At 43.6% G+C, this 72,089-nt stretch overlaps 1 long non-coding RNA gene across 1 annotated transcript; it reads right to left on the bottom strand.

Moving 5' to 3' along the window:
* Positions 1-38,626: 38,626 nt before the first annotated feature.
* Positions 38,627-41,408, bottom strand: LOC120438499. Its single transcript, XR_005611950.1, has 4 exons — positions 41,388-41,408; positions 41,174-41,231; positions 39,331-39,441; positions 38,627-38,751 (listed from the first exon to the last, which is right to left on the bottom strand). It is a non-coding gene; the product is annotated as an uncharacterized LOC120438499 (long non-coding RNA).
* Between the last annotated feature and the right edge of the window lie 30,681 nt (positions 41,409-72,089).

Here is a 72,089-nt window from a genome sequence, read left to right as displayed (position 1 = left end):
GGTATGTTGTGTGTGTTTTAACTCTACACCTTTTTAGCCTTATTTACACACTTACAGTCATACCTGGGAGATTTTCACTACAACAGTCCCATCTGCTGGTGACCTCATGACAGTTGTTTTTTCAAGAAAGGGCCTTTAAAAACATACAGGAAGTGAGGCAGAAGGGAGTTGAAATGATATTACTGAAAATGTGTTTAGTATGCTGCTGTCTGTACAGCTCATGTCTTACTTTTTTATCCTCTCAGTCCCTCAGGTGGAGGTGGATTCAGACATGGAGACTGTCTACCTTCTGTGCAAAACCACATTTCACCTGGCTGAACACGCTAAAGTGGAGTGGAAGGACAATTACAACAGGAAGGTCCATGTGTATGAAAATGGCTCTGACCAGCCTAAAAAACAGCACCAGGTTTACAGAGGCCGAACCAAGATGAATGAAGACCTGCTGAAAACTGGATACCTCAGTCTGACCCTGAAATACCCCACAGATGGAGACAACAGGACCTACACCTGCACCGTCTACAGCAGGGAGGGAAACATCCTGCTGAAGAAACAAGTGAAGCTGAAAGTCAGAGGTCAGTGCTGTAGATACAGGTCAAAGGTCAGAGGTCATGTAGGAGTTTATTCTCTAAAAGCTTTTAGTTTGAATCTATTTTCAGTTCATTCAAATAAAATAAATTCTTTGATGTTTTGATCTAAAAGCATAAAATGTCAGGCGGAGCAACTGTGTGTTTAAATGAACAGACTAAGAAGACCATTAAAAATGATCCTAACTTCAAAATAAAAGCCTCTGGCATGATTTGAGTTTGGATCAAATCAATAGTTTTGTTAGTTTATTCCAAATCAATGTAAATGTATAAATATCAATAGTTTTAAAGCTGCTGAGATCATTCAAACACTTTGATCCAGTCATTTGGATGTTGTCACATGTCAGGGTGGAGCAGCCATAAATATGAGGCTTTTATTGTGAAAATGATGAGCGTGATGATCCAGAGGAGCCCATGGGGTGTTTGTGGCTGGATGCAAAGGTTTGTAGCTCTCCTTGTAAAGAGAAACAGCTTGAAGCTACAAAGGAGCGTCTGCAGAAGAAGACAGGGGAAAGAGGAAGAAGCTGAGGCCGCTGGAGAAAAGACAGGAAATGTTACGGTTCTGGGTCCGTTGGACCCAGTATTTTGAGTTTATTATGCTTTGGTTTATTTTGCATCTGGGATTGTTTTATTGTTCTCTTGTTGTGGTGATGATTATGATGATGTCTGTTATTTGAGTTCCATGTTTCTGTTTATTGATATTTAGGATTTGTGTTCTCATGTTTTGGTGTGGGTCTAGTTCTATGTGTCAGTTTCCGTCTGTTTCTCTATGTCAGGTCTGCGTCTTGGTGTAGTGTTCTTGTTTCCTGTTTTATTGTGAAGGTCTGCGTCTCATGTCAGTGTGTTCAGTTTTACCTCTGTCTCGTCTTGTTAATTACTCCCAGCTGTGTCCACCACCTGTGTGTAATCTCCCTGTGTTTCCCTGTGTGTATTTAAGTCACGTCTTTAGTCATTGTTGTTGCTGGTCCGTCTGTGTATCCTCCATGTCCTACTCGTGTGTTCTCCCTGCTGTTATCATCATGTTCCATCGTCTCCCTTCCTTCATGTTCAGGTTCGTGTCCTTGTTTATGCTCAGTAGTTTAGTTGTCCCAGTATAGTTTAGTTCTCTGGTTACCGTTTGTCTAGTTTCATTTCGTGTTCAATAAATCACCTTCACACCTTCACGACTGCCTGCGTTTGGATCCTCCTTTTCCTTTTTTCACACGGCTCTTCTCACTCGCCGTGACAGTACGGACCAGCCAGATATGGATCCAGCGGCATTCACCCCAACCACGGAGCTTCGAGAGCTCATAACGGACTCAGCTTCCAAAATAATCAACCTGTGGCTTGAGCATGAGGGTGAAGCGTTTGTCTACGTTCTGGAAGTCAGGCTACGACAGCTTTTGTCCGATTATCCCTGGCTATGGGACTCACTCCACCCGCTCGTACAAAACTTCGTTCTTCACGAACTACACCTTCACTCCCCCGCCGCCACCTCTCGCCCACTCGCTTCAATGGAGGACGTGCCGTCCGACCCGCCGGACGAGGAGTTACCCGGTACGTCGGAGCCGTCTCCGAGCAGAAAGCGACGTTCGCGCCGCCGCCGCGGCACCCCACAGCCGGATGTAAGGACACGTAAGCAGTCGGCTGTGGTGAGTGAAGGGGACACTTTTTCTGCTGCGTCAGATTTAGTGACTGTGTTTTCTGGAGCTATTTTTTGTGTGCCTTCTGAAGTTAACAATGACTTTTCTGTTTCACCCATGGCCATTGCGCCACAGACTGCCTTTGCTGAGCCCACATTCAGGGTTAATGACTGTGTTCACACTGTTGTTTCTAAGTCTGGGGTTACTGAGTTTAACACTATGAGTTTAGAGAATGAAAATGTTTTGGACTCTTTTTCATCTGCACTGGTCTTTTCAGGGGAAGCTGTAAACCTCACTGGACCAGTGCTTCCTGACCATGTTTTCTCATCCACACTTTCACCACAGTTTAATGTCGGGTCTGCAATTCAGTTATCAGTTCAGTCAGCAGCCACGCTGCCATCAGTTCAGTCAGCAGCCACGCTGCCCTCAGTTCAGTCAGCAGCCACGCTGCCCTCAGTTCAGTCAGCAGCCACGCTGCCCTCAGTTCAGTCAGCAGCCACGCTGCCCTCAGTTCAGTCAGCAGCCACGCTGCCCTCAGTTCAGTCAGCAGCCACGCTGCCCTCAGTTCAGTCAGCAGCCACGCTGCCCTCAGTTCAGTCAGCAGCCACGCTGCCCTCAGTTCAGTCAGCAGCCACGCTGCCCTCAGTTCAGTCAGCAGCCACGCTGCCCTCAGTTCAGTCAGCAGCCACGCTGCCCTCAGTTCAGTCAGCAGCCACGCTGCCCTCAGTTCAGTCACCGTCCTCACCGTCTCATTACGAGCAGGGAACACACTTCATCATTACATCTGCTGGTTCTCTTAAGCTGGCCACCTTAGAGGTCAAGACGCCAGCTCCAGCAGTTTCACCGGGGAACTCACCAGAGCAGTCTCGGCTCTCAGCACCCCCTGAGAGCTCAAGTGAGTTCACCCGTCCGCCTCCGTCCTCTGCTGAGTGTATTGGGGAACACTTTCAGCCCTCTGAGGACTGCATCCCACTGTTGCTGCCTGAGTCTAGCCACTGTGCTGCTCAGTTCCAGCCAGTGTCCACACTGGCAGAGGTCTGCGTACCTGCTGCCTCAGTGTCTGTCTCCACTGGAGGGCCCGAGGAGCCCATCCAGTCTCAAGCCACGTTAGCTGGGGGTTCGGGAGAACCCAGCCAGCTTCAAGTGTCGTCAGCTGGGGGTTCGGGAGAACCCAGCCAGCTTCAAGTGTCGTCAGCTGGGGGTTCGGGAGAGCCCAGCCAGCATCAAGTGTCGTCAGCTGGGGGTTCGGAGGAGCCCAGCCAGCATCAAGTGTCGTCAGCTGGGGGTTCGGAGGAGCCCAGCCAGCATCAAGTGTCGTCAGCTGGGGGTTCGGAGGAGCCCAGCCAGCTTCAAGTGTCGTCAGCTGGGGGTTGGGGAGCCCAGCCAGCGAGTGTCGTCAGCTGGGGGTTCGGAGGAGCCCAGCCAGCTTCAGTGTCGTCAGCTGGGGGTTGGAGGAGCCCAGCCAGCTTCAGTGTCGTCAGCTGGGGGTTCGGAGGAGCCCAGCCAGCTTCGAGTGTCGTCAGCTGGGGGTTCGGAGGAGCCCAGCCAGCTTCGAGTGTCGTCAGCTGGGGGTTCGGAAGAACCCAGCCAGCTTCGAGTGTCGTCAGCTGGGGGTTCGGAAGAACCCAGCCAGCCCCAAGTGTCGTCTGCTGGGGGTTCAGGTGAACCCAGCCAGCCCCAAGTGTCGTCTGCTGGAGGGCCCGAGTCGCCCGTCCGGCCTCAAGTTTTGTCTGTTGGGGGTTCAGGTGAACCCAGCCAGTCTCAAGTCACGTCTGCTGGAGGGCCCGAGTCGCCCGTCCGGCCTCAAGTCACGTCTGCTGGGGGTTCAAGAGAACCCAGCCAGCCTCAGGTGTCGTCGGCTGGAGGGCCCGAGGAGCCCGTCCAGCCCCATGACTCGTCAGCTGGAGGTTCAGGAGAACCTAGCCAGTTTCCGGCCTCGTCAGCTGGAGGGCCCGAGGAGCCCGTCCAGCCAGCCGCAGCTTCATCCACGCCTGCAGCCGCAGCTTCATCCACGCCTGCAGCCGCAGCTTCATCCACGCCTGCAGCCGCAGCTTCATCCACGCCTGCAGCCGTCCCGCTGCCGTCAGGTTCCGCAGCCGTCCCGCTGCCGTCAGCTTCTGCTCCGCCTTCGCCCACGCCTGGTCCGGCTTCTGCTCCGCCTTCGCCCACGCCTGGTCCGGCTTCTGCTCCGCCTTCGCCCACGCCTGGTCCGGCTTCTGCTCCGCCTTCGCCCACGCCTGGTCCGGCTTGCTCCGCCGCCGCCCACGCCTGGTCCGGCTTTGCTCCGCCGCCACGCCTGGCCCGGCTTCTGCTCCGCCGCCGCCACGCCTGCCGGCTTCTGCTCCGCCTTCGCCCACGCCTGGCCCGGCTTCTGCTCCGCCTTCGCCCACGCCTGGCCCGGCTTCTGCTCCGCCTTCGCCCACGCCTGGCCCGGCTTCTGCTCCGCCTTCGCCCACGCCTGGCCCGGCTTCTGCTCCCCGCCGCCACGCCTGGCCCGGCTTCTGCTCCGCCGCCCACGCCTGGCCCGGCCTCTGTGTCTTCGCCACGCCTGGCCCGGCCTCTGTGTCTTCGCCCACGCCTGGCCCGGCCTCTGTGTCTTCGCCCACGCCTGGCCCGGCCTCTGTGTCTTCGCCCACGCCTGGCCCGGCCTCTGTGTCTTCGTCCACGCCTGGCCCTGCGGTTGCCAAGCCGTCATGGGACCCGACCCCTCCTGTTCCGCCTCGCCTCTGCCGGCCGCCTTCCAGGCCTCCAATTGAGCGTCATGGCCGTCGTGGCCGGCCTCCTGCAAGGGATCGTCGCCGCTGCTGGCATCGCAGCCGACCTCCGGATCTGCTCAGTGGCCACCACTGCCTTCCACGTGGCCGGCCTCCAGAACTGTTTGCCCGTCGCCGCCGCCGCTGCCGTGTGCGCGGTCGGCCTCCGGAACTGTTTGCCCGTCGCCGCCGCCGCTGCCGTGTGCGCGGTCGGCCCCCTGAACTGTTTTGGTCCTTGTGTTGTCGACCTCTGGGTCGACCCCCAGACGTTACTGTGGACTCATGAATAGTCTTGTTTTGTGTTGACCTGTGTTCTTGTGTTTTTTGGTTTGATCTGGACTCTTGTGCTCCTTGTTTTTTTTTGTTTCGGACCCTCCATCCTGGACCCCCTCCGCCCGCCCTGGTTTGGTGCTCTTGTTTCGTTCGGGTTTTTTTTGTTTAGGGCTGTCGGGAGCCAGCCCTTGGAGGGGGGGTACTGTTACGGTTCTGGGTCCGTTGGACCCAGTATTTTGAGTTTATTATGCTTTGGTTTATTTTGCATCTGGGATTGTTTTATTGTTCTCTTGTTGTGGTGATGATTATGATGATGTCTGTTATTTGAGTTCCATGTTTCTGTTTATTGATATTTAGGATTTGTGTTCTCATGTTTTGGTGTGGGTCTAGTTCTATGTGTCAGTTTCCGTCTGTTTCTCTATGTCAGGTCTGCGTCTTGGTGTAGTGTTCTTGTTTCCTGTTTTATTGTGAAGGTCTGCGTCTCATGTCAGTGTGTTCAGTTTTACCTCTGTCTCGTCTTGTTAATTACTCCCAGCTGTGTCCACCACCTGTGTGTAATCTCCCTGTGTTTCCCTGTGTGTATTTAAGTCACGTCTTTAGTCATTGTTGTTGCTGGTCCGTCTGTGTATCCTCCATGTCCTACTCGTGTGTTCTCCCTGCTGTTATCATCATGTTCCATCGTCTCCCTTCCTTCATGTTCAGGTTCGTGTCCTTGTTTATGCTCAGTAGTTTAGTTGTCCCAGTATAGTTTAGTTCTCTGGTTACCGTTTGTCTAGTTTCATTTCGTGTTCAATAAATCACCTTCACACCTTCACGACTGCCTGCGTTTGGATCCTCCTTTTCCTTTTTTCACACGGCTCTTCTCACTCGCCGTGACAGGAAAAGAAAATCAGCTTTATTTGTTGGAGGCCGTTTGTTCATCACACTGAAATATTCCCACTTTAGAGACATGAAACAAAGTGAAGTGTGGATTGATGTTTGTCTCAATGATTTGGGCCCTGGAATCATTTCTTCATCTCCCACTTTAAGACATATTAATGTCAGCCTCACATGTCCCACAGTGGACAGATTTCTATTTCTAGATGATATTTGGAGGATTTTCATGTGTTTCTCTGCTGTCACAGCTCTTTGTGATATTTGAGCGCAGCTGTAATGTTTGTGTGGTTAAAGCCACCAGACTCCACTGACAAAAACTCTCATTTTAGCCGGAGAACACGGGGCTGCTGTGGGACTTTGTGTTTGCAAAGATTTCTATTGGAGGCATTTTTGCCTTTATTATATAGGTGCAGAGAGTAGACAGGAAAGTGGGAGAGAGTGAGACACACAGGCACCTGTAGTAAGCCCCGCCTTCAGTCCACCTGCTCAGCCAGGTGAGCTATAGCGCTGCTTTAACATGTTAGTGTGATTGAGAGTGAATGAAAGTGAGTGATGGAGGCAGCAGGAAACTAACAGGCTGTTTGTTCTGAGAGGTCACATGACTGTTTTTCTCAGCAGAGTCTGATGGATTTGATGAGACCATGAGAGCGGCTTCAGTTCCTCATCAGAAAGAGTCTGACAGAAGCTCCTCCTCTATACCCCAGTAGACTTCTATTAGACTGCTCCAGATTCCTGAGAGTTCACACAGAAAACTTTACAAACAGCCAAAGAAAAACTATTGAAAAGGCTTCAAGATCACAAAGAGCTCTTTCACAGCACATATGAGCCATTAAGAAGTGCACATTTGTGTTTTCCATAGTCCATCATCCAATAATATCAAAGGACAAACTGTGAGGTAAAAAGCCTTCAGCTCTTTGTGAATGAAGCAAAAAGACTTTGGTCCTGAGAGATGGTTCAAAACACAATTCAGACCTACCAAAGTATTATTGGTGCCAAACACATGAAGCCTTCAACTTTGTATTTGTCCAGTCAGTGTGGCAATAGAAGTCACTGTGAGGATTTTCAATGTGCTATCAAAGAGCATCCAAACAATCAGGTGAGAATGAAGAGAATTAGAATTTAAGAACAGATCATAAAGTCCTCTGTGTGCCCGTCTGTCTGACCATCTTCATCAGCTGCTACATATTGCTTCCATCTCTCTCCTCCCTGGATGTGTCTTCTCTCTGTCTCTTTCATTCTTTCATGTGGGATCGTTGTCATCTCTCTCCCTGACTTCTTCTCTCACAAAATAACACGTAGCACATTTTGAATTCTGCTCCTTTAGAGGAAACGTCACAGTTGGAGATATTCAGGCTGAGTTTTCCACAAGTTCAGTGTTTCACAATTAAAGCCTGGTTAAACCCTTGATTCTACTCTGCTGTGGACATGGACAGCTTGAGACTCCACGGCTGAGAAATCTGCCCGGTAACAAAAAAGGGAAAAGCAGGCGTCCCCACAGCCCCTCGTGCTCACCATCTGATGACATTTACGTCACTGTGACCACGCAGATCCTCAGAAATGAAGTGTTTGTGTCCACTGACATGTTAGAGTGCTTTTAGTTTGAAATGCACACAGGAAATGATGTGTTTCCATAAAGAGTGTAGTGCAGTAAGTTTAAGAGAGCAGGGCCTAAACCAGGGGTGTCCAAACTTTTTTCACTGAGGGCCACATACATATAAATATAGGAGGGGCTGGGCCACTTACTAGAAATTAGGTATATAACCTTAACTGTCGCGTATTAAAGTTAGAAAAATCATTTAAAAGTGGTCAAATGTGTTATATTGTTGAATATAATTAAAGACAAAACTGCCTTCATCACAGCTTTCCATAAATGGATCTTTATTGATTTATTCAGAAAAAGCTTTGGTAGCTCATTCTCAGAACAGCAGCCTCAGATTTCTTCGTAGACAGAATATTTACAGCACAGAGAAAAAACAATAAAGGGAAAATGTGACGGGTACATTTCAAGCTTGTTATTTAAGTTATTAGGCTTAGCAACACACCTGTTAACGTTCGTTTGAAACGATTATCGGCATTAACAGACTGAACTGGACTTAATAACAGGAGTGCATATAATTTTAGTAAATTATTCTGGTGAGTATCAGCTGCGCTGGGTATGTAAATCGGGCCATCCAGCTGTGGTGCTGATCGCCACTCGTGGCAAAAATCCAGACAAATGTCACTTGATCAAGGAGCAGATCTGCATCAGATGAGATCAGCTGACTTTGCGTGTGCGCGCGCTGTGCACAGCGGTGTGTACTCTGTGTGTTAACAAGATAAACGCATATAAGAAAGTGGTGCGCAAAAGCAGGGTAGTGACAGAATTGATGCGCATTATTGATATTTGATGTGTACCTGCACATTAACACACGGGTACTGTGGAATATATTTTTTACTCAACTAAAGCGCTCGTGCTCTCATCCACTCCCCTCAAAAAAAATTAGCAGCTGTGCGGCGTCTGTGGCATCGGTGCTCGGATCGCATGCGATGGAGTAAAAATCAAAAGCACAGCTTTATCAGACAGTTGCAGTTTAATGTTGGCTGACGAGTCTTCAATGCGTCTCACAACTGGATTTCTGGACATGCTGACGTTGTTGAAGTCCTGCACTGTTTCCGGGCACATTATTTCGGTGACTTTAACGAGGCAGTGTTTTATGAGGACTCCATCAGAAAAAGGCTTGCCATGTCTTGCGATGAGTTGGGCGACCTCATAGCTGCTATTGGAGCCTTTTCCTGGACAATTTGAGCACGAAACAAATACTGTTGCTGACCCTGCAGGATAGCTACCATTTGCTTTAATTCCTGCTCTCGCTCAGCACCAGTGTAGGATGCATAGGCCTGATGTTTGGTTTCATAATGACGTCGTACATTATACTCTTTCATAACTGCCACAGTTTCAGTGCAGATCAAACAGACACACGTCCCCTTGAATTCTTTGAAGAAATATTCACTCTCCCACCGTGTCTGAAATTTTCTGCACTCACTTTCTACCTTTCGCTTCTTTGGTTCTGCCATGTTTAGTAACTTGGGGTAAATTTCTTCTGTGATTGTCCTTTTTGGTAGAGCAACTGCCTTGATCAACAGCAGCTCCCCCTGGTGTTAAAACTAAGAAGTACAATACACTCAAGCAAAAGTTGAAGTGCGGGCCATATTCTACTCTATTTATAAAATCACTTGAGGGCCAATTAAAAATGGAGGTTTTTAATTGGCGGCCCGCGGGCCGGACTTTGGACACCCCTGGCCTAAACAGACTGATGGATTATTGTGACATCACTGTTTTATTCTTCTATCAAACTGAAGAAGAAGAAGTAAAGTTCTCTTCAGCAGGTGAGGTCAAAGGTTAAAGTGGAAGTTCATATGAATGAAGTAAAGGCCTTCCTTACTGTGATGACCTTTGACCTGCTGCCTGTTATTTTCACTCATTAACGTGTAAAAGCAGCAGCTAGCAGCAGCTTTTAAGGTGGACTGTTTTCTTGCATGTTACTTACTGCAGGAGGTGACGTTGTGAAGCAATGAAACATTTTTCCAGTGTCAGCATCAGATGTAGGACAGATAAATGAATCTCATACAGCACTTACAGGGGACAAGACGACTCTACTCATTACATGTGTAATAAAGTGCACAGACGAATGGAAACATGAGAGAAAATGAAGGTAACTGTGAAGGCAGCAGAGACGTGTTTGTTCTCAGAGACTTATCATGTTAATAAGAGACTCGGGGAGGACCAAGAGAGAGGACAGGCTGATTATTGTACACTGGAACAGTTTAAGCTCAGCTGATCTCAGGCTGCTTTAGATTGACTGTCAGGTGTTTGTTGATTAGTGATGTGCGAGTCATGAACGAATTGTTCAGTACTCGAGAAATACTTTACTGACTCATGAATCATTATTGACAATCCCAACTGACTTATTCACTGACTCATCCCTGTTACTGTTAGCAAACTAATTTCATTAGTAGAAATATATCTAGCTTATCTGGCTTAATTAAAATTGTGGGGGAAACAAAAGTCAGTTTCTTAACGAAAACATTTCTGGACTGGAAGAAAAAACCCAGAGTAGAAAGCTCACATCAAGACAATAGCTCAACAGTTCACAGTAGCATCACTCTGCTAACATGCTAACAGCACATTTGAATTACTCACCCCCTCCCCTCCTGAGAGCTAATGTCCGGTGCAGAATCGTAGCATGAACGAATCACTCAGTTCCTCCATAGCCGGCCTCATTCAGGACTAAGGAGTCACTCACCCCTTCCCTCCCGGCTCACAGCTTCTTCTTCTTCTTCTTCTTCTTCTTCTACGTGGTTGGCAACCACCGCCCCCCGGCTCACAGCTCAGTGGACACTTGCGCTATGTACGACTCACTCACCCCTCCCTCCCGGATCTCAGCTGCTGAAACTCAGAGCGTGTTACCGTGAAAGAGTCGCTCCTTCACCTGAGATGAAGTCTGATAGTCTGACTGACGCAATATAACATCAGTCTACACTTTGTTTGTTTTGCAAAGATAGCAAGCAGACTAAAGGAAAAATATATGACCTCAGTTCCACCACTATTAAAAAAATACAGTGTCTGACTCGCATTCTGCTGCTGCAATAATGTAAGTAAAATAATCAGAAATTCGCTATTTCACTAAATTATTTAGATGAGAAAATATATATTTGACACATTTGAGGAAAATACTAATACAATAAATGTTCCCTTTAGAAATCTTAATTTTTTGCTTTATAAAATAGTTGTTTTCTTTTTCAATCACTCATCTTAGCAGTAGGATTTACATGTACATTTTTTGCACTCTCTGGGCGACTGACTCTGTGACTCAAATGACTCAAAAAACCTGATTCATTTTGGTGAGTGACTCATTCAAACTCGATTCAGAAAAAGAATTGAATTTACCATCACTATTGTTGATGGCAGGAAGTCACAGACACTCCTGCAGGAAGTGACCTCACTCCTGTAATGATGAGACAGAACTGAGTGTAGAGGAGTGATACGGGGGGTGATGACGTGGTGTTTCAGTGCTGCTGGCTGGAGGACATTCAGATTTGTTAGTGAGCAGTAGGTGTGGAGCCGAACCCGAATACGGTATTCGGAAAGGCACGAATATCGTGTTTTTTACAAATACTTATTTCAAACAAATACTTTACAAAATATTTGTATTCGGGAACAAGTTAAAACTTTATATCAAAAAGCTGATTTTCTTTATGAGACTGCGGTGCATCACCGGATGAGTGAGTGACGTGTGAAAGAGGTGACTGACACGGGCTGCTGCACACAGCAACAGAGACGGCTCAGCTGAGCAAAAAAAAGGCTGATGAATAGATTTTTTTGTACCTTAACTGGGTTCCGGAGGCAGTTTATAACTTTAGCGAAGATCAGGAGATTAATCAATTACGCTGGATTATTGACGTCTGCAGTCGGGTGCTCTCATATTCACTCTGTTTACGTAGCTCTGTTAGCTCGGTAATTTAGACCAGCGATCCCCAACCTCTGGGCCATGGACCGGTACCGGTCCATGAGTCGTTTGGTACCGGGCCGCGAGTGTTGAGGTTCGGGTGTGAAATTTATGGTTTTCAGGGTTTTTATTCGTTTTTATTGTTAATAATTATTGTTTTTATCGTTACCCCAGTCTCTCTGTGTCTTTTCCCGTGTGTTATGAATAAATTTCTTCTTTTTTTTTTTGGTACCAGTACTGGTTTTATTTTGTTGTATTTATCCGCAACACCTTAAAGGCCAGTCCGTAAAAATATTGTCGGACATAAACCAGTCCATGGCGCAAAAGAAAGTTGGGGACCGCGGATTTAGAAAATAGACTGTTGACAGAGTAACGTTAACGTTCGGTTTAAAAGAATAAAACAATGCTTGTGTAGTTGTGTCAAATTGTATGCACTTGTGGGAGTTATATGGTACGTTTAAGTTACTCTGTCTTTTGTAGACACATGGATTTGTTCAACCTAATAGAAAAGAGTGTTGCTGCTGCTGAGCCACCTCTTGGTCCTTCACCAGCCAAAACAACTTGATCAAGTTCTGTGTGGAAGCATTTTAAAATCAGTGCTGCAGATGAAACCAAAGTGATATGTAATGTGTGCAAAAGTCAAATAAGCAGATGCAGAGATATCAAACATCTGTCAACATCTGCTATGCATAATCACATGCACTTAAAGCATCTTATTCCTGGCACTGTCTTGAAGTCGTTCTGTTTGTAACGCTGTTTTAGAAGCAGCAAAGCAGGTGATGAAGAAGAAAGGAGGAAAGGTCACAATCAAAGAGTGATAAAGATCTGTGGCGGTCTGTAGCTCGGCTGTAGGGGAGGGTGGAGCAGTGACAGTGGAGGCTGCTGAAGTCACAGCAGTGAAAGACAGATATAGTTCAGATAATATTAGTGAAGAAAACACAGTTATAGGAAATCAGGAGTTACAACGAGTAGAATCTCACATGATTTATTAAATATACTGTTTACAAAGACAGAATGAAATCAGGCACAAATCCAAACTATCAGCACCAGGAAAAGATCAGGTTTGTTATATCAGGATAAATCATCTCTAAAGACATTTTATTAGAATCATATCACAGAGTTTGGGAGAGTGGGAAACTTCCACAGAGCTGGAAGGAAGCAGTGACTGAACCAACATGAAAACCAGGAAATGGCAGACTGATGGCTTTAACATCCAACATCTGTAACATAATGGAGACGATGATAAACAACAGATTAACAAACTATATGGAAAATAAAAGATATCAGAGTTGGTTTAGGAGAGGAAGAAGTACAATACATCGATCTTTTAGTTTAGAACATGACATAATAAAAATTTGGAGATGAAATCAAACTCAGATCTTATGAACAACAGTTGGGAAGGACAGAGCAATTGAAGTTTGTCAGTGTGTGTTTTGTAAGGATGTCAAAGAAAGAGAAAACAGCTGAAGTTAAAATCTGTCAGTCAGAGAGTGTTGGTACCAACAGTACAGTCATGGATCATCCTGATGCTGCAGGTTTGATATTATTGGAAAAGAAGAACAGGGAGAGAGCTTTGACTTTAAAGTCACACACAGTACAAACACTGATCACACAGTTATGTTCAAATCTGTACAGATGCATCAAAGAACACAGCCAATCAAAACACAGCGTTCATTGTTCCAGAGTTTCATGTTAAAGTAGGAAAAGGATCAATGATGGTATCAGTGTACACAGGAGAGATGGCTGAAGACATGAGAACATTAAGATGAGTCATGTGATCAGACTCTGGTTCATCTTTGGTTAGTTTACAGCACAGGTGTTCAGATAGGTGGAAAAGCAGTGGGTGGAAGAAAAAGAGGATGATGGTTTAGAAAATGAGGAAGGAAAGAGGAAGGAAAGAGAAATGAGGAGCTCAGGAAGGAGCAGGAGAGAGGAGAGGAGGTCATATCAGGACTCAGATTTGGACTCACTGGTTTAAACAGAACAGTATTAATAACAGGAAGAGATGCAGGGAAATGAGAGAACTGTGGAGAAGATGAAACCATATAACATGTTGATGAAACTGTCAGAAATATCAAGGAGACTGATTCTAAACCTCTGAAACATGGACGTTAAACTGGATCTTCTTAATCCTGTTTCAGCCACTTAGTTCGCTGATTCTTTCTGAACGGAGGATTTCTGTTCTCAGTCATTTTCAGGGCAGTCGTCAACCTTTGTGAGACAATAATGAGATCCCCTCGTGCCAAATGTAATATCAGCCATGTGAGCACTTCCATCTAGTGGCTGTTGAGTAATGGCATGATCAGTGTTGGGAAGGTTACTTTTAAAATGTATTCCACTACAGATTACAGAATACATGCCTCAAAATGTATTCTGTAACGTATTCCGTTATGTTACTCAATGACAGTAACGTATTCTGAATACTTTGGATTACTTAATATGTTATCATGCTTTTAACAACTACATGAATGTACTATTGCTGTGATATATTACTATTACTGAAGGTCCGCGGCTCTGAACCATAGTAAAGGGACCTCTGGCTAATACTTCGGGTTCCGTGTCGGGCTCGTAGCCGAAAAATAGCTTTACTTTGTTGTCTGGGTCAAGTTTGAGACAGAGAGAGGCGTTGAAAGGCTGCTCCAACGGAACTTATTGTTTCGGAGGAAAACACGAACACAGTGTACAGTCGAGTCTTAATAGCTTACTTACAACTGGGCTTGTCAGGCACTCTTCTTGACTGCAGTGGTTATTATTATATTTACATGCTTCCAGCTCCCGTTTCTGGTCGATGACAGCTCGTACTTTTCCACTCTCCTTTTTCTTCCTCCTCGCGCTCACAGACACATAACGTGTATGGCAGTCTATTCTCCCTGCAGCACGGACTACACTGCCCATGAGGCTACATTCTTTAGAGCTATACCTGTAGCATTCTGCCTATTAGCTGAGCACAACAACAACAACAAAAAGGCGCTCTCACCCAGGAAACACACAGTCGCAGAAAGAGAGCGTCACCCTGTAACCATGGCAACTGTAACGCTGCCGCCTGGAACAACAGAACAGCTGTCAAACCAAACCCAAACAGTCCTGACCCGCCACAATATGAAACAGGAAAGTACCGCCGTGTAATCCATTTATTTCAACAAAGTAACTGTATTCTAAATACCACCTTTTTAAACGGTAACTGTAACGGAATACAGTTACTCATATTTTGTATTTTAAATACGTAACGGCGGTACATGTATTCCGTTACTCCCCAACACTGGGCATGATTGGAAGACTGTTACTTTATGCTGTGTGGTGGGTGAGGTGCTGAGTGGGGATAAATCACAGTCTTTGGTTCTTGAGGTGGTCCTGACCTAAAAATGCTCTCATTCCTCAGTGTGAACAGGCTGCTTCTACAGGTGTGGTGCTAAAGCTTCATCTGGGTGGAGTCACAGGTGTTAGCTGGTGAACAGCTGAGTGTGTAGGCTCTATATCTGGTGCTGCTCTCTCTGCTGGTTGTAGCTGCTGCTCTACACACTGCTGTGTCCTCTCAGATTCCTCCTCAAACATGGTTTTCTGTTCTGTTAAATTCCTCTGCTGCAGCTTCAAGGACTCTGGCTTCATCCACAGCTGCTCCACCTGCTGTTCATACTGGGAGGTGTTCAGTTTGACCTCTGTGAGCCTTTCTAATCATCATCATCATCATCATCATCTCTGACTCCATTGTAGCATAATTAGCTAATGCATTAGCTGGCTACACATTAATGATGATCCACTACATGGTGATGAGTTCACTGACCGGGTCTCTAGAGCGGACAGCTGTGTTATTTCTTTGTGTCGTCCGTCTCTCGATGCTGCTGTGAGCAGAGTGTCAGCAGCAGCAGAGATGATGATGATGCTCTGAAGTGAAGATTTCTCTCCTTGAACGTCTCTGCTCGTCATGAAGGAGCTTTTTTACTGTTCTGTCCTTGTTGTGCGTCACTTTGCCCACTTTGACAGACAGCTGACAGCTTCAACAAACATCACACACAGAAGTAAAGTTCATGGCTTTTACTTCATCTTTGGTTCAATGATCGACTTTGTTTGTAAAACTAAAACTGTCTTTTCATTGACTTATGAACATGTGTTTTTATACTGAGCACAGAATCAAAATAACCAACATGATGATGATAATTTACTACATGCACACCAAATGTAATAACAGCAGCTCAGTAGTAATCACAGTGTAACAAACCTCTGTGATAAAGAGGGACTGAATGTACTTATAACACTCATTATATCATTAAGACTCATAAAATTAAATGCTTAAAAAGCATTAACGCAGAAGAACAGGAAGTACTGCAGACCAACACACAGCTAACTTCCTGTTTGACTTTATTCCACTTATTCAGTCTGATGTTCTCTGATCTGTTTCTCTTGTTTAGTGTCTTAAATGCTGCCAGTGCCTCTCTTTGCTTTAACCAACCTTTCTCTTTATTTCTGAGCTTTTAAGGACTTTTAACTGATGCATCAACCTTTGAAAATGGAAAGAAATCAGTCAGATTCATGGCTGCATCAAAGTGTCACATGTAGTTCTCCCACATCAGCTGGATTATATCTATAGCAGCAAACAGACTGAAAGCTGTGGACAGTTACTGTGGCTGGATTATTTTATGTGTGTTTGTAGAAGTTTCACTTTCAGAGCACAAAGTTTGGAGTAAAGTATTAAAATTAGTTCAAGTCGAAGTCATTACTGAGTAAGTTCTGCTTCAGTCATTTTCTGCATAATGGAAGTTTCACTGTTCAGCTGTCTTTACATGTTACCTATAAAATGAATACAGTGATAAACACTTTTCTCCATTTCTTATTGGAAATGATACTTTGATCCATACGATCAAACTGTGGAGAGCACAGCATCATGTGAGCTTATAACCATGGAGGCGAGCTGAGCTGTGTTCATTCAACTTAAAAAAGAAGAACATGAAACAATCCATAACTCTTCAAACATGAGCTTCAACAATCCATCAGCATCCAAAACAACACTTACACTCAGAACAAGTTTCTTTTCTGTTCACTTTGTAAAATGTCTTTTACTTTGTGAGCAAGAGTCCAGAAACTTCCTCAGACTGTCAGCAGATTTTCACAGAGTCGTCCCAACTAGTAGAAAAGCAGCAAAGCTTTCAGCTTCTCCAGTGATCTCCACCTGTACAGACACACATGGAGGTTTCCAGCACTCATTAATACATTTGGCCCTCTTACTATTAGGACAAATAATTCATTTAGGTTTGATGAACGTCGGCCTAAATCCACCTCCCACCACCAGGAACTGAATAAGCAGTTATAGATGTAAATACATCTGTTTCATTATCATCTGGAGACCCAAAAAGTCGAATGTACAGAGCTAAAATCATGTGTTTGATTTTTGGCTTTTACAAACAAGCCATTACTACCACACTTACTGGCCACTTCATTAGGTCCACCTTGTTAGTAATGGGCTGGAGCCCTTTTTCCTTCAGAGCTGCTTCATTCTTTGTAGTATAGTTTTAACAAGGAGACATTTTCACCATGTTAACATGATAGTGTTACACAGTTACTGCACACGTGTCATCTCCACATCCATGATGCAAATATCCACTTCCACCACAGCCACAGCTGCTCTATTGGATCCAGACTTGGTGGATTTGAATCCAGTGAAGTGATTTTCATGTTTGAAGAACTGCTTTGAGATGATGTCAGATTTGCTTCTCCTGCTAGAAACATCCACACCAACCAGGTGTTTCCACACAGAGAGCTGCTGCTCACTGGACAGCTTCTCTTCTTGGGACCATTGTCAGTAAACCCTGGAGGAGGCTGTGGTCAAATCCCAGCACATCAGAACAACCGAGCCCTGTTCACAGTCATTTAAATGAGCTTTCTTACAAGGATCCATGTGCAAGTGACAGGAAACTGCAACAGTTTTACAAGCTGTGTTACAAAATGAATGTCACAGAGCAAACTTAGATATAACACTATAAGTCTTTCCTCTTTGTTTCCTTAGTGCAGCTTTAATGATCTCTGGTTACTGTGGGCCCATTAAAAAGTGTGGACGTGTCATTTCCACAGAATATTTTACAGACAGGAAGATAGAAGCATAACTTCATAAATATAGTGTTTTAAATGCACATGCTGCAGCTCACAGTGATGCTGCTGTGTGACAGGGTTGTGTTGTTCACACTGTCATACTTGGTTGTCTTGGCGACAGACTTTCTGGTATCTTTTCATAATAACTTGTACCTGTGGGTCACATGATCAGGGCTCGTCACTAAAAGAAGAAAGAAACATTCAATTCAATCTGTTTACTCAGTTTGATTCTTTTAGTACTTTAGTTTCTTTCACTAATCTGATGCTGCGACTACACACAGAATCATTTTGTCCTCTTTAATGGTTTTGTAGATTCCCAGTAGCTCGACAGAAAGGCTGCTTTTAGTGCTCCAGTTAATATGAAGCCAGTAAGCAGCTGTGTGGATAGTATATGGTTCAGACTGGGACTGTGATTAGATAGGACGGCAGAGTGCTTTCATTAAAATGACATCATCTGAGTGGGAAATAGTAAAGTGACTCAGATTTGTAACAGGAAGTGTGGACTGTGATGTCATCAGACAGAAACAGTCATTCAGTAATAAAGTGATTTAATATTCAACAACAGAAAAATAACATCAAACATGTTTGTTTCATTCAATGTTACAGCTTCAGCTCATTAAGGCTAAAGTTCACTTTTTAAACTGTAAACTTAATAAAACCAAACTGAAAGTAATATTTAGAATAAACACATGTTTGTATATAAAGTGAAGCCAGCAGGAGCAGCTGAACACATCCACAGCTGTGAGGGACACTGGTGCTGTGACTGATTAAATACATCAAACACATCTGTGGACTCAATCTGTCAATATTATTTGTCATATTTGAAACAGCTTAAAAACAGTGCTGTGTTAAAGCTGTGCTGTGATGTCTGATTATATTTAAGGGCCAATCATGTACTTGTGTATTTGTAACTAAGCAACGACGTGGGCGGAGCTTCAGCTCTGAACTATCAGGAAACATTTTAGAGCATCAGCTGATAAAAACACTGTGAGACAGGAAGGATTTGAAGTCTTCTACGCTCTTTATTCTTGCTTGTGCAGAGTTTGTGGGCTGCAAAGCGACCGTCAACAACAACTGCTTCCTCTGCTGACAGGAAATGACATCATCCCACCTGAGGCTTTGATTACAACAATAAAAGAACTAAACTGCTGAGTAGAGAAAAGATGGGTTTACTAAAACAGAGTATCAGATGTCAGGTCAGTTAATGTCTTCATTGAATCCAGTAACAAAGCAAAGGTTCCAGATTTGAGCTTTTTGAAGTCCTGTTATTAAGTCTGTTCATCATTTTCATTTCATGTGATAACTTCTACCAATAACAACCAATTATTTTCAAGCTGAGAGATTTAGTGTGAAAAACAGAAGCAGGAAATGATGCTGTGCAGTATATTTGTGGAAAACAATGATGAGGCTAAAATCAAAATCACACACAGGTAAAAATAAACACAACATTTGTGTGTAAATATACGAGGTGGAACATTTATTTGATGCTTTAGCTGCGACTTGTGATACTAAATGTTTGCAGTTGTGCTTCATGGTTACTGAACGTAATACAAACACTGCTGATTGTTGGTTTGTGTGTTATTTGTGTTGTATTCAGGTGACTATAGAAAGACTAATAACACAAATATTATGGATGAACACATTTCCTGGGCTGTGTCAGGTTTTCCATACAAACACCTGATGTTTGGTAGTTGCAGGTTCAACATGGTGCATGGATATATCCAGCGTCCCTCTTCTGCACGTTTCCATCAGTCTCAGCCTTCCTCTCTATCTTTGTCCTGTAGACTCCTCAGCCTGAGCTGTCCCTGTCACCCACTCATTTCCATCCTTTCTATTCTGCTCACTTGTTCAAACCTTCTGCCACCTCCAGGTCGCCTCCTGTCTTTGTGTCATGTCTCCATCATCACAGCCTCACTAGGCTGTAAAGCTTCATATTGACTTTAGCTGCTGTCCTCCTGTCACAGATCACACCTGATACATGTGTGCACCCACTCCATCCTGCCTGTACTGTCACTTCACCTCTTTTGGACTTTGCTGCTTTGTATGGAGGACTTCATGTATTTAAACTGATCTACCATCACCACCTCGACTCCTTCATCTTCACTGTCGTATCTGCAGCTTCTTCACACACATGTATTCTGTCTTTCCTTCCTCTTCTCTTCAGAGCATACCTCCACCTCTCCAGGCTCTCCTCCACCCACCTGCTTCCTGCTCTCACTACAGATCACAATGTCCTCAGCAAACAGAGCTGCTGAGACTCCTGCCTGAGCTCATCTGCCAGCCTGTCCATCAGCACTGCTAACAAGAAGGGCTTAGAGTGGATTTCTGATGTAATCCCAGCCCCAGCAGGAACCCATCTTTCCCTGCTACTGCAAACCTTCCCACTGTCTCTCTGTCCTCATACATGTACTGCACCAACCATTGTTTGCATGCACACAGAAACAGTGCAGCTCCTCCTGACCTTCTCTGTACATCTGAAGTGCTTGTTCTTGTCATGAAGCCATCCTGCTGCTCACACGTCACTCTTCCACCTTCTCAACACACTCTTTACATGTCAGTACATTTACACCTCTATCTGTCATCACACTAACCTGCTGTAAATCCTTTCAGCTGGAGCTTCTTTGTAGACACTTCCCTACATTGCAGCCTGATTACAATGCAGACAGTCGGCTACAGTGTGGCTGGATTTCCTTTCTTAGCGTCCTTTGCTATAAAATACCAGGATGTTAGGCTGAGTCGCTCCATAATATGAGCCGCGGCCCGGAAAGTCCAAAGATGGAATATTGTTTGTTGTTCTGGAAATTTCCCATGAAATAACCCAGCACTTAAAATGACTGACGCTGTACTTAAATGTACTTACAGTGTAATTATTTTATTCTTTCTGTACAAACCTACTTGTTACACAAACTTACAGGTAACTACAGGCTACTTGTGCCTTATTTGCAGGTCGTGTTATAAAGTGTTACTGAAACAGCTGCTGACCAAAGTGATGCACATTTAAATGAGTCAAAGTCCTGAAATAATTCAACAGATTAAAACCAAAACATAAAATGAGAAACCATGAGTGAAACAAACAGTATGGTGGTGCTGATCATTGTTGCCTCACAGCAACAAGTTCCTGAGGTCATTTCCACCACCTGAGTGGGGCCTTTCCCCCGACACTCCTCTCTGTGTGCTGTGAGTGTCTCTCTGTGTTAGCTGGGATAAGGAGAAGAGGAAGAGGATGGAGGCTGTTGAAGGTCTCTAATGTTGCGTTTTGTTCCACAGTTTAGGAGCAGCTGCAAAGCCCTGATCTCCTCTGTGTTTGAACCTGATCTGGAGACAGTGAGAACCAATAACTGAGGGCAAAATAAGGACACTGAAACTAAAAGCATCTACAGGGACGACTTTATGTTAAAAACACCAAACCATGAAGCACTGGTGCAGCTGACTCACACAGACTCTCCTCCACACTGTCCTCAGTTATAAAGTGCTTTACAAACCCAAACATTATGACTAACAGCTGGATTTTCCTGTTTCAGTGCAGCGAACTAACAATGAGCCAACAAGGCCTCACGTAACATCAGTCAGTGAGAGTTTCACTGTTTCAGCAGCTCTGTTCACTCACACTTATTAATATTAATGCTCATTACAAATGTTACAGCAGCTGATCCACAAATCTTTGTCTGTGTTAATAAAGTTGGATCAGTTCAAATAGTTTGTTGCTCTGCACTTGAAAGCAGCAGTTTTTCTAATGCACCACCTTCATGTTTCCTTCATTTTTGAATCCCCCTGTAGATACTGACAGGTAACCATGTCACACAGAGCTCAAGCCTTTGAATCCAGCTGTGATTGTTGATTTTCTATTGAATGGACTTTTTCAAATCCAGCTGTAGGCCTGTGTTTGTGAGCTCATTAACAGCTGTTTATTTAGAGATACGTGGTCCTCACAGGACAGCCACTACAAACATATGATTTTATAGAATATGATGCATTACTGCAGATTCAACACAATAGAAAGGATTTGAAATGAGCTCAGCCTTAAACATGTGCAGCAGTAATATTGATCCATAGACACTGATGGGAACATTTTTCTGCACAATAAGTACTTTGACTTTTCATACTTTATGTCCAATTTGCCAGTACTGCAGTTTTGTGTGTAGTGAGGTGTTTTCATGGTGTTTTATTGGTGCTTTTACTAAAGGAAGGCTTCTATCAAATTCTTCCAAATGTTGTCAAACTGAGCTGTGTGATGAAGTGAGTGTGACAGAAACACTCAGACTGTGTTTCTCTGCTTCATCAAGTCAAATCTGGTCCTCAGAGACTGAATAAAGTCCTGTCCCACTAACAGCAGCTCCAACAGTCTGTTCACTGCTTTCTTCCTGTCAGTCTTCATCTTTCTGCTGCGTCTCCTCTTCACACTGACCACTTTCTATCTAACAGTGAGCTCCCAGTGAAGCAGCAGCATTCAGCCTGTTAGAGTCAACACAAATGTCTCCATCCAAGCTCATGTTGTGCTTTGTTGTCCTCTCAGTCCCCCAGGTGGAGGTGGATTCAGGGGTGGAGTCTGTCCAGCTGCCCTTCAACACCACACTTCACCTGCCTGAAGACGCTAAAGTGGAGTGGAAGGAGAACAAATACAACAGGAAGGTCCACGTGTATGAGAACGGCTCTGACCAGCCTGAAGAACAGCACCCGGCTTACAGAGACCGAATGAAGATGAATGAAGACCTGCTGAAAACTGGAGACCTCAGTCTGACTCTGAAATACCCCACAGATGGACTGAACAGGACCTACACCTGCACCATCTACAGCAGGGAGGGAAACATCCTGCTGAAGAAACAAGTGGAGCTGAAAGTCAGAGGTCAGTGCTGTAGATACAGGTCAAAGGTCAGAGGTCATGTAGGAGTCCATCCATCCATCTTTATCTGCTTTATCCGAGGTCCGAGAGATATAATCTCTCCAGTGTGTCCTGGGTCTGCCCCGGGGCCTCCTCCCGGTGGGACATGCCCGGAACACCTCACTCAGGAGGCGCCCAGAAGGCATCCTTGTCAGATGCCCGAACCACCTCAACTGGCTCCTTTCGATGTGGAGCAGCAGCGGCTCTACTCTGAGCCCCTCCCGGATGGCCGAACTTCTCACCCTGTCTCTAAGGGAGAGGCCAGCCACCCTTCGGAGGAAGCTCATTTCCGCCGCCTGTATCCGCGATTGCGTTCTTTCGGTCACTACCCACAGCTCGTGGCCATAGGTGAGGGTAGGGACGTAGATCGACCGGTAAATTGAGAGCTTCGCTTTTACACTCAGCTCCCTCTTCACCACGACGGACTGGTGCAGCATCCGCATTACTGCAGCTGCAGCCCCAATCCATCTGTCGATCTCCGGCTCCCTTCTCCCATCACTCGCGAACAAGATCCCGAGATACTTGAACTCCTCCACTTGGGGCAGGAACTCATCCCTGACCCGGAGTGGGCACTCCACCCTGTTCCGGCTGAGAACCATGGCCTCAGATTTGGAGGTGCTGATCCTCATTCCCGCTGCTTCACACTCGGCTGCGAACCGTTCCAGTGCGAGCTGGAGGCCCCCACCCGATGAAGCCAACAGAACCACATCATCCGCAAAAAGCAGAGATGAGATTCTGAGGCCACCGAAGTGAAAGCCCTCCGCCATAAAAATTATGAACAGAACCGGTGACAAAGGGCAGCCCTGGCGGAGCCCATCACCCACCGGGAACGAATCCGACTTATTACCGGCAATGCGAACCAAGCTCTTGCTACGATTGTATAGGGATTGAATGGCCCATAGCAAAGGGCCAGACACCCCGTACTCCCGCAACACCTCCCATAGGACACCCCGAGGGACACGGTCGAATGCCTTCTCCAAGTTCACAAAACACATGTAGACTGGTTGGGCAAACTCCCATGCACCCTCAAGTATCCTCGAGAGGATAAAGAGCTTGTCCAGTGTTCCGCGACTAGGACAAAAACCGCATTGTTCCTCCTGTATCCGAGGTTCGACTAGCGGACGGACTCTCCTTTCCAGCACCCTGGTATAGACTTTCCCAGGGAGGCTGAGGAGTGTGATCCCCGTGTAGTTGGAACACACCCTCCGATCCCCCTTCTTAAAGATGGGGACCACCACCCCGGTCGGCCAGTCCAGGGGTACTGCCCCTGATCTCCATGCAACATTGTAGAGACGTGTCAACCAAGACAGCCCCACAACGTCCAGAGCCTTCAGGATCTCGGGGCGGACCTCATCAACACCAGGGGCTCTGCCACCTAGGAGTTGTTTAACTGCCTCAGTGACCTCGCCCCCGGAAATTGGCGGGTCATTCCCCTCATCCCCAGACCCTGCTTCCTCCTCGGAAGACGTGTCAGTGGGATTAAGGAAGTCCTCGAAGTATTCCTTCCACCGCCCGACAATTTTCTCAGTCGACGTCAGCAGCGCTCCGCCAGCACTATACACAGTTGAGGTAGAGCACCGCTTTCCCCTCCTGAGATGCCTGACGGTTTGCCAGAATCTCTTCGAGGCAGTCCGAAAGTCTTTTTCCATGGCCTCTCCGAACTCCTCCCACACCCGAGTTTTTGCTTCAGGCACTGCCCGAGCCGCATTCCGCTTGGCCTGTCGATACCTGTCAGCTGCCTCTGGAGTCCCACAGGCTAACCAAGCCCGATAGGACTCCTTCTTCAGCCTGGTGGCTCCCTTCACCTCTGGTGTCCACCATTTGGTTCGGGGATTACCACCACGACAGGCATCAACCACCTTGCGGCCACAGCTCAATGCAGCAGCTTCAGCTATGGAGACGCTGAACATGGTCCATTCGGACTCAATGTCCCCAGTCTCCCTCGGAATGCTGTTGAAGCTCTGCCGGAGGTGTGCGTTGAAGATCTCTCGGACTGGGGCCTCTGCTAGACGTTCCCAGCACACCCTCACTACGTGTTTAGGTGCACCGGGTCTGTCCAGCGTCCTCCCCCGCCACCTGATCCAACTCACCACCAGGTGGTGATCAGTTGACAGCTCAGCCCCTGTCTTTACCCGAGTGTCCAGAACATATGGTCGCAGGCCTGGTGATACGATTACAAAATCGATCATCAACCTACGACCTAGAGTGTCCTGGTGCCACGTGCACTTATGGACACTCTTATGTTCGAACAATGTGTTCGTTATGGCAAAACTGTGATTTGCACAGAAGTCCAGTAACAAAACACCGCTCGGGTTTAGATCAGGGAGGCCATTCCTCCCAATCACGCCCCTCCAGGTCTCGCTGTCGTTACCCACGTGAGCATTGAAGTCTCCCAGCAGGACAACAGAGCACCTTCCAGCCCCCCCCCCCCCCCAGGGACTCTAAGAAGGCTGGGTACTCTGAACTGCCACTTGGCGCATAAGCGCAGATGACAGTCAGGACCCGTTCCCCGACCCTGAGGCGCAGGGAACAAACCCTCTCATCCACCGGGGACAACCCCAACGTACAGGCAGCAAGCCGAGGGGATATTAAAATACCCACCCCAGCCCGCCTCCTCTCACCAGGGGCAACTCCAGACTGAGACAGAGTCCAGCCCCTCTCCAGGAGACTGGTTCCAGAGCCCAAGCCATGCATAGAGGCGAGCCTGACTATATCTAGCCGGTACCTCTCAACCTCACGCACTAACTCAGGCTCCTTCCCCACCAGAGAGGTGACATTCCATGTCCCTATTGCCAGTCTTGTCAGCCGGGGATCAGTACGCCAGGGCCTCCGCTCCTGGCCATTACCCGACACACAATGCACCCGACCCCTATGGCGCCTCCTGCGGGTGGTGGGCCTGCGGGAGGATGGGCCCATGTCTCCTCTTCGGGCTGTGCCCGGCCGGGCCCCATGGACTAAGGCCCGGCCACCAGACACTCGCCCTCGGACACCCTCCCCGGGCCTGGCTCCAGGGCGGGGCCCCGGTAACCCTATCCCGGGCAGGGTAAACTGTTCCCTCGATGTTCTCTTCATAAGGGTCTTCTGAATCGCTCTTTGTCTGGTCCCTCACCCAGGACCAATTTGCCATGGGAGACCCTACCAGGGGGCAAAATCCCCCAGACAACATAGCCCCTGGGATCCCTGGGACACACAAACCCCTCCACCATGATAAGGTAGCGATTCACGGAGAGATCATGTAGGAGTTTGTTCTCTAAAAGCTTTTAGTTTGAATCTATTTTCAGTTCATTCAAATAAAATAAATTCTTTGATGTTTTGATCTAAAAGCCAAAAATCTCAGGCGGAGCAACTGTGTGTTTAAATGAACAGACTAAGAAGACCATTAAAATTGATCATAACTTCAAAATAAAAGCCTTTGGCATGATTTGAGTTTGGATCAAATCAATAGTTTTGTTAGTTTAGTCCAAATCAATGTAAATGTATAAATATCAATAGTTTTAAAACTGCTGAGATCATTCAAACACTTTGATCCAGTCATTTGGATGTTGTCAAATGTCAGGGTGGAGCAGCCATATGAGGCTTTTATTGTGAAAATGATGAGTGTGACGATCCAGAGGAGCCCATGGGGCGTTTGTGGCTGGATGCAAAGGTTTGTAGCTCTCCTTGTAAAGAGAAACAGCTTGAAGCTACAGAGGAGCGTCTGCAGAAGAAGACAGGGGAAAGAGGAAGAAGCTGAGGCCGCTGGAGAAAAGACAGGAAAAGAAAATCAGCTTTATTTGTTGGAGGCCGTTTGTTCATCACACTGAAATATTCTCACTTTAGAGACATGAAACAAAGTGAAGTGTGGATTGATGTTTGTCTCAATGATTTGGGCCCTGGAAGCATTTCTTCATCTCCCACTTTAAGACATATTAATGTCAGCCTCACATGTCCCACAGTGGACAGATTTCTATTTCTAGATGATATTTGGAGGATTTTCATGTGTTTCTCTGCTGTCACAGCTCTTTGTGATATTTGAGCGCAGCTGTAATGTTTGTGTGGTTAAAGCTACCAGACTCCACTGAGACAAAGTGGTTGGAGGCAGCAAAGAAACGGTAGGGTGGAGCTGAATGCTTCATCAATGGGATGATGCAGCAGATTTTCTCCACCTTGCACAAACTGTCCTGTTAGTTATTATGACTGGAATATCCAAAATGTCTCCAGATGCTCCGAGTCCAGCTGAACATGTATTAGCGTTTAGATTGTAACTGAGATGATAGGGACTAGGACCTGGGGGACGTCAGTCAGTGACGAAGCGGTCAGCAGGTGTGGGCAGGTGTGGACAGGTACTTGATGGAGTGTTTCCTGCACGCTGGACTCCATATGATATGTTAGCAGAGAGTATCTGGCTCCTGATTGGTTGAAGTGGAGCCTATCTGCTGCAGAAAGATGCCTCCTGTCCCAGAAAACATTGAAGTTGTCTCTAAAGCCCAGGCTGTGGGAGTCACACACAGAGGAGAGCCAGGTGTGGAGGCCGAGCAGCCGCCCAAACGCCCCCACGGCCACAGGTGGGAGTGGGGCCGGAGATCTAAACACTACGGTGGGCTTGTTTCACAGCCTCACAAAGACACACAAAGTCCAGTTTGAGGAAGTGGGAGCGCTGTTTGGAATCCGGTTTGTGCCCATGTGGATAAGGATGGTGTCGGCCTCCGGACGGGATCGTATTCTGCCAGGAAACTTGTCTAAAATGTCCCAGAGCGTCGGGCCGGGAAAAGACAGAGCGTACGCCTCCTTTATTGTGAAATTCCTCACCATGGTAACTGAACACATCAGCTGGTCGGCAGCAGGTTATGTTCAGAGTTTGAGGCTCAAATTGGCTCAAAGTGTCCCACTTTCACTGATTGTTTTCCGACGACATGCTTCAAGTGTGATATGGATCCTCTGCTGAAGGAATCTGCTTTCTATCCACAACCTGTTGATCCGTATTCGACTAACAGCAGCGCAGGAAGCCCTGCAGTTATAGAGAAACTGTCTGAGTCGCATTGTTGCTGCAATTTACCTGCAACTGCTGATGAAGAAAAAGTCTCAATGTGTTTGTGTTTGGTCCTAATCTGCTGCCAAGTCTGTTTGACACTGCTGGATTTCCAGCTGATAGATGACAGATTAGAAACTGATCAGTCTATTGATCACACAATATTCCATCAATAGAATTGATTTGACTTTGATTTGTGTAACAAAGTGATTTCCACGTCTCCTTCATGATGTGACAGTGTCAGAGCTGAATGCACTTGTAGAGTATTATGTTTTATGGCTCACATTTAAAGTGTTCCAGCTCTAATGTACAGCTGTCATATTAGAAATAGAAGCAGCTCTGATTTTAGTGCTCAAATAAATCTATGAAGTTATGAATTCACACATGAACAGTTTTCTGCAGCGTTCCTCTCGGCCTTATTTGCAGCTCCACTCTTGTTTTTACTCTAATAATTATTTCTCTCCATGAGCTGTTTCTCTGCCTGAAGGAGGCGCCACTCCATCGCTTCATTTAGTGCAGAACAAGAGTCACATGATGCTGCTCTGTCAACACCAATCACACTTTGTACAGCTCATGTTGTGTTTGTTGTCCTCTCAGTCTGTCAGGTGGAGGTGGAGGAGGGGGCGGAGTCTGTCCAGCTGCCCTTCAAAACCACACAAAACCTGCCTGAAAATGCTGGAGTGGAGTGGGAACGTGAAGAACCTAAACCATCACTTAAGGTCCACATGTATAAGAACGGCTCTGACCAGCCTGAAGAACAGCACCAGGTTTACAGAGACCGAACGAAGATGAATGAAGACCTGCTGAAAACTGGAGACCTCAGTCTGACCCTGAAACACCCCACAGAGAGAGACAGTGGGAGATACAGATGTAAAGCCAACATCCAAAACATATGGAGATACAAAACTGTGCTGCTGAAAGTCAAAGGTTTGTATTTGTGTGTGTGTGTGTGTGTGTGTGTGTGTGTGTGTGTGTGTGTGTGTGTGTGTGTGTGTGTCTGACTGTCTTGTGTCTCCTCTGCAGGGAGAGTTCAGGTCCAGGATCAAACAGGGGACATCAGGAACAGAAGCAGCTCCATTGATCCGACTCCTCTGATGGCTGATCAATCAGTTTGATCTGTGTGTTCTTTGATTATTGATCAGTGATGTCAGAGTGGAGTCAGTGTGATGTTGTTGTTGTGTGTTTGAGACTTTTAGTGTCCATGAAGGTCTCTGCTGCCGTAGATCCTCTGAACTGTGACAGAGGTCTCACTCTGGAGGAAACTCTCAGCACTTTCCAGCAGCTCCTCCATCATGGAGGACGTTCCCTCACTGTAACAGGTGGAGGAGAGAGGAGAGGAAGCACAGGTGGATCCTCTGAGGAAGAGGAGCGTTCCTACAAACCACATGATCACATGACCAGAGGGGCGTGGCCTTCAGTGGTAGTAATAAAGGAACAGTCCACATGTTCCACTTTGAAGGCTCATCAAAATCCTGCTCCTCACATACAAGGTCTTAAATAATCAGTCTCGATCTATCGGCTCAAACTGTGTTCATAAATATTTTGTACTTGTAAATCAGAATGCGTAGTTGTGAAGTGAGTTTTGTAACATATGCATCTATAGATGACAATTTGTTTGTAAAAAAATATTTACACAAGTTACAGGTTTTTTTTTTTTGTTAAGGTCCTGGTTAAAGACACAAAGAAAAGAATTATGTGTAAAACTGCCCTCAAGTTCCCTGCTTGTGTGTGAGTTTCAACTTACAAGTCTGAATTTGGAACCAATTTTCTGATCAATGTCATGTCAGTCACCCAGTAGTCATTTTTACAAAACTTTATTCATCTTCATCTTTACTCATTATTTATTCTGTATTCATCTTCATTCATCTTCATCTTTACTCATTCTTTATTCTTTATTTAAGCATTCTAGAAGGGAAGACGAGGCCGGTGTCCCTCTGCAAAATCTTCCACCTCTTTGTTAGTTACAGCCAGCTTTATAGAAGTGACCCCATCATAAAACCCCCACGGTGTGCTGCAAACTCTGTGTCTGTATCTATGTGCACGAGCACGTGAGTGCCTGTTTGTGCACGTTCCCGCGTGTCTATGTGAGTGCTCGTGAGTGACTGTGTGCGGATACCTGTGTATGTGTGTACACATGAGTGAGTGTGCATATAGGTGTGGGAGTATATCAGTTAAAACACTGTGGGTGGGTGTCTCTTCCTAGGGGCCATAAAAACCCATCTCCCTTCCAGACCATAGTTATCCAGTTACATATGTTGAGACCCCCACACAGATATGCCCTGAGGATTTTCCACTTAACATTAACTCCTCTTTGTCTCACTTTCACAGTTCAAACTGGGGGAGGGTCTCCTAAAATCTACTCCTAAGTTCATGTCACACTCAGGCCTTTATCACATCAAGGGCAGTGTCAGTGTCTCTACAATAATTCTACATTCTAAGACATTTCTAAAATCTAAAATAGGCTACGCATATCTTCACTGTCACAGGCACGCTTCACTGAGCTGGAAGGGTAAATGTTCTTTTACGTGCCAGCATTTTCCTTCATCACCACGAAGGAAAACATTCTTCTGTGTCCGAGTTCGGTGAACTTTTTGTCACAGGATTACGTGCTTACACAGGGACCTCCGGAGCGTTTTCAACAGCTTTGTGGACCTCGGGGGGAAAGCAGTGTTGTGGAAATGACACACTTCACCAGCCAGGATAGTTACAAAGCTTTCTTCATTATGAATGAGCGATACATGTTTTTATTAAACATTTGAACATAATACGACACAAACTCTCGTAGAGGATATAAAGTCAGAGAGATACATGTTTTGAAATGACAAGGAGCAGGCGCATCTAGTACACGTAGAACAGCCGCAAAAAAACAACATACAAGCAGAGTGCAGTGGCCAGTGCAACACAAATGTTGGATCCTTTGCTCTTAGTTAGCAGTTAGTCCTTTCCAGGACCTGAAGCTCAGTAAAGCGCCCCTCCCATCTGTTCTCTGATTGGATAGCTACATTTGTGATTGACATGACATTGAGCAATCAGCTGAAAGGAGGAAAATTGGGTCAAAATATGTACTTGTAAGTTGTTAACTTAACAAAAACAGTGTAAATATTTTTTACACACACAAATTCTCATCTATAGATATAGTCGTCTCTTCAGGCTTCAGGAGCCAAAATCTCCCACAGGAAGTTTATTAAAGCACAGATGTATTTGTGCATCTGTTGCCCCTCTGAGAGACATGACTCCATTCTGAATTTGGCAACTTTATTTCCCTCAGTTCAGATTTGGAGTTTACATGAAGCATAGCATGCCATCAATAACCTATACTCTCACGCTGTTGTCACTGATCTCCACTCACGCTGACTGATGATATCATGAGTAACTGAAACTGATGATCCCAGTAAAGATGTCAGATTCTGCACCGTAGCTGCTGGGGGATCCTCCCCCGGAGCCCTCCTCTGCTCTCCTCTGAGAGGGTGCAGCGACTGCCCCTGTGATGGTCCTCCTGGTGATCTGGGACCTGGAACTTCTGGATGTCTGGGGCCCGGGTCTCCTCCATGCCTGCTTCATGCCCTGGGAGGCAGGGCTGTGGCTGCCCACACACATTATTAGAAACTTCCATGGAGAAGCCTTATGAACACAAGCGCGCTCACACACACAAGTGTTGACAGAGGTGTACAAACAGGTGTTCACAGACACACACTATCCTGGTTGGCTGCTACCTGTAAACATGTGAGGAATCATTAATACTGTCTGCTGCTCAGTAACATTTATATTTATTATTTACTGCTACTTATGTATATGTTGGTTGTTGCTGTGGTTTCCCTGCTGTGTTGTTTTTTTCAGCAGGTGGTGAAGCAGATTTTCAGTGTTTATTCTCTCTCCTTCTGTTAACTTTCTCCACAACTCATCTTTCTTTCTTTTCATCCCCTGGTCTTCTTCATTGTGATCGTAATAAATCAAAATAATCAAAATCCTGATAAAGTTCTAACAAAATTTCAGTACCGTTACAGCAAAGTGTGTAATGGCCAGACAACAGTTGTGATTGCCACAATGTCGGACCAGACAGCCCCCAAAAGAAAGTCAGTTTGTCATTTCCTGACTGGAGGTAAAGTTAGTGTGTGTGACTGCTGTAACCATGGTGACCCATCAGTCCAGAGGAAATAACGTGACCTCTGTGTCACTGATGTTTTCTCAGGAGAAGCATGAACCTTCTCTGGAGTGCATTTGTGTCATGTTTGTGTTTGGTTGATCAGATGTGCACGTGCGTGTATTCAGAGCCATGAAGAGGATGATCGAGCTTCATGGACTCCACTTCATGAACAATTACCCTCCATGTTCACTGAGCTTTCATGAACTCTAGTGGACATTTGAAGACAGTCGCTGGGCAAACAGGAAGTGATATGACTGTGAGGACAGATGTTGTTGGCTGGAAAGAAATAAGCAGCAACAGACGCTGACTGATCTGCAGCTTCGTTGAATAATGTTGAATATTGGAGCAGCAGCATTTTTACTGTTTAAGCAAACAAGAAGAGCTCAAACTGTACTGATGCTTCATTCCAGTATCATCATCAATAGCTTGTGGCCAGAACATAAAGTTTAACAATTTGAATTCATTTTATAATCAAACACAGTAAATACTGTGTGAAAGTTGGTGTTATCAAGTGAAAATCCAGAAGTTCCTTCTTTAAAATCCCAGTTTCACTGAGTGAGACGGGCTGTTTGCTGTCAGCATGCAAACACTTTCTTCTGCCTTTGAGAACATTTAATGTGACATGAAAACAAACTCCACTGAGTGGAAGCTGTGGGCTCTACACAGTGTTTCTCACACTGGTCACGTTCATGTCACATGGCTGACTTCCTCTTAAAAACAAACATGAACTTTCTTTTTCAGTTTAGAGAAGGAGCCAAGTGTTTGTTTCTTTGTTCGGTCAGCAGCAGGTTTAAAGGACTTTGTGTTCATAGTTTTTACAGGTGGGTGAAGATGCTGCTGCTGTTCCTGCTCCTCATGAACGGTAAGAAACTCTCTGAACGATGTTTGAATGTAGACGTTAATCAAACCAGGACCAACAAAATGTGGACTTTATAGTGAAAGACTGGAGCTGTGTAGCCCTGCTAAAGTAGCTTAGTGTCACCCTGACATGTCTGTGCTGTGGGCCGCTGTGACGCGTCAGCTTCAGCCATTTCCTAACCGCCGATCACAAAGTGGCCATGTGTTATTAAACAACCATTAACAATCCTTTTTTAAATGAAGGACTGTTGATGTCATGTGCTGTGAGCGGCAGGTAGGACTGGAGGACCCAATATGCAGACTCACAGAGAAGAAAGTAAACTTAAACTTAGATTTATTGCTGGACAGCAGAAACAGAAAACAAACGAAACTGGAAATAGTGACGGGGTTTAAACAGGCAGAACACAGAGCGAGGTATGATGGAGATCACAACACCGAGCAGAGGAAACCACAGACAATAAGTACAAGAGGAAAACGAGGGAACGGGGACCAGGAGGGAAACACAGCTGACAATAATTAAACAGACGAGACCACGGAGACACAAAACAGAACATGACGCACACCGATGGGAGGCTATCAAAATAAAACAGGAAGTGACGGGAAAACGCACACAGAGACCAGACCCAGACAGATACGACACAGACTAGACTGGGAAAGAACAGACATGAAACATAACTGAGGCAACGAGACACAAGAACACAGAAAGGCACAAAACTAAGAACTACACAATAGAAACACAAAACATAACTAGGGGAGCTCGAAATACAAAACTAAATAATAGTCACTCTAAATAAACTACAAGTACAAGCAGGTTCAACTGAGGCACCCTGACAATTCATCTGCACAGACGAGGAGAAGTCAGAAACAGAAATGAAATAAAGAGTCTGGTTTATTTTTAAAATAAGTAAATAAAAGTCACCATGCAGACTAAACTCTCTGCTTAGAACAGTTGTGGACATTCAGTGAAACAGACCTGCGCCTCTAACTCTGTATTCCTGGGCACACACTGTAACAACACACACAAAAAAAACTTCATCATATCTTAAAGAGCTCCACAGAGAACTTCCCTCAGACTGTGTTATACAGCTGTGGTCACAGGTGTGTCCACTCATCATGGGCATGAATGTCACAGTAATTGGGGGCTTTTAATCATTTCTTTGATTGTTCTTCAGTCCTCAGGCATTCATACACCACTGCTGCACCACAGGTGTGTGTGGGGCACGGACACTAGGAGCTAACCACGGTTTTAGGACTACGTTTGTTGGCTGTGTTTCATGTTTACTGACATTTCTGCACAGAGAACCAAAAGCTGTCAAACACTAGACGCTAAATGGAGGTTACCCAGCCTACCTGTGACTATTACAGAACCTGATCAACACCGCCTCGGTTATCTCAAAATTAACTGGCATCTGATATCACAGTCAGGGGAAAGGCAAAGGAGAAATAAATTTGAAATGAAGCCTGCATAGCTTTATATAGAGGAAGACACCACCTGGTAATTTGAGTGCAGGTGTGTTTCCACTCAGCAAAGCCTGAACAGCAGCAGGGAGACAAACAGAGAGAGCAGTGGAGCAGGGAGAGTAACCCATCTGGCTAAAAGGCAACAGAAACCTCTGTTCAGGGAGTTCAGGGAGATGGCCTGAGAAGTTAGGAGCTCCACAGTTCTCTAGCCGTGTACATCAATCAGCTGTTGATAATGTCTTATTTTAGATCATGCTTGCCTGTAGAAGGGGTACATTGCTATCTCTTTAGTTTGTCATAATTCAAGTTTAAGACATTTCTTTTTGGATATTAGCAACATGCATCATACATAGATGTCTTTTCTAACTTGGTTTATTAGAAATTACCTACAGACAGAGAATCTTAATATGGAATTAAAGAATGTAACTGATGTGTGTGGGTTTTTTTTGGTTTTTTTAATTTACTCTACTCAGCTCTAAACTTTGAAAGATCTCTGAGTGAACAGATACAGAGTTCAGGTACAGATTTGGATACAATTACTTTGCTGCTGTGCAATCACCATATTCTATTTATTCTTATCTATTTATTCTTCCATAGCTGCTTGAGTTCTTGTGGAATACTAAGTTCCATAATTACCTTCTACGAAACTTCTTTTCCTTGACATCGATGGCATTTTCGTCAAGGTCAAGGAAAGGTGAGCAGGAGAATTGATAAGCATTTGGGAAAGAGAAGAGCCGTGTGCTGAGAGATGGAACAGCCTTGCAATACAACAAATGAAATTAATGCAAACTGATTATGCAGAACTTTAAACACACTTTAAGAGTTTGGTCTTGGCAGTTATCAGGAGAACGGTACTTTTCTGACTGCATTGTGCCCAATGTAAAGTTTGGTGGAGGGCTGTGGTCTGGGCTTGTTTTATCAGAAATTGGGCTTGGTCTCTTAGTTCCAGTGACAGGAACTCTTAATGCGTCAGAATGCCAAGACACTTTGGACAATTTCATAATCCCAACTTTGTTGGAACAGAAAAGATGAGTAGTTAGGTGTGGGTATATATTCATATTATATAGGACCTCATATGGGTATTCTGCTATTGATATATCAATACGATTTTATATTGACTCTTATGTACCCAGATGTGTTATCACAGCTGGGCTGCTGTACACTGAATGACCAGCAGATGTCAGTATTTCCAAATGAGCTGTTAAACGGGGGCTTTGTGTGATCTACCTTTGGGTGTTCAATGGGCGTCCAAACAATCCAAACTCTCCTCACTCACTCAGTCTCTCCAAGCACTCCAGAGCATGGGAAATCATCTGGTCTGTACACAGAGGGAAACCGATGACTAAGGAGCTTTAACTTTCTGGCAATCTCAGCTACCACCTTAAGTAGTGGCCTTCTGATGAGATCATCATGAACAGGTGGTTTCTTATTGTAAGTGTGTTCAGCCAGAGGTGGGAACTCGTAATGAGTCACGCCCATGAACACATAGAGAAACGGGAGGGAGACAGAGAGAAAACAAAGCCTGGAGCAGGCTGCTCAGGAGGACTGAGCTGTCCAGTTAACTGGGAATGTCAGCTGGCTGTCTGGCTTTGAGGACCGTTTTAGCCTTTATGCTGCACTCCATTACTCATAAACCGGGTGTAAGAGATGGAAACATGATTGATGGAGATACTTTAAATTCAGATCGATTGGTGGAGCATAGATTTCAGGATTTACTGTTTGTGTTTTTAAAACATATGAGGTCTTTATCTTGCAGTGTTAGGCGCTTTGAGGCAACTTCTCCTTTAAAGGAGAACGTGGTGGCTGTAATGAAGTATTCTGCAGATTGCCCTTTTGATTGATGCAGAGTTTCTGTGCTGCTGAAAACACGACGTTATGATGATGTAGATGTTAATTTATATTCATAATATTTCTGTGTCCAACCGTCAGGTCAGTGGCTCAGAGTTTCCATGTACATTTTTACTAGTTGGTGAAAAAAATATGGAAGAAATATAGTATCATCAGAATCCAACTATTTTTAGACATTGAATTTATAACACTGAATTTTTATCCTCCAAATTTCCCTGCAAAAATATTCACCTGCAAAAATTCACCTGCAAAAAATTCACCTGCAAAAATTCACCTGCAAAAATTCACCTGAAAAAAATTCACCTGCAAAAATTCACCTGCAAAAAATTCACCTGAAAAAATTCACCTGCAAAAAATTCACCATCAAATATTCACCTGCAAAAAATTCACCATCAAATATTCACCTGCAAAAAATTCACCTGCAAAAATTCAACTGCAAAAGTGTTGAACTTAAATGACCCAAGCCAGAGCAATCAGCACTAGATCGAGTCGAGCGGCTCTCAGCCAATTAAATTACGCTGTTTGATCACATGACACCGTTAGCCAGCAGTGTGTCTTCTGAAAAGAGAGCTGTTTAGAGGTGAGTGATTAAGGCTGTATCCCAATTCAGGGACTGTATCCCAATTCAGGGTCTGCAGCATTAAAGTACGCAGCCTCAACGATCCTCAAGGGCCGCGTACTCAAAGACCGCTAAGGCCGGAAGTGCGAGGCTCGTGAAATGGGACGGTCTAGCCTCCGTCGCGCTTCCCAGGTTGCCTAGCAACCATAACACCAACCGCTGGAAGCGTTTCATACAGCTTTGTTTGACGGAAATGAAGGAGAACATATTTTTGTTCGTGTGTTTGTTTCTACACGAGCTTTGTGTGATTTAATAAGTATCTGATGCTGAGACCACAGGACTGTAAAACATGATTGTTGGCCTTCATATCTGTACTGAACAGTCATTTAAGATTAGCTAGTAAATAACAATTAGCTAATGTTGCTCATGAGACTAAAGTCAGTGTAAATATGATATGGCCAATATTATAGTTATTATATTAATCATTATAAGTTATTGCAGCAGTGAGTTTGAACTCTCAAATCAAATCACTTCTATTGTCACATCACATGTGCAGGTACACTGGTACAGCACATGTGAGTGAAATTCATGTGAATGAACTCTGAGTCAAATACTGAGCTTCAGTAAAGATTCAAGTTCCAGTTATTTATAAGTCCTATCACCTTAAATCTTCACTCAAAGACAAATATCTTTGACAGTGTATATGTATTATATATAAGAGACAAATGTTGTTTAATATGTTGGAATTATTACATTTGGCTCAATGCTTACATATATGTGTAAAAAGAAAATGTACGAGCTGTGAAAACTGTTTCTGACACAATGAAGAGTAGACTGATATATTAAATATTCCTTTATTGGGTGAGAAAATCAGACCATGTCATAACTGCTTTAAGTCATACAGAATAGATATCAGAGCCTTAAACAGGCTGACTTCTGCTAAATGGGTCAAACTGGGCAGAAAGTATACAAACACATAACATCCTTATAGAATATGATGTAACACTATAGATCAACTTACCTCAGAATATATAAAGCATATAAACAATTACAGCAATATGATGCAACAAACACAGCAGTGCTACTAATCCAAAATACTCAAAGCTTCATAGAAGTGAAACAAACATTTATTTTTAGCTCCATTCTGCTGCTGATACATACTTTAGGTTTCTGAACATTAAACTTGTTGCTGCCTTTCATAGTGTGTAACTTGAAGGCCCTGAGTACTTTCTCCCACACTGAAAACACTGGGATGATAACATTATTTGAACATTACCTAATAAGACTGATTCAGGACAGACAATTAGTTATGTTAAACTTTTTCTAGCAGTCCTTCACAAACAGGGAACAGTCTGTCTATTCTCTCCATCTGTCAGCTGCTGCTGGCTCTTCCTCCTCCTCTTCCTCACACACTGCTGAGTTTGTCCTGGTGGATCATCAGGGGTGCAAAGCCTCACAGATGATGTGCAGCAGTGGGTCCCTCAGTCTGTCCTCACTCTGGACACTTGCAGTTGTCACACATGGAAATCAAATGTGTGATAAGCTGCAGGATTCAAACACAAGTGTAACTTATAAACACATGTTCATACTTTTATTCCACAATCAGAGAGAAAGAAAAAGAGAGAGAGTGCAGGACAGACAGACAGGTGACAGTCTCAGGTGTACACACTGCTACAAAACAGCACAAGAGAAGGAGGATTTAGTGTTTGTGTTATTACGAGTGCTAAACAAGAAGAGTTCCAGATGGTCCAGTGGACACATGTGTGACTCCTGTGATTAAAGCATCTTTCAGCTTAACGAGTGAACCGTCAGCTCGTTCAAACACACGTTAAAGTCCGTTTGGCTCGACACCACCGAACAGAGGCAGCAATATAACATAGCTAACATTAACAGTGCAGTGAATCCTGCTTGTGCCGTCATATTCAGGACTGCAAACCGAACAGCATCACTGACTTTCAGCTTGTTGTGTTTGTGGATTTATGACTGACTTTAATTATCCATAAAATCATCACATTCTCTGTAAGAGAATCAATGAGTACTAAAAATGTGCACCTTTACCTGTGTGTTTTCTGGAACAGGAACAGGGTGATATCTGTGACCCAACTCCCACAGCTGGTTGGGACTCATGTTGTTTTCTGTCCCATCCACTGCAAAATGTATTAAAATCATCCTCCAGTCGAGAAAGAAGAGATGTAATGGCAGCAAAAGAGGTGTGCAGCATTTGAAATGTCAAGAAGGCCTTCTTCCTCAAGGTTGTGAAGAACATCGTAGTAAATGCATGTAACGGCCACCCAGAGGTCTCTCCACAGTCGCTCTATTCTGAAATAATATACAAAAAATATTTAATTAGGTATGGCCTTTCTTTGGTGTGTATGAGAAATTCCATGCTTGTTTCTAACCCTACATGAAATGTGTGCATGACAACAGTAATAATACATTATCAGGGCATGTAGGAAGGACCCAGGCATATCACTTAAAAGGTGCCAAAAGGGTTGTAATGATCAGTGGCAACACATGAGATTACAACCAGACCATTAACACAGAATGAACATTCAGGGAAGGAAGTAACAGACTGGAAAAGGTGTGTGAATAACTAAAAATAGGGCAGAGTCCTGAAGGCTCTTTGTGGTTTGTAGGACCTGTCCAATATTTTCTTCCTTGAGGGGTAAATAATGGAAATTGAAAGAAACAACAACAACAAAAACACCTGACACATATGAGACAATATATCCTGCTGGATAGGGCACTGTTCTCTAAAGACATTTTACTATAAAACTTTTTTCATAAAACTATACCCTTTAAATGTTTATGTACTTTTAAATAATGGAAATAAAGCTGCAACACCTTCCATCTTATGTCAGAAACATTTGAGGTTGACAGTATTTTATGAGAACAAACCTTTGATTGTGCACACTCATTCCTGAAATGAAACTGCCTCTTCCTGTGCCTCGAACAGTAAACATCAGCTGTGCAACCTCCACATTTTCCCATCCGTGGTTGCCACGAACACTGAAAACAAAGAAAAGTACCTCAAAACATTCGAAGCTTTAAACAAACTTAGATCCGATAATAAAGAACAACATATGCCTTAATCAGAGTGTTTAAAAAAAAATGTAAAAGAATCCTTAAAATCTTTGATTGCTACTGCTCTAGAAGGCATAAAAAAATTGTCTCATGAATGCACTTTCCAGCATGTGTCAGTATGAAGTTTAATATAACACAGCTGTTAAAACATTTTTCAGGATTTACCGGGTTGGTAACAATTATTTAGATTTATTGAATTTATAGGAAATTACACAAGTGCCATCTTGTATCATTATGATCTGTGTAAAGAGACAATTTTAAGAATATTTTTGCAAAAAAATACGTTAAAGTTGGAAGTAATTGGCCGATGTTCCACTCTTGAAGATCAGCTGTGCCCATTTGTTGCACACTGTGGGAATGGAGAAGTTGAGGCCCTTGCAGGCTACCCACAGTTTTCCCCAAACTGAGCGACCCAGCTAATTCAACACCTTTACCAAGCAGTGCTGTTATGTAATTGGATACAAGGGGTGAGATAGTAATATTTTCCTCCTTGGTTGTAGTTCCCTGACATTACAAGGGAAATCATTTTATGATGTCGGGTTCAGTGTTACACCAGGATTTCAAATACAATATCATCATCAATAAGAATTAGTATTAGCATTTCAGAATTGTAGGTAACCACTTTTAAATGCCATAGACTACTTATTTGTTTAATTTGATGTATTCTCTCTAGGAGAGCGCAGAGGGAATATCCCGTTTAACTTATGCTATCTGTTTAAGTTTAGATAGTATTTGTAAAGATATTGACCATATTCTTTTCTGAAAGTGTGGATATAATGGATGGGGTAAGGTACTGGCATGCCACAACTTTATAGTTGTTAAATTCTGGGTACAAGTATACATGCCCATATTGTACATGTTTTTTAATATTATTATCATCATCATCATCATCACCACCATCCTACCTAATTACATGTTTCTTTTAATCAGGTTATGCTGTTTTAATGACTTTACAGTATAATTTACATTGTGTTCCTTCAATTTTCCCTAATTGTATGTTATATTAATCCCATATTTCCGTTTTAATATTTCTAATGTTTGCATTGTTTTCTTCACTGCCTGGTCTGCCTCTGTCTCGCCTGTATGGATGCATTTACACCTAAATTTCCCCAACAAAGGACGTTTTAATTCACCACTATTCCAGTGAAACACGAGTCTCCCATCTTCCTGCTACCGGTCTCGAGTTTTTGTTCACCAAAGCACACACCAACTTCATACTGACGGACAGATCACTGCCCTATTCCCGCCTTGTCTGACCGTGTTTTGTGGCTTTGGTTCACTTCACCTCACTCTTCCCCATTCTTGTCATTAAATCAGGCCGTTCTGCATCCATGGCAGCCATTCACTCTATGGCTTTATTCATGGTGTATTTTACCCCTTCACCCAACGCCGTTCTCGTTTCCCACATTATATTTGCAGTGTTCGTCTATCTATCAATATCTGCGGAGTATGGTTTTGTACCGAGTATCCTATTTTGTAGAGCACAGTATGTAAAGGTTAGCTCGGTTAGCAGGATGCTAGCATGTAGCGCTTAGTGAGACACGCCTCAGACGAGTTGAGCAAAGACCCCGTCTGTGTACTTTATACGTGACCAACGGATTTAAATAAAATTAACGTTTCAAAAGACAAACTTGAAGATAAAACATAATATACTTACCGGAGAACCGCCAGGGTTTGCCGCTGCCATCTTGCCGCTCCTGAATTCAAAACTGCCTCTGCAGACAGGGGGGGCGCGGAAATTTTCTTTGAGTTAGTCAAACGTTTTCCTCAGTTCGAGTAGACGATAAAATAAAAGAAAAATGAATGGGATTTTAAGTAGGACTAGGCGTTCTGTAATGATCTCTATTTAGGAGAAAAACTTAATCACTCACCTCTAAACAGCTCTCTTTTCAGGAGACACACTGCTGGCTAACGTTGTCATGTGATCAAACAGCGTAATTTAATTGGCTGAGAGCCGCTCGACTCGATCTAGTGCTGATTGCTCTGGCTTGGGTCATTTAAGGTCATCACTTTTGCAGTTGAATTTTTGCAGGCGAATTTTTGCAGGTGAATTTTTTGCAGGTGAATTTTTGCAGGTGAATTTTTTGCAGGTGAATTTTTGCAGTTGAATTTTTTGCAGGCGAATTTTTTGCAGGTGAATTTTTTGCAGGTGAATTTTTGCAGTTGAATTTTTTGCAGGTGAATTTTTGCAGGTGAATTTTTTGCAGGTGAATTTTTGCAGTTGAATTTTTTGCAGGTGAATTTTTGCAGGTGAATATTTTTTGCAGGGAAATTTGGAGGATAAAAATTCAGTGTTATAAATTCAATGTCTAAAAATAGTTGGATTCTGATGATACTATATTTCTTCCATAGTCACACTGGGAGTGAACTATGACCCTAAAGCTAAATGCACCTTTCATTGAACATGAGCTCACTGCACAACAATGACTGCAGCTCTACACACAGACAAACAGACACAGGCTGTGTGTTGAGGTGAATAACACTTCTAATTTGCTTCTTAGGAATAAAAATGCTTCCCAAATATTTAATATTAATAAAAATGTAGAAACATCTGGAGCACAGATGTGTAAAGATGCTGTTATATTCAAATCAGAGTCAAAATGAGGAAAGAGGAACAGACGGTTTCAGATCAGCACACATGAAGCCACCTGCTTAGAAACAAGCTCACCTCTGAAAAAGCACCGTTCACATGTGGAGAGGATTTAAATGATAAAATTAGCAATGATCTGATTTCTCACACTTGTACTTAAGACTGACGAGCATCACAAGCTGAGCTGTTTTCCTGTAAGTGAACCTCTGGCCAACACAAGCGAATCCTTTCTAAAATGATCGGTCTGAAAAGAAAAACCTGCAGTGAAACGTTCCTGCAAATCTTTCCATAATTAATCCTTCCAGGAAACAGAACCAAGCCGAGTGCATGACCCTGCAGCAGAGTTCACTATAGTACAAGGTGGTTGTAGATGATGGACAGGACAGGTCATATATGAGCACATTTGAAATTAAACCAGGAGCCCAGGCTGTATGTAGAAGATGGATGAAGCCTCCAGTGATTCACACAGTCCCATCTTAAAGCCTCCAGCCTGGTGTTTTGAAACTGGCGAGAGGGAACCGAGGGGACGCTGAGGCAGCAGTAACGTGTCGCTACAGCATGAACATTGTTGTGTTGGAGACCAGAAACCCATCCATCTGTCACCAGAGTGGGCTTGTTTATTTAGAGGCGCAGTTACTGCAACGCTAAGGAAACACTGCCTCCGTCTTTTACACAATGCCTGGAGTTCCCTGCGTGAGAGCAGGCATGGATAGACCTGACTGTTGGCAACATATCCAACAACTTCTGAGCGTTGAAGTGTTGACCGGTCTGCAGGCTCAGACAGCAGCTGACTGTTAGCCTGATGCTGGAGAGGAAGCTGCCAGCAGCTCCCACAGCCTGACTGACTGTGAGAGGACAGAGTGACTTCAAATCCAGCATCGCTTCAGCCTGTGATGAACTATTCACCGTGGTCATTTTGTAGTACGATGAATCGTCTCTGCAGATCAAAGTGTGATTGTGAGATAATTACAGGCAGTGGCTGAGATACATTATGGTGACATTAAGTGCAGATTCCTTCAGAGCGCCATGCTGAAGCTGGACAATGTCAAATTCAATTTTTCCAGAAGGAATTCAGGAGAAATATCTGTCGTTTAAAAGATTTAATTTGCTGCAGCAGTTGAAATTACAAGTTTACAGCACTGGACCACAGTGTGACACAACAGTCTGCCTCACACCAAGGATGACCCTGATTGGGCCGTACAGCTCATGTGACAATAACATAGATTATTATGGCCGTCTTCTCCCAGAACCAAACAGTCTGCTGTGAATCCTCCCCGTTCAGTCCGACCTCGCCTGGTTTCTGCTTCTTCTTCTGTAAGAGACAGAAAAGAAAAACATCTCCCTCCATTAGATCTACAGTGTAGTTCAGGATATGTTGTTCGGACGTCCTGACCCAGAGACTATTCTCACCATTATTATGTGTCTGTGTAAGCATTGCTGCAAACCCTCTGCACTCGACATCATCCTGCAACATTTCAAATCCAGACAGTAACGCTGGACGAAGCTTTAAACCCTCAAACACAGAGCACCAACTCATTTATGAGCACATTGTGTATAAATACAATAATGAAATAGCTTCATTTAAATATTTTATAAACAATTGAATCATTTTTCAATCCTAACAACAAAACTACTCCATCACTTTTATTCACACTGAGATCAAATCAAAAGAAGACCGGCCTGACTGCTTTGGTGATATTTCTAAATGCCTCCATCTGCTCCTCTGTGCTGTGTTCAAAAACAAGCAGCCAGCTGGGAAATCCCACTCACGCCCCAGCCCTCGCTCATAAATACAAGCTGCAGCTCACCAAGTGATTTCAGCTCCAGAGAAGTATGAGCAGCACATGGACAGATTTACAGGAAGAAGATTCAAAATGAAAATATTTGACTTACTTTTTCATTGGTTAAGCAGTTGACAGCTGCTGCTTTAAAAGCCTACGAGGCTAAAACAGGTCACTTTGGCTGAAGTGATGCTATTTTCATGTGTCTTTACAACGCGAGTGATGGCTGTGGCATGGTGGGAGGGAGCATCTTTTAAATGCAGTCATTAAATATTCCTCAGCCCTGAATGAATCCCAGGAGCTCTGGCTGCTCCGTACCCAGCAGGGCGGGGCCTGTGTCAGAGGGAATGGCAGGAACGTCACTATCGTGTCTGCACTCTGTGTCTGTGTGTCGCTGCTCGTCTCCCACCACCCTGCAGTTCAAAGGGTTTCTGCATGGTGCCACCTCCTTTCTGTTTACATGAGGTCGTCCATCAGCCCTTCCCCACCAGCACTGAGCTGTATGTGTGCAGCTTCTTTTCTAAGGCGAGCAGTGCAACAATACTTCAGAATCAGCAGAGTACCATGTCCACAAACACCAGCCTGCAGGTCTGTCTGCACTCACAGCTAAACACACATAAAAGCATTTTACTGGTGGACATCACTGAAGTTTTCCTTCATAAATATAAATAAATACTTAAAAAATAACAAACATTGAATAAAAGCGATATGATTTCATGAGATTTTGTTTAATAAGCTGTTTTCTTTTGGAAACGAGGACCAAACAGATTTATGGAGCAGTAAGTCCAATAACGTCGGTGCTGGTCACAAGTTTTCCAGCTCACTGCATCGTCGCTTATTTCCTTATCTCTGACCTTTGACCTCAGCTTTGTCCCTGATTTTTTACTCTTTTTTTTTTCTTTTTTTGAAACAGTTTTTAGGAGGCAGTGAATTCTTTGGAAGCTGATGTTTGGTGCGCCCTCACCAGCCGAGAGATAAATGGAGCCGAGATTCTGTGATAAGATTCAGGGATTAAACCAAAACTTATTTTCTTTGTTTGTTCACTGATGTTTAGTCTGAGAAATGCCGACTCCCTGAATACTTCTGTGGTCACATGACCATCGAGGTCTTAGATGTTTCAGAAGGACACAGTGGAAACGTGTGGGAGTGGGGGGTCTTATCCACAGTGGGATCTGGAGGGGATCTGATGGGAGCATCAGTTTGATGTTGCACGCAGGTTTATCTTCAGTATGTTTACCTGAGCTCATATTTGAGCTGCTGTGTGTGAATGAATCACTCTGCTGCTCAGACGTCTGTTTATTCTGAGATTCCTACGACACGTCGCTCCTGGTGAGGTCTGCTTTTTGATGCTCGTCCTTTCTTGTGCTGCTGGAGGAAGAACTTGAGATCAGTGAAATCTCTGTGCTGCTGTGTCCAGACCACATAGGCAGTGTTTCTGTCACTGGGCCTTTTCACAGTCCCAGTGAAAGAACTGGTTCCATCGAAGTGCAGCCCAGAGGAGCAGTTAAGATGCTCCTCCTCTTTCACTTTCTGAGCTCCTTTCTTTTTCTGTCTGAAAACATGTTTGCATCAAACGTGTCACAGCAGCACAAACACTGCTGCTGACAGGAGGCCTGCTGTGACTCTGCTGTGTCAGACTGAGGGTCCACACTCTGGTGGGTTTCACACACATCTCCCTGGAAGCTTCACACAGTCTCACGAGGCAGAGGGTGGGTGTGAGACTGTAGCTGGATCGTGTTACACTTTATGGTGTTTAGCGCATATTTGAACATCTCACACTGTGAACCTTCAGCTGATAGCACAGTTTGTGTGACGGTCACGGCTCCTTGCTGTCAAACACACTGCTGCACAAACACGTCGTCAGTGCTAATCACTGTTTTCTGTTGCTTTGTTTTTCAGGCTGTCGCCTTACTAAAGAAGATGTCCTGATCACTGGTGGTCAGTCTGATAACTTTCATGGCTGACTGAGAGACACGGCTCCCATCACCCCTCTGTCTGCCGTCTGTCTCAGCAGAAACACCGTTTAACCCCAAACCATGGATTTAATCAGCGCTCAAGTTCTGTTTGTCTGAATTCTTTTACATTTTTGGAGATTTTTTTTAACCTCCACCTTCCTGGATCACTGGATATTTAGGGTTAAAATAATGCCTGAAAAAATGTTCTGGTTTGTTTTATCTCTCGGTTTGTGCCAGGTGGGTGGAGCCTGTGTGATGGGGGACGTTTCAGATGCAGTGGAGCATTTTAAAGTGAAGGTTTAGAGGTTTCTCTGGAAGCTTCATGGGAGCCCAAATACCTCAGTTTATCCTGGCAGTGGTTTTTTTGTTTTGTTTATTTATTTATGAGCATTTATAACGTTCCTGTTTCTGATTTCCTGACGTCCAGCACAGCCAACATCAACACGACAAAGACCAGGAGAGAGCTGAGGACTTAAGTATACTGGCTCAATAATGACTGATAGGTGAGTGAACAGCTGAACATAATGAACTCATGATAAATGGGAAGAGGACTGAACATAATGCACACAGACCAAGGTTAACACAATAAAACAGGAAGTGGAACAGGCAGCAGATAAACAGTGAACGTGAACTGAAAATACTGGGTCAGCGACCCAGAAACCCTGACACTGGTGTGATGCAGGAACTCAGCGAGACGAGGATCCATCAGAGTTGAACATAGACAGCATCATTAACAGCACAAGCGTTACACTAAATCACATCGATCTTGCCCAAACTGTGCAAATTCACTTTTATTCTGATTACCTCCAGTTACACGAAGCTCCAACAGCTCAGTCTGTACTTACACTAATGAGGGGCGCCCCACAAAAACTCTGAGGCAACGACTGATAACACGCTGTCAGCCCACCAATCAGAGAGCAGCAGAAAGCAGGTCTCAAACTCAAACTAACACCTTAATAACTACACACACAGACACAGACAGTGTGTCCTTCCATAACCCCGGCTGGCCTTTTTACTGGCAGATTTCTTTATTCTATGTATTGATCACATTTTTTAACCATATCAACTTAATAATAGTAATATCACTTTGTCACTTATGTTAGCTTCACAAATGGGCCTCATGCTCTATCTCACACACACACACACACACACACACACACACACACACACACACACACACACACACACACACACACACACACACACAGTGGGGCCATTGTAGTAAGTGGGAGACATGCATGTGAAGGACCATAATCTTGCTTATCTTGGGAAGCAGATGTGGGATGTAAATCTCCAGGATGAGCTGAGCTCCAGGTGACTTTGTGACACAGCCTGGTCTTCATGTGTGTGTGTGCACGGTCTGAGGAGCTCTCAAGCTTTTCATAGAGGACACACACACTGATGCAGGAAAAGATGGATGCACATGAAAGCTTCACACACTCCTGATGAGTGAGGACACACACACTCACAACATGAGCAGCCAGCAGGCTTTAAATGCTCAGTGTGAAGAAGTTTCCACACTTACCTTAATATCATCAAGCAGCCTTCTTCTTCTACTGGTTCCCACAGTTCCCAGTGTTAATAAATGCACAGCCACATGTGCTCTCTGTCATCACCTACAGATCTGAGATCAGCAGCTTGTCCACTGTAGGCTTTATCTTTTCCATGTAACTGTGCTGCTTCACAGAGAGGGAGAACTGCAGCGCTTTGTTTGCTTGTGAACAATATGTGCATGTTAAATATGAACAGCTGCTCCAGCATGTGTTAGTGTGACAGACTGAAATGTTGCTCCTTTTAAAGCTTTCTGCAGGAACTTCATTTGAACAGGCAGGAATTAGTTGTTCAATAAAGGCATGAATTGGACCTTAAAGGTGGCCAATCGATACCAACGCTGGTATTGGTGTCGGATCAATACTAGTGTGATGGGACTGAGACTTTGTTTCTATGCTCTAAGTTCATTATACACACACTGGACTGTGTTACATCAATATTTTGGGGAAAACAAAGTAGGTCAAACATGCACAATGAAAACTGTCTGAAGCTTTTGGTGTGACTATCACACCTATTTTATTTGTAGCCTGCAGCACATTGTGTTTTACTGAGACGCACATTTATATTCAAGGTGTCCAAAAAGCTCAAAGCTGTGTTTTTATTGTGTTAACTAATTATTGCAGAATGTGAACATCACAGTGATTTAGTGTCATTAAAATGTGTTCAGAACATTGATGATGGTTCATCTCATAAATGCTGACACACTGCTCTCCCCTACATATACATACATATACTGCCATTAGAAGTGACACAGAGCAGTGTTAGTATTGATATGAGCAACACTGCTCATGGATTTACTTGGTAGTGCACAGCACTGCTGGCCTTTCATCACAACTTGGTCCTTTGATACAGCGAGTTCAAAAAGTTGTTGAATGGACTCATTTCATGTCAGTGATTGTAAAGATTGTTTTTCTTCTTTCAGCCCTTAGAACTGCAGATATTTGTGTTGATGTTCTTTCCACACAGATGATCCTTCTGCTCAGCCCTGCTGTGTCAAACCAAACAGCTCGTCCACTTACAGAAACACAAACAGCAAAAACAAAGAGTTGATCTTTATTAACCTTGGAGCAGATTCCAGTCATGAGACATTCTGCTGAGTTCATTTGGTAAAACTCCTCCCAGCAGCTTATAGAGACCTTTTCTAGTGGAAGTTCAAGATTTGCTGTCATTGCAGTTTGTCTGATGCACATCACGTCATGGCTGCCTGCGGCTAAATCTGCACACCTTCTTTCTGCGAGTGCTGAAGACACGAGTGCATTTACAGCAATATTTGTTAGCCTGCAAAAACAGCTCCAACCACAGTAACAAATGTGTGACATCAATGATTCATTGTTCAGCTGCTCAATGTTCAACCGTTTATTTGAACTAAACGTGACGCTCCCCCATGTTCTTCTCTAATTGTCTTCTATGTCCTCCTCCTCATCCAAGCCGTGCCAGCCCACAGACCATAATCACCCCACACACTGAACTCACACATGAAACTCCACCTGACGTGGTTTTACATCAGCATCAGCAGATTGGACGCAGCTTTGTGTTCATCTGTAAATCAGCATCTCCCTGGAATCGTTTGATTCCTGTGGATTAAAGGCAGACAGTAAACTGAGCTTCCAGGCATGTAGGCAGCTACAGTAATGCTGCACTAGACAGCACGTCCCTCGCCCATTAGCAGGCATCATCTTTACATTTGATTTTATAAAACAAATCATGAATTAAATCCAAACTGAACAACTGCAGACTCATGAAAGGATTTGCAGTTTTGCAAACTCCTGTTAAAGAGAGTTTTCCTTCCCACTGTTGCCAAAGTGCTGCTCATGTATGTATTATTGTAGGTCTGCCTTACAATATAAAGCAGCTTGAGGCGACCGTTGTTGTGATTTGGTGCTGTGTAAATAAAACTGAATGTTTAATAGAAGAAATGCAGTTTTAAGAGCAGCTGTGTCATTTAGAAACATGAAAATCTTTTCAAACTGTTAAATAGTTTTAATTACAAATTCATCGTCTGAAAAACCAACGGCTGTTTTTATCAAATCATATTTCAAATGTTTGTGTGAAGAGTGAAAAATGGGGAACTTTTCTAATGTGTTGTAAAGAGCAGCATAACTGGAAGTTGAACTGCTCAGTCAAAGCCTTTTTCCCTTTGAGCTTCATTTCAGGTGGAGTCATTCTGGATTCTGAGTGTGTCCCAAAGGCCACAAGGATCCTCCAGGATAGAGGTACAGACTGCACTCCGGGACAGAGGAGCAAGGAAACATGTTGCTCTTCATAACTTGATGTCAGAGCTTTGAACTAGTTTGGGATTAAGCTCCATCCTGTATCTCTGTGAAACCTGACCTGTGTGGCTTTTGTCCCTCTGTGAGAAACATGCACATTATAAAGCCGACACATTCATTCAGTTTACTCTTTCATTCTAAAGTGAAAGTGACTGTGTGAGCTTTCTATAGAAAGATGTGTAGTTGTGTTTACTTGACTTCAGTTTCAGTCAGAATTAAAGAGACTAATTGTGTTTAAGAGAGGAGGCAGAGACACCATTGATGTCACAGTTCCAACTACTCACACCAATCACATTCAGTCCAGTTCATGTGGACAATAATTAGATGTTGTAAAAGCAGAATGGGAGTCTGCATTTAAATCAATAATGAGTTCATAGTTATTTTTCAGGCCGACCACAGTTATTCTATAACATGCTGGTAAAAAGGAGCCTGTATATTTGATGGATCTGCTTGAATGCAGAAGTTTGTGAAAGAAGTTCCTCCAGTGATTCTCTGCAGTTACCTTGAGTGGGTCCAGTCCAGCTCCAGTTCCATCATGACCATTGTACAACATCTGTTGCAGCTGCATGCATGAACCAATAACAGCTAATACATTGTTGAAAACGTGTCTCTGTCCTTGGAGCAGATGTCTGTTCATGCAGGGTTTTACTGCTGGTGTCTTATTCCACCTTATTACCCACTCTGATACATGACTGAGTGTCCATGTGCATCAGTGGGTCTGGGCTGCTTCTCACAACAAGAGATTTAAGAAGAGTCTTCCTTTAACTAGGAAGTGATCCACAGGTGGCCTAACACATGGAGACAGACGAGACGATGAGGCTCCAGTTCCATTCAGTGCAAAAGAACAACAATAAAAATAGGAAGAATAAGAATAATAAGAATAAATATATACACACTTGAGACTGAGGTGAGGAGACTCTGGAACAATGATGGGTTGTAGATGTTTTGCTGCTGTGGCTCAGGGACTTGGGAAGTTCACACTCTCCAGCTTCATCTGACCCACTATCTCCTGATTATCACCACACCTCCCCAGGTTCTTCCTCACTGCATCCAACCAGCCTTCTAGCCTTTTTGCTCTTATCATGTGTGATGGAGATGATGCTGCCCAGCCTGATGGAGGCACCACTTTACAGTTCAGCACAGTCCAGTGGATGGTGCTGCCTCCACTGACTCAACCTCCAGCTCAGCCACCCTCTGCTGGTCCCTTATACTGCAGTGCTCCTGGAATACTGTTTTGCTCTCACTGACCTCCTCCTGAACCTCCACCTCCACTGCTGACGGTGATGCTCAGAGCATCCCCAGTGTTTCCTACCTTGCTGCACAGCTCACATCTTTGTGTCTCCTTCCATCAACACAGACATTAACCCACAAAGTCTGACACTGTAGCTTCATGACCAGCATGAAGACGATGACCATGCTGTGTTGTCTGTTTGTTGTACTGGAGGTTAGAGATGCAGAAGATAAAGAAGGTGGTGAGTGTGTCCATGGATGATACAGTGGTGTAAAAGTCTTTGCCTCATTTCCTGAGTTTTGCACATTTGCCACTCTTACATGTTTCACATCACCAAACAAATTTTTATAAAAGATGATTTCATTGATTAAGAGAGAAAAGTCATCCAAGCCTGGTGCTGTGTAAAAAAGTAATTGTCCATCTTGTTAAATCATGAATTAACTGTGATTAACACATTCTTTAGAAAGCTGAGTTCAGTTTCACTAAACACACTCCGGCCCGATCACTGACAGACCTGCTGAATCAACAATTCACTTCAGTAGAAGCTGACTGACAAACTGAAGCAGGTAACAGATCTCAGAAAGCAACACATCATGCTGCTGTCACAGTCCTGGGTCTGTGGGCCAGTCTGTGTAATTATGGTTTAACTTATATTCTTTGATTTGTTGTTTTTCATGGTTTTGGTTCTCTTTGATTTCTCCCTGTGTTATATTTGTATTTCCTAGTCTTTAGGTTTTGCTCTCTGTGCCCTTCCTGTGTTCATGTTTCTTGTTTTACTCCCTCTTGTCTCCTTGCTTCATGTTCCCTTTCCTGTCTGTCATAGGTCATCCATCTGTGTCTCACATGTCCTGTATTTGGGTCCTACTCCTGCCTGCCACAGCACCTTTACATGACAGCCACAACCTAAAGAAACACCTGAAAAACAAAGTCACTGACATCTATCAGTTTGGGAAGGGTTACAAAGTCATATTTAAGGCTTTGGGACCAGCGAACCATCCATCCATCCATACTCTTTTCCTTTTGGGAGTTGGGATTCTTTTCACACTCACATTCACACAATTTAAAGACTCCAATTAACCTTTAACCACTAACTTGATGTGTTTGGAGGAAGCTGGAGTACCCAAAAAGAACAGGCAACTCCACACAGAAAAACCCTGGCCTGATGGAGGAATTGAACTCAGGACCTTCTTGCTGCGAGGCAACAGTTATAACCACTGTGCCGCCCGGCAGTGAGACCTATTAGCCACAAATGGAGAAAACTGGGAACAGTGGTGAAGCTTCCCAGGAGTGACTGGCCAACCAAAATTACTCCACGAGTGCAGCGACGACTCATCCGGGAGGTCACAGAAGGACCCAGAACAACATTAAAGAACAGCAGGTTCAGTTCACATGTTTCAGTTAAGGTCAGTGTCATGATTCAACATTCAAGAAGAAAACCACTGCTGATCAAAAAGAACAAAAAGGCTCGTCTCACATTTGCCAAAACATCTTGACTGAGACAAAAGTTGAACGTTGAGTCCTGACCTGAATACAACTGAAATGCTGTGGGGTGACCTTAAAAAGGTGGTTTATACCTGAAAAGCCTCCAATTCTGCAAAGATGAGTGGGCCAAAATTCCTCCTCTGTAAAAGACTCAGTTATGACAAACACTTGATTGCAGCTGTTGTTGGTAAGAGTCGCCCAACCAGGTATTAAGTTTAGGGGTTGGTCACTTTTTCACACATGTAGGTTTGGATTATTTCTCCCTTAATAATAAACACCTTCATTTAGAAACTGCATTTTGTGTTTTTTTTGTGTTTTCTTTGTCTAATATTTACATTTGTTTGATGATCTGAAACATTGAAGTGCGGCAAACATACATGAAATAGGAAATCTGAAAGGGGTCAAACATTTTCATCCATGCTCAGATAAGGCTTTTGATAACCTATAAGTAAAGTTCGCTGAACTGGAAGTAAAATGTGGTTTGATGATGGTTGATGTGCTTTCCAAATGGTTAGAAGTTTTTCCTTCTATTAAAGGAGGTATCCCGAACTCCCAACTGAGACTGGATGAGAAGTTTTTTTCAGAGAACTAGCGGGAAGCAGGAACCATTCCAGGCACAGCTGACAACCCAGACAGGGGTTAAGGTCAAGGTTGATGCCGTTTGTGGTCCTGCTAGTCATCACAAGAAGATTTCAGAGCCACAGCAATAACTCAGAGGGTTAGAAAGATTGCTGCGTTTGACACTGAGGAAGACAATCAGGGTGTACGACGTGCTCTGCCCTTTCATCATACAGCTGCGTTGGAACGAGAGAGTGAGGGGTGGAAGAGCGGCCTCCTCCAACAAGAGCGTGCCAAACTCCAACTCAGTGACCGCAGAGCAGACTCTGTGTCACCAAAGAGGGATCAGCCATGGAGCACAGACAACACTCGACTAAACAATGTTAAGGTTCAAAAATATAGGGAAGGAAACACAGGAGGAATGCAAGTAACCACACTGGTCCAAAGGGTAAAGACGATGATTTTAATGAAAAAACACGCGTGGGAGAATGAGCGGACTCCGTAAGCAGACAGCCCCACAATCTCATCCTCCTAACATCAAAATACAGTTTTATATGCATCAGAGTATATTTAGTGACGCCCCCTCATTGCGTCATCACATACATCAGCTTCAAAACCACAAATGTTCTATTTGACAACTTAAGGCACAATTAAAAGTACACTGGCTTCCATCTTCTCCCCGGTGGTTTCCCGTAAGCCAGCTCAGCTCTCGCATCGTGCATCTACTGCTTCATCAGTCAACTTTCACCTACACCTTAACAGTGTGTGTGTATGTGTGTGTATGTCTGTCTGTGCGTGCACAGAGTGTGCATCTGCTCTCTGAACCTTAGTTGACCTCAACTTAGGCAACCAGGCTAAGGCCATCCTGTGTGTAATGATCTTAACTTATATGTAAAATGTATAAAACAAACGTTTCAATCTAATACAACTACTTAAAACTTAATCAAAGCTTAATCAACATCAAAGATGATAATAACATCATCCAAACTGCTCCTCAGAATTACTTGCACTGAGACTGTGCTTTCAGTTTCACATTTGCAAAGCATGGCGTTTCCTGTCAGCCTGCAACTCAGTCTCTCACCCACTGAAGTCTGGACTTCAGTGTAAGAATATAAAAACATTCAAAAGCCTTTAAAATTATAGATTCAACTCAACAGTTTAAAGTGGTTATAACTGGACCTGTAATAAAGGCTGATATGATACCAATATGTTTGACCATTTGAATGCAATATCAATACCTCTTGTATCAATACTTCTTGTATACATATGTTTGCTATATGATTATGATGCAACAGTAATGACAGTAATACCAAAATAATAAAAATAGAATTAATAAAAATAAAATAATAAATGGAAATAATAAAATGACAAAAATAATACTTCCTTCCCAACAGTGGTCATTGGTAATGATACATTTACATGACTCTCTGAACATCACAAATTCTTTTAGAGTCCTGATCCTGATTAAAAGTGACTGAAGTAATTACAGTATGCAAGTTTCACAGCTACCTGACTAACAATTACTAGTGTACATTTTGTATGGCAGCTAGACTGTTTTTCTAGCATGTCAGTGCCTGATGTGTAAGTGCATTAGATCCTGATTATCCTGGTCATCATAGCGACAACAGTTGTAAGTTGCTTTGACATATGTACTGAACTTTGATACATTGTTTGACACCCTAAAAGTAGGATTTGGGGGTCATTTTAATTCACTGAGGGATTTTAATAGGCTAATAACATTTTGGGAGCACCCAGAGAATGAAGTTGTTCTTTCAGAGGTAAATGTGATAGAAAACAAGGACTATCACTCTGTTGTAATTTTAGCTCAGAAGTGTTTGATGTATGGTGGCGGTGTGGAAACACATGGCTACTTCTGGGTTTTACCCCAGAATTTGAGAAGCACTAACATCAAACTTAGCTTATGTTTGTTTTATTAATTTACCTACAGGTTCAGTCGTATCCACTGTCCTTGATGGTAAACATCTGGATGGGGCAAACAGAACGGCACGAAGGAGTGTGTGTGATGTTTGGTGAGGCATGTTTGCCTTATTCCCTAATAATACAGGGATGAAGGTTCTTTTACAGAAACAGTTACTGAACTGGGAAACATGGTTTGATGGATTTTATGATAAAGTGGAGAAATATGTCTCACACTGAAGGGCTTCCTTATCTTAACAACAGGTTCTCATGAATAAACAATTTGAAGTAACTAAGCTTTCTTTTAGCAGATGAATAACTAATGCTGTTTAATATTTTTGTGTGCAATCTCGTATTTTTGTGTGTTTTTCTTTTGTATTATTACTGTTATTTTTTAACAAAAGGGCGGAGACTCAGAGGAAGAGGAGAGGATAGTAGAGTGAGGATGAAAATTAAAGTGTGAATTCTTTTTTCCTGACACTGTAGAAGGATACACATTGTGACATCCCTTTAATCGCGCAATGGTGTTAATATAATGTGCAGGAATTGGAGAAGAAATTTCTGTAATTGATGTGAATTGGGGTGATCAAAAAGGGTGGAATTGTGGTGGCAAATTTCTTTATTCTGTGTATTAATCACATATTTCAACAATATCACTTTGTCACTTAGGATAGCTTCACATCTGTGTCTTATGTTTCCACACACAGTGAGGCCATTGTGAGTATGCCTGAGACATCCAGGCGTCGTGTGGGGGGGGGCCTGGGGTTTGTCTCATGCTTTTAATTGTTTGAAGGGAAAGTTTCAAGGATGAGCTGAACTGAAGGTTTAGACTCACGTGATGTGTTGTGGAATGTTTTTGTCTGTGTGTGTATATAAGAGGTCAGGGCGGCGGCCCTCTCTAGAGACCACTTTGGCGTTTTATCAGAGCGTTTCTTTCCATATTGTAATATGTAATTAAACCCACTTCAAAAAGAGGCTCACCAGGTGTTTGTAGTTTATTTAAAATTTCCACGACAGCACTAAACTGCACTTTGTCTTTGTTTTCATTCCCATTTTCACATCTGTGAAGAAACGTTCATCTCCATCAGCTGCTGCGCTTCACTCACATTTGGAGATTATGTATCGGATTTTCAGGAGCTGGACCACGCCTCCAAACACGCTCCTTCCAGTTGTCATCTATATAGGTTCCCCCAGTTCTGCAAGCTGTTCATTCTCGTTTACGTGCCCCACCCTCCCTCCTTGTTTTCAATACTTTAACTTCTTCACTTGTATTTAGTGCACGGGGATCTTCCAGGCACAGGAGCCGTCGCCAGTCCCCTCAGAGGCCTTCCCCAAACCGCAGCTCAATTCATGTCCAAGCATTCACCTTTACCTACTAAAACGCTGTCAAACCTAACATGAGGACGTGGGCCCAGCTAGTGAAGTATGAAGTGTCCACTTCCTGTGTTGTTGCAGGTGACGGAGGCCTGTTTCCTGCTGCTGCCACACATTCAGTCAGTAGAAAGCATGGAGGTGATGGAGGAGTTCACAGCAGGTCCCAGCTGAGCCACACTGTCAGTGTTGGCCGGCGGTCATGTGTCGATTCAAACAAAATGGCATGAGACTGGAATAAAATGTATCCATAAACTGGGAGACTTTATTAAAGAGAGCATACGTTTACACACTAACACAGCAAAGAACCCAACATCCTGCAAAAGAAGCAACCAGGAAAGATGAGTACTGTTAACGTCTTTTACTTCTCTTGCTCTTGGCGAAGGCGGTCGCACTTTTTTTTCCCTCCTCCTCTCCTCTCCCTTAGCTTCCCTGCTTAGCCTCTTGTGTCCTTGTCTAGTCTTGTGTTTTTGTATTACTTTCCTGGAACACTCTCTCACAGTTTGTTCTCTAAAACCCAAAAGAGGAATTATGGATTTGATCAACTGGTCTCTGAATGCAATTGACACCCCTTCAACGAGAAGTCTGGGCTCGGGTGAGCCTGAGTGCTGAAGATATCTACCTATTCGGAACCATGGTAACAGGGTTCTTGCTGATCGGAGCTGGCTTGGCCCTGGCTTATCGAAGAATTAAGGAAGCGGAGCCGGCTGTTCAAACCCCCACAAGGCTGCCCGCTGGGATTGAAACGATGGGACGAGGCGTGAGTTTCTCAAAATGGGCTCACTGAGTGCAGCACGGATAAGATCTTGGAGAAGCTTACGGCTGCCGTGAATACTCAGAATAAGACCTCTGAGTGCAAACTGATTACATCTGGAGGGGCTCGCTCGGAATAACACCTCTGGGCGCAAATTGATCACATCTTGGGAAGCGCACTGCGGTCGTGAATTCTCAGAATCGGCTCTTTGAGCACAAGAACGACAACATCACGAAACGTAAGCTTGGATAACATCATGGAGAAGCTCACGGCTCTCCAACGGGAGATTGAGAGACCAGTGTTGGACTGTTAGAACAGCTTTGAAATTCATATGAGTTGTTCGCACTAAAGTAAAAACCATCATCATTTCATGCGGAGACCCCATCGGCACCAGCTGTGGTCTCAAGGCTGGAGCTGAACAACAACACCCTGATAACGACTGTGTTGAGACTGTTCTTCCCATTCTATGCAAGGCCACCTGGGTTGGCTGGAAGACTGTTTACTTAGCCTGGCAGGGCGAAGGACACTGTCTCAGCTGAACTCTGGACATACACACACACACACGCACGCACACAGACATATATACACATACAGATGTACACTCATCCCCCCTCCCCCTCCAAATGTCTTCAACGCTTATTCCCTTCCGATGCAGACGGTGGATCATGGAGACCAGCGCATAGGCTGCAGGCCCGGATGTGCTGTCTACATTGGCTGTCTCTCACCCTTTACCCATCCCTGTTGCTTGCCATGTGTTTCTTTGGTGTATTAAGAGTTTTTTCATGTGCTATGTGCAGAGGTGTTTTTTTCTGTTCTCAAACTGATCTCACTGTTGGAGCTCAGTCTGGGGGGAGTTATTTTTTTCTCCTTATCTTTCCTCATGTTGTGCTTTTCCATGTTATACCCCTCTGACCTGTCTTCCCCATGTGATGCTTGTGTAATGTATGTATGGTCGGATGGGTAAGATGGCGCTGGCACGGCTGGCAGCCTTAACCCAATTTCCCTCAGGATGAATAAAGTATAATCAATCAATCAATCAATCACTTCTCTTAATACATATACAAATAATTTAGGTTACAGAACAAAGATAAAATGTGAACAGGTCTAACTCAGGTTCTTTTCCCTGACACAGGTATGATGGCCAGTCCTCCTGTCTCTGCACCTTTCACAAGCAGTTCACTTAAATACTACCTAAGGACCCTGATGAGAATCACTAACCTCAAATGTAGTTTCTAAATAACAATCACTGAAATTAATACAAATACAGGTAAGGATAATGGAACCCCTGGTCTCCATTAAACACACTTTAGCACAGGTGGTGTGTGTGCTGCCACCTCCTTATTCCTCACTACGTAAATCCTCACCTCCTTCCCTCTCCTCCTTGGTCCCTCCCACCTTAGAGGCGAGCACAGAGGAGTGTGGTCAGTGCGACTGTGGCGCTCAGACACTTGAACTGTGATGTTTGTCCATCGTTTAGTTACAGTTACTGCTGCGTGTTCTGATCTCTGACAGGTCAGCAGAGGATGACTCTGACAACCTTTATCCAATCAGGGTGCAGAAACAGGTCAGCGAGCATCGAGAGAAACGGGAGGCATCTGAGCTCAGTTTCAGGTGTTTGTGCAAAAGCTCTGAATCCTTTTGTAAATGCGAGATTTTACTTTTTTCTTTCTCATAAATGTAGAAAAGCTCCTAAAACTCAGAGCTGAGTTTGTCATCAAGTTGCCCTGCGTGCAGATCACTGAGGAGCACGAATGGAAACATGACAACATGTTAGAGACTGTAAAGCACCGCGGCCTGCTCACTCACAAGTCTCCACATGCTGCGTCTCCACCTGTGTCTGCAGGGGTGGTGTCCTGCTGCGTCTCCACCTGTGTCTGCAGGGGTGGTGTCCTGCTGTGTGGCCTCTTTGGAGTCGAATCATTGAACAGCTGATTTGTTAAACTCTGTATTTTAATGGGTTTTGTTCATTTCTGTAACTTTTATGAATAAAAGTCGGTTCTTGCTGAACAAAGAAACTTTTACAAACTCAGCTTTGATTTTAAGCTAGAATGAGACAGTTGTGTGTCTGTGGTGGTCGCTGGGATTGGTTGTTGGGTTTCTGAGGTTGATTATTACTGAATGGTGTTTCTGTTTCATCGCTGCTTCACTGTTTGGACTTTTTTGTGTTCCTGTCTCAGCTTTATTTCTTTATATGACTTGTTTGAGTTTGTGTTGTGAGTTTATTGTGGTTGCTGCCTCCTCAGTGTGCGTCTGGATCGTGTTTAGTTATTTCTCATCTTGTTCATTCGGTGCTGTTTTGATGTTTAATGTTTTACTTTTGTTTGATTTCTCTGTCATAAAACCTTCATCTTTTTAATCTGAAGTCCAGAGTTGAGAGTTCAGTGTTTGATTTCATGTGTAGTTAATCATTTCTTCTTCCTGCTGGGATCCTTTGTCCTTTATTTCTCTGTTGTTCCTGATTGTAGAGCTGAGATCAACATAAAGCACTACTTCTGTTTCCTTTCTTTTATTCGCAGAAGAACGTGTCTGCATGTGTTTCTGAGTAAAGTGTGCAGTGATAGAAACAGCCTGGTTTACATGTGAACACTTTAATGATAGATGTAGCTCAGTGCATGAATCTGAAATAATAACACGTGTACATTTCAGCCTTTGTGCAAACACACAGTTTCAGTGAGTTTTGTTGGTCTTTGAAACAATAATGGTCTCTCAGATTAATCACATCCATATATGTCAGACGCTGTTTGGTTTGTTAGTGCAGCTGTTTGTGTTTGTGGAGGTCAAAGGTGTGTTTAGTGTCTCCACACAGAGTCTTAAATCACAGGAGTGTGTGACGTGTCATAAAAAGGTTCTGGCTCAGGCTGAAATCACCACATTAATCACATAAACATGGATGTACAGCACAGAGTGAAGCTTCATGTTGGTGTGTGTGCAGTGTGTAAGATAAGATAAGATAAGAACAACTTTATTTATCCCGAGGGAAATTCTTTTGTCATGTACATGCTCAAAGCAGCAGGAGAGACAGAGGAACAGATGAAATAGATATAAGATATACAATATATACAATAAGAATAGTGTACAGCAGGGCCGTGCAGAGACGTTTAAATGGGCGGGTGCTCAAAGTTAAAAAAGGGGCAGATAGAACAGGCTGAATAACAACAACTCACATTCATGACAAATCTAATATGGAATTGCATCATACTATATGACTGTCATCAGGTGGGGACAATATAAAGCAAATGTAGCCTTTGTTTTACCTGATGGGTACAATGTTGCTGTTGAGGGATTACTGCTGTTCCTGCTGCTGATAGTGCAGGAGGGCAGGGCTGTGTTGTTTTGAGACTGTAGACATTAACAAGTCCATAGGTAGCTGATTAAACAAGTGCTTTGAGATAAAAATAAAATGTAAAAGATTGGTGACAGCGCTTGGAACCATAAGGCAACAGATTTAAAAAGTGGGAAATAAACTGAAACCAGGATATTAGTAGTACAAAAGACAGGGGTCATGGTAGGGTGAGAATGTATTAAAAAAATCTATACAGACAGTGTGTGTGTGTCCTGTTAGCACCTTTTAAACATCACAGAGCACAGAACATCACAGCATCAACTTTACATGGGAGGGATTAGATTGTAGAACTGTAAAATCTTCTTTCTTTCTTTCTTTCTTTCTTTCTTTCTTTCTTTCTTTCTTTCTTTCTAATACTAAAATACAACAGTAAAAAAATAAACCAACAGGAGGATGAATCAAACATTTTATTAATCAGAAAACAAAAACAACACAGGGTATGTTTTGGAAAGAGCAGGAAGGAATAAGATGCTCTTCATGTCCTGTCCCAAATTATAACAGTAACTTTCTGTTTGCCATGTCCCGAAAAATGTCAATGACATCACTGTGGTTGACTGGAACATCCTTCTCAACTGCCAATAAAAGAAGGTCTGACAACCTCTCCTCTGAGGAAAGGGTGCAAAGTTTGTTTTTAACTAGTTTTAGTTTTGAGAAAGAACGCTCCACAGTTGCTGTGGACACTGGGAGTGTTCCATATGTCTTCAGCAGCTCAGTCATGTTGGGGAAGATCAGATGTACATTGTTTTCTTTGACCACTGAAAGCATGGATGCCACACTGACTGGTGGGGGGCATGTGTATGAAGCATGAAAGACCTTAAGTTCTGTCTGTAATTTGTATTCCTCCTCAATGTCATAGAACTGGCAGAGTTTCTTCACAGCTTGGTGTGCCTCTGTTGAGATTATTTTCCAGTTCTCTTGGACTGTCAGTGTATGTAAGGCATTCAAGATTTCCCATGTGGAATTATCTCCTCCTTTAAAGCGTCTCAGAAGCTCCTGTGTCATTGTGTCAACAAAAACATAGAACACTTTAACACGGTAGTATTCTTGGGGAGTTGTGAAAGCATGGTCATCAGCAGTAGCTGTTGTGGCAGCAAACTTAAACTTTGCTGGCACTCTCCTCCTCCGAGCTTGTCCAGGGACCTCAGATGGGGGGTCCAGGCCCACTGATGCAGCCTTCTCTCTAGCCTGTTCATACATTTTCTCAAACTCTTCCTCTGTTCTGCTGTGGTCCAGGCTCTGCAAAACACCATCAACAATCTTGTATGCTGCAGCCAGGTCAATGTCTTTCTTCTGCAATGCATCAGATGCAGTAGCAGTCACTTGGAAGATGGGACGAGTGATCTCCAGACACAGGATGAATTCAAAATTGATGCTTTTGAGAAGGATCGTTGCATCACCTGCTGAAGAGTCTGGAGGATCTTGCTGTAGTATTTCCTCCAGAAACTGCATGACAGCTGGGAGGATCTTCCTCATTGTCTTGAGGGCAGCTTCTCTGCAGGCCCGCCTAGTGTCTGACAGCTTCTGCAGCTCCAGTGGGCGCTGCTCAGGGTACAACTTCTCCTGCATTTTAATAAATGCAGAGTGTCGTTTAGATGAATTGGCCACAAAAGTGTAAAGCTTTTCGATTAGGTTGAAAAAGCTGACAAAACACATGTTTGACTTTGCGCTCTCTACTAAAACCAGATTAAGGCAATGTGCCTGACAGTGGACATATAAGGCCTTTGGATTTTTTTTTTGTATTCTTGACTGAAGTCCCTTAAAGCGCCCGCTCATGTTTGCAGCCCCATCATAACCTTGACCCCGGATGTTGTCAATCTTCAGATTATTTTCTTTCAGTAGAGCTATTACTAGCTTTTCAAGGGCATCTCCAGTTGTTGACTCCACATTACACACCTGAAGGAAGCGCTCCTTGATTTCCATGTTGTGCACATATCTGACAACAAAGGAAACCTGCTCTGTGTGCAACACATCTGTGGTTTCATCCATCATGATAGAAAAGGTTTCACATTCTTGCATTTCTGTTTGGATGACACGTCTTACTGATGTGGCCAAAGCTTTGATTATGTCGTTCTGACTTCTGTTTGAGAGGAGCGAGACGAGAGGTCTTTTCCAGGTCCCTGTCGCTCTTTTTATAGCATCAAGGTGTAATTTAATTACACTGTCATACTTGCTGAACAACTCAACTAACTCTAAGAAATTTCCCTGATTTTGGCTTGACAAGGTCTCATCATCTCCCCTGAAAGGCATACCCTGTCTTGCCAGGTAAAGAGTGATGTCTATCAAACGAGACAAAATTTCTCTGTTTCTCTCTTTCTTTGTCTTTTGCAGCTTGTGACACTTGGTCAGCTACTTCAAAAGCTGCCTCCAATGTTTTTTTTTTAAATGAGTTCCACCTCACCATACCACACATGTGAGGCTCTGAGGCACTGTGCTCTTTAATCCTTTCTAAAGCCCTTCTCCACCGACTGAACCCTTCCGTTTTCCAGGTTTTGCGACTTGTGTACTTTTCATCATTTAAGAAAAGACGGGAGCTGAAACAAAACATGGCATCAGCAGTTGGAGAATACTCTAGCCATGGATTTTTCTCATACCACTTCTTTTGAAACGATCGTCCCTCTTCATTCTTTGGATATGATGACAGTACTGGTTGGCAGGGTCCAATATTATCACACATTTGAATAAAGGCCTCATCATACTGTATGTGGAATTGCATGACATGGGCAGGATCAGTTGGGTGTGCAAGTCCAAGTAGGTTTGACAGTGTCCTCTCTATGGCTTCACTAGCTTCACTCTCCTCCTCTCTGGGCTCTGACTCACTCTCTGACTTTCTCACTCCAGTCTCTTTCTCCTGCCTTGTCCTTTCCTCTACATTCTCCCTAGGCTCTGCCTGTGAGTCAGTCTTTGCCTCACTTCCTCCTTCCATCCTCCTCATCTGAACTATCACCCTCCACTTGCTGTTAATCTGAGAACAACGCACAATTTAATATCGCATTAATCTATTATTTAATTATCTACACTTAACAACTTTTGCACCTAGTCCATGATAAAGTAATGATAGAAAATGTTATAGAACCAAAACATTGCAACTGTTTTAATTACTGTTTTTATCCTTGAATACCTCTACAATGCAACAACTGGTACATGGACCATATAATAATAAATATGTGCGTGATGAAAGCTGAGCAGCACGCTAACGTCCTTACTCCACTCTGTATGCTCGTATGGGTCTCACACTTTCACTCCTTTGATTTTTTCCTCATACTTTTTTGCCTTTTCGTCAAGTCTGTCTTTGTACAGACCTGCTGTGTTCACTGTCGTTTTGTACATAACTGTTTTTGGGGCAAATAAAATGCAAGTAGGGATTAAAACCGCAGAATTAATGATTACCAGTGCTGGAAATGCTAGCACTTGATGCAGTGTTTTGATTTTGTTGCCACTTGTACCCACAATGCAATGCGCGAAAGTCACGTGGTCTGTCAATCTCTATGATGCAGTCTGAGATCCTCCCCAGATGCCTCAACACCCACTCACAATCTGGTGACCTCAGCAGGTCACATGATAGAGTGAGGCAAGTCACACCTGTCACGGTAATCACCCACGCCATGTTTCACATGCTGGTCACATGATCAGTAGTCTGTCAATAACCCTCAGCACTACCTCCAAGGTGACAGCCTCTCTAGGAGTCCCACACCTGAGACTCTCCAGGTATCACATGACAGCAGAAACATCTTCCAAGAACCAACAAAGATCCTTCTTTAAGGTTTTACTACGCTGTCACCATCTTGACGTCCGGGCTGGTGGAGCTTCTCTGGTTTTCCCAGCTGGAAATCTGACTTCCCACTTAAACTGGAATGAAGCATGTGTGCTGCTGGTTCAATGGCTGCTCATAGGCTCTGATACAGAAACACAGGATCTACCACTAATCACATCACACTCATAAAAGCATATGACTACAGTTTCATAGTTTTTATTATGGTTTTTTTTTTACTGATTAAACAATAAAAGTAAAATAAATAAAAACCCCAAAACAGATTTCCACTGATGTCAACATCTCCCATTGTTACTACTTACATGTTTATCAGAGTAAATATTGATGGATTCAACATACATACGACAATTAAAAAGAAATGTGAAAAGTCACATTTTTCTTTTTTTCTCATCAATACATGAACATTTATATCATAAATCACATTTATATTAGGTTATATCAGATCCCAAATTAATGAAAGCTATGACTTAAGTGGAAGTTAATGGAAATTGATTATATTACTCTTAATTTATTGAGGATCTTCCATAACTCATATTATGTTATTAATCTGTGGCAGATCTAATTACTGCCTCGTGAATCAGATTTTAACAGGATGTGTTCAGTTTAACTCTCTCACCACTATAAAGGCTAAAACTTTAAATTATAATAATATAATAATGTTTTATTTTTATAAAACATATTTAAAATAAAAAAAAACACTTTTATAATTTCACCATAACAAAGTTCACTTCCTGCATGAAGGTGATCACAGCTCCATGAACTATTCCCACAAACATCACTGAGCCTCAGACTTTCTTTAACAGGCCTGTCAGACCACAATGATCCAGCTGTTTGTGTTCATGTGCCACATTTATACGTTTTATTTAAAATCTACTTCACACACATTTTATTATCTGATGTCTGCGACACACGGAGACTTCCTGTTAAACAGAAAGTAAACTTTGTGCGTGGGCGTGTTTGGGAGCTGCAGGTGTGTCCAGGTGTGGGTTCGTTGGGTCAGCAGAGGATTTAACGGGACTTTGTGTCGGTTTGAGTTGTTTTTAAAGGAGGATGAAGACGCTGGTGGTGTTCCTGCTCCTCATGAACGGTAAGGAAGTCTCTGTTTAACCTGCAGCAGCTCCGCAGACAGTCCTCTGTGACCGGAAGTGTTACACTCAGGTGCAGCTCGCGCCTCTGACGTCATGGAAATTCACACAGTGTTGGAAATACAGATTTAATGATGAGGCTTTAATAGTAAAAGTATGAGGGAAGGTTAGAAACAGACCAGACTAACAGACTGTGGACTTTGTAGTCACAGATTGGACACTTCCGGTATGGCAGAGCTAGCTAACCATGCTAAAGTAGCCTCGTGTCTGCGCTGTTTCCGGTCTGAGCCGAGCTCATTCAGCCCTCTGAGCTCCGTTTCTCCGCATTAAACACAGCACAGGTGCACCTGATCAAGGGTGACAACAAACCGGAAATAAACACGGTGATATTTGGAAATGTAAATCTGTCTGTAAGCTCCAGGCTGAACAGAAATGTCAAATACAACTTAGTAAACCAGGTGAACAATTAAATAAAAACACTGAAAGGCATAAATACATAAACGAAAGCAAATAATAATAATAAGGAATGTCTGTGAAGGTTTTCTGAGTAGGTAGTGCGATCGAACCTGCGGTGAGCCTCTTTGGACTCTCGTACTCTGGGGGCATCTAGATGTCTGGGGCCTGCATCTCCTCCATGCCTGCTTCATCTCCTGAAGGGGCAGGGCTATGGCTCCACATGCTCACTATTAGACAGTTACATGGTGAAACCTTGTGAACACAAGCACGCTTACGCACACAGGTGCACACACACGTACTCACAGACACACTATCTTGGTTGGCTGCTGCCTCTAAACATATCATGTAGTCCTGTGTGCTGCTCAGAAACATTTAATATTATCATTTACTGGTACTTGTACATATCTTGGTTGTTGCCACGGTTTCTCTGTTATTGTTGTGTGTGTGTGTGTGTGTGTGTGTGTGTGTGTGTGTGTGTTTAGGCAGGTTTGGAGCAGATCCTCAGTGTTTCTTCTCTCCCTCTCCTTCTGTAAACTTCTTCACCAATTTCTTTCTTTTTCTTTTCTTCGGACGGTCTTTCCTGTTCTGATTGTAATAACTCAAAATAAAAAATCCTAATAAATTTCTAATAAAATATGACTGCCATTATAACAAAAGCAGTAATGATGCACTTGGAAAAATAATTCTGTTGGGCATTTTTTTGGCCTTCAGACAATAATTCTCATTCTCGTCTTGTCCTGTCCAGCTACACTGCCGGACAGGACCGGCAAAAAAAAGAATATAATAATCAGGGCTGTCAGTGTTAACGCGTTAAAATGGGCCATCATCACCATCATCATGACTAACGCAATTAACAATTAACCCATCTGGAGCGCAGAATGACTCAAAATCCCTGAAATGTCTCTGTCAACACATTTCGGGCAGTTTGTCCAAAGTTTGTCCTTTCTGCAGAAGCCCCCCTGTGTCTGCTGGCTGAGCCCCATCCAGGGGTCTGCTTTGGTCTTTGCTGAGTGGTTAGTGTGTTAACGTGGGCTAATTCGTGTTAACAAGTTAACACAGACGCAAATTAGCCTGTTTTAATGTGTTAACGGCAGCCCTAATAATAATACATGTAAAAACAAAACAGTATGTCAGTTTGTTATCCTGGTATTCAGTCTGTGCTGCTCTCACTCAGAGATCAGAGTTCATGTTCAGTAACCACACTGACAGCAAGAGGAGGAAATAATTGGTTTAATTTAAAAGAACAGTCTGAGCTGTGGATTAAAACAATAAGAAATATATAAGTGAGTCACATATCAAACACAGACCATTAAGTGTAATAAGAAGCAGAATAAAAAGCTGAGTGTGAGGGTCAGGGTGCTGTCTCACTGCAGAGGCTTCAGGCTGAATCCTGCTGAGCTCACAGAGTCAGACTCACCTGTGCAGCTTGGACAGGTAAACACATCAGGACATGAGGAGAGTTGGCAAAGTACAGACATTCAGTACTTAAGTACAGCTACAAATACTACTATTAAAAATACTCCAGTAAAAGTAAAAGTACTGATTCAACTTCTTTACTCAAGTAAAAGTAAAAAAGTACAGGCTCTGAAATGTACTTAAAATAAGAAAGTAAAAAGTAGCTCTTTGAAGGATGTTTGTAAAATATATTTATACTGGGGACACAAGTCTGGTCTGAGTCTTCTGTCAGAAAGACTGCAGCAGTCCAGGAGTTTGTTAATTGTCTTTAATTAAGTCCCACAAAAGAATTGTTTACATGAAAATGTTTGTGAGGCTTAATCTGAATTCAGTGCAGCCAAACTTGAACTTGTTGTTTTATAGTAAACAGCACGTGTGACTATAAACATGGTTTTCTGGAAACAGAAATGGGCAATTTTATAATTAGTAGAGTCACAGATAACTAGGAAAACTATCACAGCACATCATCTACTCAACACAAGCAATATCTCACAATGTCCACAAGGGGTCACTGCAGACCCACAATTGGCTAAATAGCACATGTCTTACAAGTTGCTAATAGTGAGGCATAAACATGGCGAGCTAGCAACAGTTAAAGGAAACCATAGAAAAGTCCTTTATTCCTCATCCCGCTGATTGTAGTCATTGCAGGAGATTACAGCCAGATTATAATCAGTATCATGTTAATGAATCTGCCAAAGTAAGAACACTTACAGATTCATCAACTCACTCAGTCACACAAAACTGCATTATAGCTGCGTTACAGCAGCTCCTTCAGTCATTCCCACTCTGTGTGCTGAGCACGTGACCACTGGTGCGCTTGTTTCCTTTGGGTGCGCTTGATTCTTGCTTCTAGACATCCTGAGGCCAAGTCAGAGCAGGAAATTTGAACAATGTTTCTATTTTTGTGCAAAGCTAACTGACCCTTGTGCTGTATTAACATAATGATAAAATCATATCAGTATATGTGAGTACAAACTTTAGTCTAACTCTTTTATTCTAATTGTATTCAGCTTGAACCAGAAGAAAAAGAAGGAAAATAAAACTATATTTCTATTTCCTGTTGCTACATTGTAGAGGGCGACTTTGCCTCTAAACAGGAACATGTGTACAGTCCTGCATCAGCAGCTTCATTCTTATACAGACCTTTCTACTCTGTTTGTTAAACTGAGCTCTATGTTTGCTACATAGCAGTCAATAAATCCAGTTTTTATACCACAGTTAAGTTAATGTAGTTAAATCTGTGTATTTGTAACTCAAATATTCAGGGATCTGTTTTAAACAGAAACCTGACTTTGACATATTTAAGTTGGTATGAACACAGTCAGAGCTGCTGCTGCTTTTATTGTTCTGTTGCTTTTTAAAAGCTTTCTGTGCAAATCAATAGAAATATTTATTGTTGCATTTTAAAGCTGACAGCACAGCAGCAGCATGAGGAGAAGAGTGTTTGCTCAGGAAATACACGGGTCCCTGAAGAGTTCAAACAGGAAATATTCCTGCATTAAATCTGCAGTTCAATCATCAGCAGCTCTCAGGTTGAATCAAAGCACAGATTACTGTCAGTGTCATCTGTCACCAGGCAGGTTTTAACAGGCGTGTAAGCCACATATTATTATAACACCCTTTTATATTTGTATGATAAACACATGTCATTTAGTTGTGTTTGGTCTTTAACTTGTGCTCAGTTTGCACAATGAATTCATGATGGAAATCTCTAATAAACTATCAGAATAGACACTATTTTCCCCCCAACGCACTCTCTGTTGGTGGCTGGTGCCCCCATCCTCTGGTGAGTTGGTGGTTCTTGGTGCTTGGGTGTTCTAGCTAATGGCTGCTTGGTGGGGCCTGGCCCCCTGGCTCTGTCAGGCCCCTGCTTGGGGGTGAGGGGGCCCTTGGGTCTTGGATCTCTGGGCCCGTGCTCTACTCTGGCACAGCCGGCTGCTGTGATCCTGCAGGCTTCTCGCCAAGGCCCCCTGTGACTTCAGCACCATGACTGCAGTTTCTTGTTTGTCTGGTTTTGTTGTGTGTGTGTGTGTGTGTGTGTGTGTGAGAGAGAGAGAGATTGTTTTTTGTTTGTATGTTTTTTTTAGGCAGGTTTGGAGCAGATCCTCACAGTTTTTTCTCTCCCTCTCCTTCTGTAAACTTCCTCACCAATTTCTTTCTTTTTCTATTCTTCGGACGGTCTTTTCTGTTCTGATTCTAATATCTCAAAATAAATTTCTAATAAAATATGACCATTATAGCAAAAGCAGTAATGATGCACTTGGGAAAATCACAACACATGTAAGAAGTAGAAAGTTCAGACATGTGTTTAAAATTGTAGGGAGTAAAAAGTAGTTAGAAAAAAAACCTACTCAGATACAGATACCTTAAAATTGTACTTAAGTACTTACTGCCCAACTCTGGAGAAGAGGAGAGTTTTTATTACTCACATTATGTAAATAATAATGTAAACTTTATTGATCCCCGTGGGTAAATTCCTCTCTGCAATTAACCCATTCACTCAGTGAAGCAGTGGGCAGCCATTGGCTACCTACTGAGCTATCCCTGCCTGATAAATGAATTAGCTGTTAGAACTGTCATCAGTTACTATGAATCTATGTAATCAATAAACACTAATAATGTAACATTAGAGTATTGACCTGAATGAGTTTTGCCTCCTGAGGGTTACAGCTGTGTATGATGTGTTTAACAGGCACAAACTAAGATTTACAAACATGTTCATTCAAACTTAACATTAAATACACCTCCATGAGTCACCTGATACACACCTGTGCACGTGTAGTTTTGAGACTCTGTCAGCTTTCAGTGAGCTCACATTTAGGCTGCGTCCACACGTACACGGTTATTTTTGAAAACGCAGATTTTTCTATGTTTGCACCTTTTGTCCACACGTAAATGACGTTTTCGATCACTGAAAACTGAGATTTTAAAAACTCCTGCCAGGGTGGAGATTTTCGAAAAGTCAATTTTTGCTTTTACGTGTGGACGAGGAAAACAGAGATTTAGTCACGCAACGTCAAAGGAGTGCGCCTTTTTTGATGTGACGCTGTGCGCCACGTTATTGTTTACATGAGATTAATTTCTATGATGGTGGATATACACAAAATACTGTTGCTGTTAATCTGACTATCTGCAGTTTTTACACACGTACATATACACACACAGTTACTGTCCCTCCATTTACAAAGACAGGGACGTCAGAGTGAACTTCTCCATTCAACACAGACGCTCTCACAACCTAAATCCAGACGCCACATTGTTGTCAGTTTAGTATAAATTTAATTTGTATTTAATTAAAATTTATGCATCCTGTTTGCATTTGTTCATTCCTAAGTTGTGACTCTACAGCAGCCATAATACTGTTTTTGGTTATTAACATTTGAAATGATGAAGACACTTGAAAACACAAAAACTTTTCAGAAGTACTTCAGGTTTGCATAAAGCCCTGCTTACTCTTTCCCTCCCAGGCTTCTAGACTTCTGATTGGTCAACATTTCTACACAGTTAGGATTTGACATGTTCTTGACAGTGTTTGACTGCGTTTTTCGTGAGATTTTCTTTAAAAACCAAAACAGAAAATCTCAGTTTTCCAAAGTACGTGTGGACATAGCCTTAGTGTGTGCAGCCAAACATGATGGCAGACTGCCACAGATCACTTCTGAGGAAAGAGGAGGCGTTCAGCTTCCTCATAGTTTCACACCTGCATGAAGCAGCCTCACCCCGACAGCTTCAAATCACTGTGTCAGCTGATCACTTCCTGTCCTGTGATTGGCTGAGCTTCAGGCCTTCTCTCAGTCAAACTGGAAACAGGGATTGAGACAGTGTGAGGGTTTGTGGAGTGCCACAGTGCTGTAATGAATACTGTAGTGGAAGAAGTTCTTTCACACTCTTCATCCTGGAGCTGCTTTATGTCCATGATCTGCATGGAAACACATCTATGGAGAGGAAATCCAGCTGCTGAGGGTCACATCTGCATCATTGTAGCTACAGTGGATGTTTCAGTGTCAGGACTGAAGGCGGAGCTTTGTGCGTGTCAGGGTGAGGCCGCAGCAGCCGCCTCCAACCGGAGCGCTCGGGCGTGAAACTAGGAGGAAAGCCGACGTCCTCCTCTTTCCTCAGAAGTGATCTGTGGCCGGCCGGACTTCATTCCACAGATGTGCTTTAACAAAGTGTGAAGCTGAACTCTGAGCTGTGACAGTGTGAGCAGTGTGAGAGTGTCAGTAGATGATCAGCAGAGGAAAGTGAGAGCTGCTGTGAGCTGATGTCCTGAAGGGCTTTTAAAGAGTCTCTGAGTTTGACAGGAACATGAAGATGTTTGTGGTGTTTGTGATCCTCCTGCACGGTAAGTACACCTTCCTCTCTCTGCTCTCATCATCATCTCTCTCTTTAATGTGTTGAAGTGCAGCAGGAGGAGATTTCCATCAAACACTGGATTCTGATTCAGATCAAACTAACAATCCAAAGCAGCAACTTTCAAATCACTGGATTCTTCTTGGTGGCTTTCAGATGAGCTCATGTTACAATCAGCTGCTGTGTGTGTGTTGTTGTGTAGCTGAAACTCTGACTCACATTTCATATGTGACCAAAGGAAACTTGGTGCTGTGTGACACACTTTAGATTCTCTGCTGCTGCTTTGAACTCTTCAAACTAAAGAGCCAAACTGATGATTGACTGTGCAGCTCTGACATGGCACCAAATGTCCCTGTTATCAGCTGCTGGATGGACGTTATCAGAGCTTTTTAGTCCCACACGGATCACCAGGAGCTCCTCCTCTGTCTGCAAACAGGCTCAGCAGCTCTGACCATTCATTGGAGTCAGCACAGAGTGTGGAGACATCTAGTGGTCGTGGAGAGAAGTGCATGTAACGTGTGTGTTGTGTTAATCAGCATGAGTAGTTAGGGGGACGTGCCTCCCTGTGCCTGATGGGAGTCCTTGTAATTACCCAGCATGCTGTGCTGTGGGTTTCATTTCTAACACTGGTTTTACTGAAGAGCTTTCTGAG

This window comes from Oreochromis aureus, linkage group 3 (assembly GCF_013358895.1).
Source record: "Oreochromis aureus strain Israel breed Guangdong linkage group 3, ZZ_aureus, whole genome shotgun sequence".
Taxonomy (NCBI): Eukaryota; Metazoa; Chordata; class Actinopteri; order Cichliformes; family Cichlidae; genus Oreochromis; species Oreochromis aureus.
Note: the sequence above shows the minus strand (reverse complement) of the source record. Positions and strands in the feature narration are given on the sequence as shown.